The sequence below is a fragment of the Neltuma alba genome, unplaced genomic scaffold, assembly GCF_004799145.2.
Source record: "Neltuma alba isolate B1F8T4 unplaced genomic scaffold, ASM479914v2 tig00000799_pilon, whole genome shotgun sequence".
Taxonomy (NCBI): domain Eukaryota; kingdom Viridiplantae; phylum Streptophyta; class Magnoliopsida; order Fabales; family Fabaceae; genus Neltuma; species Neltuma alba.
This window is the reverse complement of record NW_021632197.1, coordinates 206,471-278,559: the sequence shown is the minus strand read 5'-3', so window position 1 is coordinate 278,559 and position 72,089 is coordinate 206,471. Positions and strand designations below refer to the sequence as shown.

Sequence of the window (72,089 nt, the reverse complement as noted above, 5' to 3'; positions counted from 1 at the left end):
CAAGTGACCAATTTGACATTTATAAATTTGCTGAAATGACCATATTACCCTTCATTTTATTTATTGTTTTTTAAAAAATCAAAACCCCCATTGGCTGGCCGGTCGCTGGAGTTCTGGTGCCGGCGGCAGCGGCCGTCATTGGAGCTTCGATGACCAGCTGACAATTGGTCACCAGAGCTTTGACGGCTGGATTTTTTTAAATTTTTTTACAACTTCAGTATAATGGTTAACAACTTTTGTAACATTATTAACAACTTAAATATAGTAGTTAACAACAGGTTTTCTAGAAAATTCAAAAAGTAATATTTTTACAACTTCAGTAATGCTGCTAACAAGTTCCATAACTCTATTAAGAACTTCGGTATAATAGTTAATAATAGGTTTTCTTAAAAATTTAAAAAAAATGGTATTTTTACAACTTTAGCAACTATTTTTTTGGGAAAATTTTTACAATTTCAGTATAACAATTAACAACTTTTGTAATGCTATTAACAACTTTAATATAACAGTTAACAATAGGTTTTTTAGAAAATTCAAAAAGTGACATTTTTACAAATTCAGTAATGCCATTAACAAGTTCTGTAACTCTATTAACAAGTTTAGTAACATTTAACAACAGGTTTTCTGAAAAATTTAAAAAGTGGCATTTTTACAACTTTAGTAATGTGGTTAACAAATCATAATGATATTAACAACTCTCATGACCATAAGGTGAAAAAACCTTCCTAAATAAACTGATAAATTTTTTTTTATAGTAACTTTAAGAAATAACTTTTTATAACCAAATCTTGCTAAATACAAACTCAAATTATATTACAATCATCTACACTAACTAATTATATAATAACGTTATCCGTGATAGAAAAGAGCAGCACCCAATCATACATCCTATCACGAATAAAAGAACTTTTCTTAACTCATTTAAATACAAACTATGTAAGAAAGGATCAATCTTATCTAATATGGTTATAAAACAACATATAACATAGCTCATAAATCAAAATATTAAGAATTATATCTTAATTAATATTTTATAATAAATTCATAAACAAATCACATGCGATCCTAGGCCTCTAGCCAACTACCAGCTTGCATATCACAATAGTACAAATCAAAGGACATAAAACATAATAATGTATGAATCAATTAAATACAGTTTATCCTAAGGTGGTAATATACAGGAAACAACATAACTCATAAATCAAGGAGACACTACAAGTCGCTAATGTAGCTTTACTTCTCCTGAACCTTCCTTGACGTCCCTTCTCTAAAGCTTTTACTTGAAAAATATTAAACAACAAGGATGAGATAATGTCTCAGTAACTAAATTCCTACCTATCACACACACTAACATGGGCTAGTAAGGTGTCAGGTGGGATACATAGAGTTAATAACAATCAATAGATATTTATTTAACAATTAAAGTCATAATAATCATATAAGTCAAATATTTTTGCCAATCTCATGCGGCTGATGATTTCAAAAGAGATAATATACTTTTTATTTGTTCAAAAGATATAAATATCAAATGAAGTACCATGTCATATGCAATCCATGAACCCCAAATCCATCCTTATATCCTCATTATTTTTGCTGATTGGACCCATGGGCTAAGTTCTTTCTATTTAACTAGCTACCCTGACAAGCTTACCACATGAGTGATATGGACCGGCCAAAGACCACAGAGCACTCAGTGGACCATGGGTCCCCCCTCGAAGAACTAATAGGGTGTCGCAGTCTCTCGAAGAATTAGTGGACAATAATAGTGGCCAACCATAGAGCTCTATATGAAGGCCGATATCACGTGGCATGTATATATCTGTATACTCCAATTATCTCCTCCCCTAACCAAACCAGATGCACAGGGTTCACAATAACACATTTATATGCATAATCAAACGAATTCCACAATAATATCTCGTAGTCATAATCATCAATTTATAACAATACAAATATTTCAAACTTTTTTCAAAATAATATCCCACAAGACAGTTCATACAAAACATAATATATGTATATGAAAATTGATCATAAAATCACTCACCAACCTTATACCAGAGTATGCAATAAATAGAAATTTAGTTACCTGCCCGTACTTGAAAATGCCATGGTAGTATTTATATCTACAATTAAAATTAAAATATTATCTCTACAGTATTAGAGTAAACTACTCACAAATTTATAGTCTTTAACGCTTCCTCTAGTACCTTCGACTGTCACTCAAAATTCTAGCCAGAAAGGCTTTTTTTTAAGTTTGGGGTAAGAACATATATATGATTATTTATATTCAATTCCTAGGTTCCCTTAACTTGCATTATATTTAATTATTAAATTATGCAATTTGAATAACCAAATTCATAACCTAAATAGAGAACCCTCAATTTATAGTTTATGTTCTATCTTTGAAGAATTTAGACAGACAACCTCAAAATGAGTTAATTTGCTCTTACTGTAGAAGTCTAATTATTAATCCAACCGTTGAATTTAATGTCTTACATGTGACAAGTCTACTCTCTAAATTTCGGGTTAATCCAACGATGAGTGAATTTAAAATACTAATTTACTATTTGGTGTTTTGTCTACCAAATCTAAAAAAAACAAATGGAAAACGTGTCTAATAACTTGTAACTCAAAGATTGAATTAATGATCCAACTATTGAAATTGACGAGTATGAAGTCTAGGACCATCTGACCAAATTGTAGCTCGATCCAACGGTTCACAAACTTGTAAACAACACTTTACTGAGACTGTCTCAGTTTTGTACGAAAATTATTTAATTCATTTTTAACTCTCCCCTACTACCACCAATATATAGGCTCTTAGAGCTCCCTCTTTTCATGATTTAGTTGATGTGGGACTTCTCAACATTGCTATTTTATCTATCTTCTCGTCATTTAGTCAATGTAAGACTTTTTAACATTACTATTTTATTCATTTTCTCATACACACACACACACACACACACACACATATACACACGTACATAAGATCATAATTATTTTAATTGTTTATATATATATTCAACCTTTTTTTATTGAATCATAATAAATATCTACTTAAACCTGAGGATAACAAAAATCAGGATGTTACATAATGGCTACCTAATAAGTGAAAAAATTTTGTTGTACCACTTTCATAGGGAGCTAATATTAAAAACATTAACCTTTATGAGAGTTGCTAATATCATCACATGACTTGTTAATCATGTTACTGAAGTTGTAAAAATACTATTTTTTTAATTTTTCAGAAAATCTGTTATTAAATGTTATACTGAACTTGCTAATAGAGTTACGGAACTTGTTAACAATATTATTGAAATTGTAAAAATGCAACTTTTTGAATTTCCCAAAAAACCTATTGTTAACTGCTATATTGAAGTTGTTAATAGCGTTATAAAACTTCTAAACCATTTTACTGAAATTGCAAGAATTTTCAAAAAATATTAGTTGCTAAAATTGTAAAAAATTTTTTTTTTAATTTTTAAGAAAACCTGTTGTTCGAGAAGAATTCTTAAGGCCGAGTAGAACCAATGATTTCACACTCATAACCATTGAAAGGGGAAGCCGAAGAGCTACAATCCCTTGATTTTGTAGCCATTGCAGAGGAAGAGTCAGAAGACTGTATGTCTGGAGGAAATACAGCCAAAGATTGTTAATAGAGTTACGAAACTTGTTAAGGGTATTACTGAAGTTGTAAAAATACTATTTTTTGAATTTTCTAAAAAAATTGTTGTTAACTGCTATTCTAAATTTGTTAATAGCATTACAAAAGTTGTTAATCGTTATACTAAAGTTGTAAAAAAAATTTAAAAAAAAGGTAGTTGCTAAAGTTGTAAAAATGCCATTTTTTTGAATTTTTAAGAAAACTTGTTATTGAGTGCTATACCGAAATTGTTAATAGAATAAAGAAACATGTTAACGGTATTATTAAAGTTGTAAGAATGCTACTTTTTCTAAAAAATTTGTTGTTAACTGTTATACTGAACTTATTAATTGTAGAGATATGATATGATTTGATATGTAAATGTTATGTAATTATGATTAGGATTTGATAGGATATGATATTATCATAATGACCCATTAATGCAGAGGCTCCTCTCACTTGTATATATATGTGTATATTCTGATCAATGAAATACAAGAGAATTATTCTCCATATTATTCTATTTCCTACATGGTATCAGAGCGATGTTTCATTAAATATAACCAAGTTGTCCGGGAATAATCATCAACAAATGTAACAAAGTATTTAAACCCTGCTTTGGACTCTACAGGACAAGGACCCCAAACATCAGAATGGACTAACTCAAAAGGGGATGAAACCCGTTTATTGACACGAGACACTAAAGGAAGACGATGATGCTTGGCAAACTGACATGACTCACAATCTAAAGACGACAAATGCTGAAATTGAGGATAAACTTTCTTAAGAGAAGATAGAGACAAATGACCCAATCGACAATGAACTTCAAAGGGAGAATGACTGCTAGCGCAAGCTACCGCATGAGACACCCGATCATCCAGTATATAGTGCCTGCCAGATTCATAACCTCTACCAATAATCTGCCTCGTCAAAAGATCCTGTATCAAGCAATGAGAAGGAAAAAGTGAGACCCAACAGTTTAGTTGACGGGTGAGTTTACTGGGAGATAGGAGATTAAAAGCAAGTTTAGGAACATTTAGCACAGATGACAAACGGATAGAGGGTGTGGGATTAACAGTGCCAAAAACCGAGAACTTGAGACTGGGAACCATCAGCGATGGAAACACTTGACGGATTGGCAAAAGCATTATAAGAGGAGAAGAGATGGCTGTTACCTGTCATATGATCAGTAGCCCCGGAATCTATGATCCACTTTGAGGAAGAAGAAGCAAGGGCAGTAGCATTATTACCTGTTGTAGCTGCGGCACTCACAGACGGTGTAGTAGATTTTAACTGGGCATACTCAGCAGCAGAAATCGTGACTGTGTCACTGGCTTGTGTAGCCACGTGGGCAGAGTTATTCCATTGCTGTTTACTCTGAATTGTTTTCCCATTTTTGTGCCTTTTGTGCTGAGATTAAAACTCAATTTAATGTTTCTATTCGCACCTTACGAAGTGATAATGCAAAAGAATATCTCTCTGCTTCGTTCCAATCTTACATGCTTCAAAATGGTATACTTCATCAGTCGTCTTGTGTCGATACACCAGCTCAAAATGGTGTTGCAGAAAGAAAAAATTGCCACCTACTTGAGGTGGCCCGTGCACTTTTGTTTCAAATGCAGGTTCCTAAACCATTTTGGGCTGACGCGGTCTCCACTGCCTGCTTCCTTATTAATCGAATGCCTTCCTCTGTTCTTGATGGTAACTCTCCTTTTTTTACCCTCTTTCCTTCTAAGCCTTTGTTTCCTATTGCTCCTAAGATATTTGGGTGTGTCTGTTTTGTGCGGGATGTACGTCCATCTATTTCAAAGTTAGACCCCAAGTCGCTTAAATGTGTCTTCCTTGGATACTCTCGGGTCCAAAAAGGTTATCGTTGTTTCTCACCTACTCTCAATTGTTATTTAGTATCTGCAGATGTCACCTTTCAGGAGTCCACACTATATTTCTCGCATTCTTCCCCACCTGCTCCACCTGCGGAGGAGGATGACCTTCTAATATACTCTGTCACCTCACCATCACTGTCGTCGCAAGCACCCGCTCCCGCACTCGTTCAACCATTTGATCGTGTGTATACACGACGGTCAGAGGAGATTACTACCGCCACGCCAGCTTCTATTCCTCCCTGGTCCGCCTCGCCCTCAGATCCTGAGTTGAGCAACACTGAACCTCGTTCTGACCCTAATCCTGAGACACCTCCTGTTCCAGACCCGGATGCCTCTCTTGATCTACCCATTGCCCTTTGCAAAGGTAAACGTACTTGTGCCCATCCTATTTCGTCCTTTGTTTCATATGACCGCTTGTCTCCTGTGTCCAGTTCCTTTGTTGCCTCCCTAGATACTATCTCTGTGCCCAGAACTATTCGTGAAGCCTTGGCCCACTCAGGTTGGCGTGCTGCAATGGAAGAGGAGATGGCGGCCCTTGATCGGGCTGGTACATGGACCCTGGTCGATTTACCGGTGGGTAAAAAGGCCATTGGATGTAAATGGGTGTTCACTCCAAAAACTAAGGCTGACGGCACACTTGACCGCCTTAAGGCTCGCCTTGTGGCTAAAGGTTATGCACAAACCTATGGCATTGACTATTCCGAAACCTTTTCTCCTGTTGCTAAGCTCTCATCTGTCCGTCTGTTCATCTCTCTGGCTGCTACTTATGATTGGGATCTACATCAATTAGACATTAAAAATGCATTCTTACATGGTGATCTTCATGAAGAGGTCTATATGGAGCAACCACCTGGGTTCGTTGCTCAGGGGGAGCATGGGAAAGTATGTCGCCTTAAGAGGTCCTTGTATGGTTTGAAGCAAAGCCCTCGTGCATGGTTTGACCGGTTCAGTACTGTCGTACAGAAATTTGGCATGAGCCAAAGCAAGTGCGATCATTCTGTATTTTATCAAAGAACAGCGGCTGGCATGATTCTCTTGGTGGTATATGTAGATGACATTGTGATCACAGGCAGTAATGGTTCAGGCATCTCGTCCCTCAAGTCCTTTCTTAATTCCCACTTTCAGACGAAGGATCTGGGCTCTCTGACATACTTTCTAGGTATTGAAGTTATGAGAAGCAAGAAGGGCATATTACTGACACAGCGCAAATATGTTCTTGACCTCCTGAAGGAAACTGGAAAGTTGGGAGCAGCACCGACTAAGTTTCCTATGGTTCACAACCCACTCCTTGACACTGATGGGAGCATACCACTCGATGATTCTCTTGATGATGAGAAACGGATGCTTGAGGCTCAGAAGAGCAAACCATTTGAGAATCCTGAGAGGTACAGGAGAATGATTGGCAAGTTAAACTATCTCACTGTAACTTGTCCGGATATTACTTATCCAGTCAGTGTACTAAGCCAGTTCATGGCATCCCCGACTGTCAGACAGTGGGAAGCCTTGGAGCACGTGTTACATTATTTGAAGGGATGTCCAGGTCGTGGGATATTATACAAAAATCATGGCCATGCAGACATTGAGTGCTTCTGTGATGCGGATCATGGTGGATCAAAGGCCACGAGACGGTCTACTACAGGATACTGTGTCTTTGTGGGCAGGAATCTGGTGTCCTGGAAAAGCAAGAAACAAAATGTGGTGTCTAGATCGAGCGCAGAGGCAGAATACCGAGCTATGGCACAGTCTGTATGTGAGATAATCTGGATATATCAGCTATTAAAGGAAGTTGGCCTCAAAACCACTTTGCCAGCAAAGTTGTGGTGTGACAATAAGGCTGCCCTACATATAGCCTCCAATTCTGTGTTCCATGAACGCACCAAACATATTGAGATTGATTGTCATTTTATCAGAGACAAGCTTAAGGAGAACTTCATCTCCACTGGATATATGCGTTCTAGTGATCAATTAGGCGACCTTCTAACTAAAGCTCTAAATGGGACTCGTGTTGACTATCTGTGTGACAAGTTGGGCATGCTTAACATTTATGCTCCAACTTGAGGGGGAGTGTAGAGATATGATATGATTTGATATGTAAATATTATGTAATTATGATTAGGATTTGATAGGATATGATATTATCATAATGAGCCATTAATGCAGAGGCTCCTCTCACTTGTATATATATGTGTATATTCTGATCAATGAAATACAAGAGAATTATTCTCCATATTATTCTATTTCCTACATTAATAATGTTACAAAAAGTTGTTAACCGTTATACTGAAATTGTAAGAATTTTTTTAAAAATTGTTTCCAAGCGTCGGAGTTCCGGTGACCAATTATCAGCCGATCGCCGGAGCTCCAATGACGGCCACTACTGCCAGCACCAGAGCTTCGGCGACCAGTCGGCCAATAGGAGCTTTGATTTTTTAAAAAATAATAAATAAAATGAAGGGTAATATGGTCATTTCAGTAAATTATAAATCTCAAAATGGTCACTTATGACTAAATTGAGATTTTACAAATTCAAGTGACTATTTTGACATTTTCAAGTTCAAGTATCATTTTTGTGTCATTTTTCTTAGAATGAACTATGCCCTATTTAGTTTGTAATAACACGAAATAACAAATTATAAAGTAAAAAAAATTATTATCTATATTCTTTGGAAGCTAGATTGAATAGATTTCCATTAGCAAAAATTTTTAGAATCATATTTGTTAAATTTAGATTTTTATATTTTTATTAAAGTTTGTTAGAAATTAGTTTTAATTTCAATGGGTAAGTTGCTTTAATCTCATAAGCCCATTGGATATTGGACCTCTCTCTCTTTCCCATATTCGTTATAAAGCCCAGTAACCGCAATTCAACGTGAAAACGTATCCGGCTTCTTTTTGACCTTTTTTTTTTTTTTTTAATATTACCTTGCTAAATCAGATGGGAACATCATCAAACTCAACTAAGAGCAGCTCTACCGAAAGCATCTTTTATGTTTACATAGATTCGAACACGAAAGCTGATACTTATGCCTCAAAGTCTCTTCTTCTAGTTGGGCTAATGCCTGTTTTTTATTCAAAATTTCTTATTTCCTTTATTAAAGCATCACCTTAGTGACACACACACACAAATAGGGGGAACACTAAATTTTTAATTCTCTAACTTCATGTAAAGTTTCAATGCAGCCGCTTAATTTTTTTAGAGCATTTTGTAGTATTATAATTCTGACAATGTTAAATCTTTAGAAAGGGTTTTGATCTAGATTTTATGATATCATTTTAATTTATTTTTAAATTTTAGTGCTATTTAAATTTGCTTTTTTATTTTTAAAATGCTTATAATATATATATATAGAATATATATATATATGTGACAACAAATTCTGGAATAAAATATGCTATTTAAGTTTTCAGTATCCACTAAATAAAAAATTATAAAGTAAAACAAATTATTATCTGTATTTTTTGGAATCTAAATTGAATAGATTTCCATTAAAAAATAAATTTAGAATCATATTTGTTAAATTTAGCTTTTTGTTTTTAAATTTTATAATATTGTAATAACATTTGTTTAATTTACTTTTTCCTCTCATCCACAACCTTATTTTTTCATAAGGACAAACTGCTCACACACATAACCCTCCCCATTTAATATGAGTAAAATTGGAAAAATATATTTTATTTTTTTAGAAATATTCTGATTTATTGAAGGAGAAAATAAATGAATTAGGAAAAAGAAAAATGCAGTGTCAACTGTCAAGTGTGTGATTAATAATTAATGCAATTAATATAAGATGTAATTTATGCAGGCAAAAATGGAAAACTCTTGATTTAATCCTTTGGAGACAAGTCAGCTTTTGGATACATCTTTACATGTTTGAAGGGAATCATTTTGTGGAAGAGCCACATCACACAATGCTCCAAACTATTGAAGCAAAGCGTATATATTGCTTATTATAAAACCAATTTTTTAAGTTTGTTTTTTTCCAAAGCACAGAGTCGAAAAGTGTTGGTGCTCGTCATGAGATCCTTCCCATGCACATGGTTTTGGTTGAAGAAGCTAATATGTAACATGCATTGACAACCGTCCATAAACTGAAATACTCTTTTGATTTTTAATATAGGGTCTAAATAAACAATTGATCTTGATATTTTTATTTCAAATTATTCTTATTAATAATCCCTTAGCATAACTACTTTTTTTTTGCCAACCCTCAACATAATTAAATACTACCTTCAATTTTTACTATATGATTTAGTTGACCAATTTAAAAAAATTAAAAAAACTAAAAAATTATGTATGTTACATATGATTAAGGCTGTCAAACTCACGAGATTAAACAAACCTATATAGAAATGTAAACTTAGATCGTAAAGAGTTTAATTATATTAATAAATTTTCATTAAACATATATAATTAAATCATTAAAATATAAAAAATGACAATCATTTTATTTAAATATATATTAAATTTAAATAATTAAAATTAAATTCATTAATGTTCATGATTTACCATAATCAACAAAAAAATTTCTATAAAATTTATATATAAAATTAAAAAAAATAATCAAGTCAGAAAATATAGCATAAATTTATGAATGAGTTAACACGATTTTGTAAGTTAAGAATTGAAAACAGCAAACTCAATAAGTGAACTCATAAGTTCAAGCAAGCTTACAGCGAGTGTAAGTTTAAAAGCGAGTGAAAACATAAAAACATTAAACTATAAAATACAGGTCTTTATAAAATACTCATATGTATCATTGAATTACGTATCAGTTTATAAACCAAACAAATTAGTTTAAAAAAATGAGAAATATAATATTTTAAAGTAATTTATATACTTTTTCTAATATCTTCAAATTAGTCAACTGAATCTTATATTAAGAATTGAGGTAGTACTAAATACTACATCCGGTTCTAATTATAAGAGCTGGTTGACTCATTTGAGGAGATTAAGAAAATAAGTTAAGTTAGTTATTTGTAATAAATAGGTGTTATCTTTTCTAAAATATTCTTGCTAATCAAGTATATTGGTTAGAACTACTATTATTAGAAGGGCAACCTTGAAAAAAAATCTATAAATATGAGAGATAAAGTAGATTGAGGTCTTATATTTAGGATCAAAATAAAAATCAAATAAGGTTTATATTAAGGACTGGAGATAGTACAATAATAATTAATAATGCACCTGCGTGTTCTGAAAAGTAAGCTATCCTTGTTGCTCATTAGTGTCACCCGCATCAATCATACTGCTTTTATTCTTAGTAGAATCATTTAGGCTTTTTTTTTTTTACGAAGATGTTTTCATGCAGTTAGCCACTGAAAGTTATTGGATTTTTTCCCTCTGAAAAATAGCCCAATAAAAAATATATATTAATATTGTTGTATTTTTCTTCTGTGGTTAGAAAAACACAACCTTCCATTTATATTTATATTTTACCCAATCGAATACACAAAGAAACCCAAAAAAAATCTACACATTAAAAATTCATTTTAAATTTATAAACTAGCATACGATGATGACAGTAAAAGAATCATTTTGCATCCCTAAAAATTAGCCTCAAACACATAAAAGATCATTATAAAGACTTTGTGAATTTATAAATCCTAAAAATAAGAATATTTTAGCAAAAACATATGTTATATCTATTATAATTAAGTAACAACTAACCCAACTTACCTTGTTAATATAATCCAAATTAGTTAAATATATCTTAAATATTAATGACAAGAGAAGTAGTCCCCTTAATATGCCCATCTTTCATAATTATTACTGATGAATAATTACAAAATTTTCAGTCATACCAAATATTTTGATGTTAAGCTGTTAATTATTTGTTAGAGAAATTATTACTGAATATGCTGGACTCATGTGGTTCATATTAATTCTAATAAATGTATACTTGTGAATTTGAGATGTGTCCACATTTTGTTTGCATCGATGTGGTGTAATTTTGTTTATTTTGGACATTAAATCATATCTAGAGTATTTTATATCGTTTATTTCCTTGCATGAAATTGACTAAAAATACAATAAATTTTTTGTAAATTTCATATAAGTTTAAAAAATTATTTTTTATAATATTAACCAAATGCAAATTTACATTATTTTGTTCAAGATCTCGAAATAATTAATATTTTTGAACAATCTACATGTAACCTTTCTAAGTTTAAGCAAATGGGATCTTGGGGTCCGCTTTTTTGAGCTTACGAAATAAGCGATATTTTAGATAATTTAAAGATTTTATAATTAAATAATTTATTTTGTATAGATCTTAATATTTTTCAATTTATAATATTCATTTAGTGTTTTTTAAAGATTTTGTTATATTCTTGAGTATCTCGGTATTTTTTTAGGATATTCGTTATCATCTATTATAAAAAATTAACTTCAGAAACTGTTATAAAAGAATATTTTCAGAAAGTATTTAAAGTAACCTCTTAAAATAATTTAAAAAATTTTTTTAATATTTGATTATCTTTAAAATCTTAAACAAATACTACTTTCAGTCCTAGTTATAAAACCTAGTTTATAATTTACAAATAATATCTTATAATTATGACCGAAGGTAGTATAACAAACTTTCACAAAATATATTTGTGAAAAATATCTAGTTTTTACCTTAACTTAAGGTTGCCTCGGAAGAATTAATGCTCAGAATCATTATTTTAATTGTTTATGTCAGTTTTTTTTTAATGGTATGAAGTAACATCACTACGAGTAGGGGTGAGCAACAAACCCATTACCCGCTAGCCCGCCCATGACCCATGAAATTTTTGCCCATTTAAGCCCGCCCAATTAGCCCAACTAAGAAATTATAAACGGGCGGGCTTAAATGGGCTGGGTAGCCCATTAAACGGGTTGGGCTATGGGCAAGGTATTGGGCTGCCCATACCCGCCCGTTTAAGTTTTAATTTTTTAAAAATATTTTTATTCTTCATTTAATTGATGATATTGTTTTTCATTTATCTTTTATCAAACCTTCATGCTTGTCTAAGCTTTATTTTATCCTTTAGGTGAAAGTTGGAACTTTCAAAGTTTATGAGACTTTATGATTAGTGACTACTTTTATGATTTTATCAGACTTTGATTGTTTGCGAATCTAAGTGAGGTTGTGTGATTGAATATGATTGATGTTATTTCATATTTGATTTGCTATTTGGCATGCAAAATTTATTGACAGCTTCATAAGATTACATATACAAAATAATTATACTGAAAAAAAAATTTAAAAACAATAAATGGGTTACCCTGTAACCCGATTAGCCCAAACGGGCTGCCCCGTAACCCATTTAATACGGGTTAAATGGGCTACTACCGGGTTATGGGTTAGCCCATGCCCATTTATGAATAAATGGGCGGGCTATGGGCTAACCTTCGGGTTAGCCCACCCTGCCCATTGCTCAGCCCTAACTACGAGTTTGAATTTTAGATTCACACAAAAAACCTTTGAAGTACCTAATGCTTATAAGTAAAAATTTTCTAGACCCATTTAAACTTCCACCTTTTTTTCCCTCAATGAAAAGAAAAGCTTAAACTACCCGGCTCTGTTCATTTAAGCCGTGTTTGGCACAGCTTTAAAATCACTTTATAAACACCTCTCACATAAAGCGGAAAAAAAAAAAAACTCTTCTCAAAACTCTTTTCATATACTTATTTTATATTTTATAATTTATAATTAAAAAATTATTTACAAGCTACTTCTTTGGTTCTATTTATAGGGCAAACAGAAAAGATATTTTTGGATTTTATTTATAGATCACTGAGAGAAATTTTTTGTATCAATATATAATTTTACTTTTCATTTATTATTATGTTGATTTTATTTATATGAGGTATAATGTATATTAAATAAGGATAAAATTGAAAAATTAATAAATTTTAAATAAGAATTAATAAAATTTAACCTTTTTCTTAATCTATATGAGATATTCCCTCCTATTTAAAATATAAGTTAAAATTTATTGGAAGGACTTGGTTTTTTTTATAAAATAATATTCATTTTTATCTAAGCATTTAATGAGTTTTTTCTTCTAATTTTATCCCGATATATTCTCTTTCCTTTTTGATTCATTTATTGCATCTTTTACCTATTCTCTTCATTATAAGAGCATATTGTGGGGAAAAAATATACCTTACATATTCATTGTTTAAAGTGATTTTAATTAGTTTCTTGATAAACGTAAATAGATAATGTTTAGTTTATATTTTGAACCGAAAGGAATATGTTGAAAGTGATTTACAAATAAGATCGCATGAATATTCTAAATGTGTTGACTTTGTTAATGTGAGATATAATATACTGCTTCTGGTCCTTAATATAAAATCTCATTTGAATTTTATTTTAATCTTAAATATAAGACCCCAATCCACTTTGTCTCTTATATTTATCCATTTTTTTCCTAATATAGTCCTTCCAATAATGGTAACTCTAATCAATAACTTTGATTAGCAATGATATTTTAGAAAAAATAACACATGTTTATTACAAATAACTAATTTAAATTATTTTTTTAATCTATTCAAATTAGTCAACTAGCTTTTATAATTAGAACTGGAACTAGTATATTAAATAGGGATAAAACTAAAAATTTATTGAATTTTAAATAAAATTAATAAAATTTAAAATTTTTCTAATCTGTGTAAAATATATTAAAAGTGACTTATAAATAAGAGCGAATAAGTATTGCACACGAGTGCTTAGCTACCGTCCCTTCTCAGGGGTATTAATTAATTATTTGGTTTAATTAAATACAGTTTATAGCATGGAAAGCCGTGGAAGGCATGAAGTTGTTTGTGGCAGAGGAGGCAGTGAGCAGTACAACGTCGTGGGAGTCGGGAGGCGCTGCTTACACATCGCGCCACCATCTCTCGACACGTGGCCTTGCTAGTGGCTTCGAAGGCTCGGTCCACTTCATCGCCAGCCTCACAAATATCTGGTGGAAACCCCCGCGCTTTTCCCAAGATATTTCTTTCTCTCTATATATTAAAATATGGGGAAAACAGCCCCTACTGAGATGATGTTATTTCTACCGTTTCTTCAATTGTTTTGAGTATTCAAATATTATTTTAAATTATAAATAAAATTAGTGTGTTAGATATAACAAAAAAATAATATTTAGGATACTGACACTCCTTTATCCTAAAAAAGTATTACTCTATCCCATCCTTCTTTTGATCTAAATATAGGAGTTAATTAGTAAGCTTGTTTATATAACTCATAAACTAATATAATCTATATATATTTTATAGAGATCATGTCGGATTTGTTATAATTAAATAATTTATTTATCTTATTTAATCTGCTCAACTTGTTTAAACAGTTCTTACATTAAGAAGTAAAAGAATAGAAAAGTTAGATTACTAATCACAGAAAATAAAAAAATTAATTAAACTAGTTATCTGTAAAAAAAAAAAAGTGTATTGATTTTGCTAAAATACTTCTATCAAATTTAATCATTTACATGAAAACTAATTAAAAAATTTCCTCAAATATGCCAAGGTTTAGGAAAAAATAATTTAAATTAAAAAATAAAGTAGATTAAAATCTGATATTTTTAAAATAGAATAGAATATTACTAAATGCTTTAAAAATATTTTTATTATACTCGGACACTATGATCTGCGATGTTTGTATCATGCCTGTAACAACATCAGCAGCCGATGAAATTCAAGCGATATTGCACTCTGTAAGAATAAAGAATTAAAAAAAAAAAAAACTTTTTGGGTTAAAGGCCGAGTCAACTCCGAATCGACTCAGTACGCGTGGCCCAATCACATGAAAGCTTCTGATCTATAGAGATCCAAATCTGCCCTACTTGTTCTGACTCCAATTGGCCTCCTTGAGTCATCATCGGTGGGCCCTATGCGCTTCCTCATGTTCCATGCCCATGCCCATCCCCATGCCCATCCATGCACGCATGCTGCCTAACCGCATCTCAGCCTTGTTTACGCGTTTCTTTCTTATTGGTCTGTAAAGCCTTTGCTTTTTCAAATCTTTTCTAATCTCTCGGGTGCCTTACTTTTTAAAAATTTTGCCCGGATTGTTAATAGCACCTTTTCTTGGTGGCTTGGAATTGTTAAAAGAATTATTTTTTGCACACAAGTACTCTTCTGGTCCTATTTATAAGATAGAAAAAGAAAATTTTTTTATCCTATTTATAAGTCACTTCATTAAATTTTTATCATGAATGTACTATATTATTCTTCATTTATTATAGTGTAGATAATTATTTTTTTAAGGAGTATATATTAAATATGAATAAAGTTGGAAAGTTACTATATTTTAATGAAGAATTAATGCAATTTAGGATTTTTTTTGCCTGTGTGAAATTTGTTAAAAATATCTTATAAATAGAACTAGAGGAATATTAGTGTAGTTAAACAATTAAACAGGAGCGAAAATAATATCCGCCTTTTTATAATTTTACCTCATTTTTAATTAATTTTTTTATTTTATTGGCTTTTTATAATTTCTTCAATTATAGACATGAATTCTAATTTTCATAATTTGTTAATTTATAAGAATAATGTAGCCAATAATTTGGCTTGCACTTAACATAAACTCGAGGTGATTTTGTCACATGAATGTTAATAAAATCGAAATAAACCAAATACCAGATCGTATAAATAATGAGATGATTAATTATGAACATCATAATTATTTTTTTATTGATAATGAATTATTTCATCATCTTATTTTTAAAAAGTCTCTTTTCTACTTTGTATTTTGGAGCAATTTATATATCCCTCAGTTTGCATCTACATCAACTATAATTAACAGATTATGATTATAAAGATTAATGCTTATTAATCCCCCATGTTTCTCAATAATCAAGGGATGAAATAAAGGTACGTCCACTATAAATTTTAGACCTTAAATTATTGTTCTTTTTAATAAGCTAAGAAAAGTCCATATTCGAAAAAGAAGAAAAGAAAAATAATTTTTTTAAAAAAGGAAAGATAAAAGTTATCCGTTCAAATTACATTTATTAATTATTATACTGATGTATCTATAAATCTGCCGTGCAAATAAGTTATGAATAATTAATAATATACACCTCAATGCTCAAATTTCATACAATGCATATGAAAATATGCTTAATTGAAACAAGTATTTTGAAATATCTAATAATTTTTTTCTATAATTTTCCTTATTGGGCTTTATTTACATATGTATATAATTCTCTCAAACTTTATGTTATATACCGATAAGCTTCTATAACATAAAGTTCAAGGAGATCTAGCAAAAAATTTTTAATCTCTGTGGTTACTTTGTGATCCTAATTAGTTGTCACGTTGAACCGACCGATGTGGGACTTTTCCCAACCAAAGGAAACAAAGTGATGGTCATTAACTAAACATACGTTTAAGGACACAAAGTCTAAATATATGAGTATATTCTTGTCTTCTTTGAAGAAAAGAAATAAACTTTGCTTGTTAAAATAGGAGCATAATTAGTCTAATACGAACAGATCATTCTACAAAGTTATTTATTATCATACTATATATGTGTGTGTATATTTGTCAAAATGTGCATATATGTGCATATACACATATATATATATATATATATATATAATCCTTTAGTTATATTTATAAGAGTTTTTTAGTCCTATTTATAACACCCAAAAAAAGAAATTTTTATATGATTGTATAATTTTATTCTTCATTTATTATCGTATTGATTTTATTTTCAGGAGATATAATACATTAAATACAAATAAAGTTGAAAAGTTATTGAGTTTTAAAGGAAAATTAATAATGAAGCTTACCCTTTTTCTTGATCTTTATAAGACATGTTTTAGAAGAATCAAAACAGCGTTTATATCTTATTTCCTTTGTTTTGCAGCAAAATAATCTTTAAGCAATAGACATATAGTACAGACATATTGTAAGAATGTAACACGATTCAAAAATATCTTTCACATGATGCCAAGAAATGCCTAACTGTTACGGTCTGTCTAACTCGTGTCGCCAAAATCAGAGGCCTTTTTGCTTTAAATGTTACAATTTTTTGTTATGACATTTCTCTTCAAATATAATGATACTATGTTTGTTGCATATATGATATGTAAGTACTTCTTTAAATTACATATCTGGGTCAAGAATGTTCATTGATGCCTCCAACCAACTCAAATTGGAAGGAGTTATTACTTCGGATTTGTTTTGTCTACTGTTTCGTAGCAACGAGCAGCAATGAGGCGCTGTTGTTACGAACTGATAGATTTGGTTACTGATAATGGTTGGGTTAAGTAAAAATTATATAATTATTTCAAAGTACGGTTTATGCTTCAAAATTTGCATATGAAAAATGTCACAATGGGAGAGCTATCTTGATTAGGTCTAAAAGGCATGATCTAACCTAGTAGCATCAATTTAAGATTATTAAATAGAACATTAAGTTTTTTTTTTTAATTTTCCTATTTGAGGGTCAAATCTGTCACATATATTATTCAACAATAATCCAAAATTATTTATTTATTTTTTTTATATAATTGTACTTTTAATAACTAATAATAGGTAAAAGTGACATTTTTTATAATCACTATTTTTTAAAATATACCCTTAAGTCCAGAACTAATAAATTTTGCAACAATAGAAATTTTGCAAATACATGCATTAGAATTATTTTTTAGTTGTATTCAAAGTATTTTTTTGGAAAATATAAATAATTAAATAATTCTTAAGTTGGGTAAAATGTTTTTCCTTTTGTGCTTGTAACTTATGAATGTAATTTTTCTGGTAATGAATTATAATATTATACAAGTAAATTCAGAAATGACTCATGTAAAATTGACTTTTGGAGTCTGCTAAAAGCTTTTCTTTTTTTAAAAAGGCGCCTTCAGAGAGTTGAACTCTATTTTATATTTATATATACATCTGTGTGTATATGTATTACCAAGTACCAAGTCAATTGAACTTTACCAACTTGTATTATATAGGGCTCAGTTGATTTGAATAGTCAGTTTATAATTTTAAATAGATATGCGTTTTTTTAATATATGATTAAGATGCGTATAACACTCTCAATTATTTCGTGATGTAATTTTGTTCTTAAAGTACTCCTCCGGTCCTAATTATAAGACCCAATTGACTTATTTGAGGAGATTAAGGAAGTAAGTTAAGTTGGTTATTTATAATAAATAAGTGTTGTCATTCCTAAAATATCCTTGCTAATTAAGTATATTGGCTAAAACTATCATTATTAGAAGGATTATCTGGGAAAAAATGCATAAATATAAGAGAGAAAATGGATTGGGTCTTATAATTAGGACCAAATAAAAGTCAAATTGGATCTTAAATAAGGACCGGAGGAGTATTAATTTCTTTGAGAAGCAATTATACTTTTAAAGTAGAAAAAATGATAAATAAAGACCTCCGAATTACTAAAATTACATAGAGGTCACTTGAATAAGCAAAATTACTATGAAGGTCTCAATCCCATATTGCAAATATGAAATCTTGGAAAAATGTCTAAAATGCCCCTAGCCAAGTTGTGATTTGGTTTCCTAAAATAGTCATTTGTTAAAGTAAACTTGTTATTTTTCATAGTCAACTTGTCATTTGGTATACCTTCAACCAAATTGTGATTTGCTTTACTAAAATTGTCATTCGCTAAAATGAACTTGTCATTTCTTATAGTCAATTTGTCATTTAACTGAAGGCATTTCAGACATTTCACCAAGATTTTATATTTGCAATCTGAGACCAGGTCCCTTATGGTAATTTTACTTATTCAGGTGACCTCTGTGTAATTTTGGTAATTTAGAGGTCTTTATTTGTGATTTTCCTTTTAAACTATTATTTCATGAGCAACAAAAACATTCTTAGGAATTCTTTAAAATTTTTATTAAATGAATGTATATTAAACACCATAAAATATTTTTAGACTGGATGCACCTAAATAAAATACTTTTGAGTGCTGGATGAATTACAAAATACTTTAAGATTTTGGATGCACTTGAAAAAGATATTTCAAGATATTGGATGTATTACAAAAATTTTTAAAGTGCTCAATACACATGACAAAATATTTCAGGGTGTTGTTTACGTACTTTCCCTTTAATATATTGTTAATAAATAACTCGTTATATATTCCAATAATACATATTATTGTTAATGATGAAGTATATATTAATAGAAGTATATATGGACCTAAAAAATAAAGTAAAAACGTATATTATAGGGAATACGTAAATTATCAATGCTCATTCAACCAAAAAGATACTGACTTTCTTTCGTTAATACACTGATTGATTGACAATTTGCAAATTAGTTAATGGTGGAAGAGACATCACTTACTTTGCTTTTCCAAAATAGGAATACACCAATATGTTGCTTTAGGCTCGGGTTATTCGGCATATATCCCAATAATGTTTTAAAAATTGGATTTGAAGTCAAACTTTTTTGGGGGGGGGGGGAGCCACGGGTTCGGGTTTTCATGGTTTAACCAATGAGTCAAGTGGTTGAACTAATAACATAATAATTAAATAAAAATCAATAAAAAATAATTATAAGCATGTGTAAACATATAATAAAAAATAAATTCATAATAATTTTAATTATCAACATAATAGCATCAATATATATATATATATATTAACATTTCATTGCTACAAATAGTCTGAAAATATATTGAAATTTTTAGGGTAGGATTAATTTTGGATTTTTTTATAAGTTTTTAAATTTTTTATCAGATCCAAAACACATCCAGTTTTCTAAAACTATTACAGCTTTTACTTTAACTTCAGTTTCTAGTTTAACGCTGGCTCTACTTCGAATTATAATTTCTAATCCAAACCGAGTTACTAGCGAGTTGAGTTGACATACTCCGATTTACTTGTCAATCATTGATCCCACCTTTGAACAATTATGTGCCCTTTTTTTGTAATATATTCTCTATTTGTCAAACGTAGGAATATTAATTAACATTATTTTTTGGGATTAAAGTTGAGATTGGGTGCAACTCAATAATAAACAGACACGTTCTTTGATGATCAGTGGACGGCTGAAAGATACATCCACCGTGAATTCCACTTGTTGAAAGGCGATTCTCTTGAATATATTTAAAAGTAACTTTAATGATTAATTAAAATAAAGGCAAAATCAAGTCGCCAAAAGTCGGTGGAAACGATAGCTTGGTGTTCCAATTATATCTATTTCGTTTGAACAACCAATTTTTAATATGATGAGTCATGGTAATACATATGCTCATGATGATTACACGCATGCTTATTATTACTTCAGTGTGTGTTTATTTTTCTCCATTTAGAGAACACAAAAACAACAATATATATTATTTTGAACTTGTATCCACTTGGGTTGCTGCTGTGCAGTAGGAGAGACAGGAAGAGATTGAAAAGGGTGGATCCTACAAATTAAGTAAGGAAGAAAAATATATCACATATAAATAAGCACAAGTTTGTGGATCCTATAATGACAAGAAATTAATTATGGCATTATTTGCTTTTCCTATTTTAAAAGCGGTTTTTTGTTTTTGAAAACAAAAGATAAAAACAAAACTTGTTTTGATGATTTCTTTTTAGTTTAGTGTTTTTAAAAAACAAAAAAAACAGAAATCTGTTTTTAAAAACTAAAAAAACCAAAATAATTTTTAGTTGTTTTCTTGTTTTTATTTTTATATTTGTTATTTTTTTGGAAAAAAATTGGGAAATCCTTTCTTTTCTATTTGACGACTTTTTCTCTATTTGAGGACGTGGGTTCTTATTGAAATTTCGGTCTCAGTATGCTTATTTTTAAATGTTATTTCTTCGAATAATTATCTAAACAGATTTTTTTTTGGTTTCTTGTTTTCCAAACTGGTTTTAAAATTTTTTTTCACAAAATTGTTTTGAGAACAAAATGCAAAAAACAGAAACAAGCAAACCCTATATATTTATAAACACAATCATGCATATATTGTTTTTTTTCCCCAACGAATTATTTAATTTGTTAGGATTTTAACTTTAAATAATATACAAAAGAATAAAAAAAATTTAGGAAAAATTACCCATAGATCCACGGTAAGAAAATTAAATACAAACAACTTCCCTAAATATCATTTTTTACCAGATTTCCCTAAATTTCATTTAATATTAATAGGATCTTATAAATTTAATATTTATAAGTCAACTTGCCACCATTTACAAGCCAAATTTAACAATTTAATGCTTAATTATTTAATTTTCTTACCCAGATTCTAATATTATTAAAGAGAATAAAAATGACTATCTCTGATCTTTCATGTAATGGCTAGCTTGACATTCAATTTAGTCTTATATAAGGACCCGATCATTTTGTTTAACATATTTATTTATTTATTTCAAAGTAATTCTTATAGTAGTAACTGCACATATTAAATGTTTTATCAAATAGTAGTTTTAACTAATACACATGATTAATAATAGTATTTTAAAAAAATAATATTAATTTATTATAAATAACTAACTTAACAAATTTTATTAATTTATTCAAATTAGTTAAGTAATTTTTATATTAAGGACTGAATGGGAAATGTCAAAAACACAAAAAAAAAAAAAAAAGGAATTGCAACTTGTAGATTATCTGAAATCTCATCTCAAATTCACAAACATATGCATCACGTGGCTACCAATCCCGTGCAAATTAAGTACATATATAATTTATCACAGACTATATATATAATCCTCTAATCCTTAATATAAGACCTATTTAACTAATTTGATTATTAAGGAAGTTAGGTAAGTTAATTAATTATAAAAAATATAAAATGTTTTTCCTAAAACACTAGAATCATTTTTTTTAATATCCTATCTCCCTCTTCTACTTGATTATGGTTGAGAGAATATCTATAAGGGTAATTTAGAAAAAAAATTGATAAATATGAGAAATAGGTTTTATATTTATGACCAAAATTAACTAAATAATTAGGTCCTAAATCAAGGAATGGAAGAGTGTGTGTAGTAAGGTTCAAAAATATCTTCATCACATGGTTCCAAAAATACTTAAACTCTCTCACAAAGTTCCCTTAGCTTATTCTGTAACACGACCAAAAGCTGAAGAGCGCGCGCGCGCGCGTCATCGATGGTCAGAGATTGCTTTTGTCTGTGTGTGTGTGTGTGTGTGTGTGTGTGTGTGTGTGTGTTGTGAGTGTAGGGTTGTTGCAAGATATTTTGAAAATATCTCTGATCATATGATGTAAATGCCTAACTTGTTGTCGCATATAGTAAAACTTCTGCTATAAAAGTAGAGTATCTTACTTGATGGCATTTTTCCTTTCAGTGAATCTGTTGATACTACTTTTGTTATCTCATCCTTTATATATGTCAGCATGTGCAGTAAAGGGTTCTTGATGATGAACCGAACTCTTATAGCTTGCTGGTTTCTTATTTATAAACAAAATAATATAATTGCAATTCAAGAAACATTATTCAAACTAACATACTTGTATATAATCTTTTGATAGTAATACCAATTGCATAACATAATCATTAATCATCATATTTTTCTTCTATCATCAATATAGAAACACTACCTTCTGTCTTTAATATAAGATTTCCTTTGACTTTTATTATTTATTTCGCCTCTCATATTATGTATTTTTTTCAAGATAGTATTTATAATAACGTTAATTTTAGCCAATATACTTGATTAACAAGTATATTTTAGTGGGAACAATACATATTTATTATAAATACTTAACTTAATTTATTTTCTCAATCTACTTAAATTAGTCAATTAGCTATATTTAAGACCGAAGGTAGTACCAACTGATTCACAACCTCAAATAGCATAATCTTTTGAATGCATATGTTAACTGGTAAGGGAGTTTTTGTCAACAGAATATTCCAATGCAAATATTATCTCCAGTCCTAATTATAAGATCTTGTTTGTAGTATACAAACCAATCATTATAGAATCATATACTACCTCTGGTCTTTAATATAAGAGCTAGTTTGACTTTTATTTTGGTTCCAAATATAAGATCTCAATATAATTTATCTCTCATATTTATTCTTTTTTTTCAAAATAGTCATTATAATAATAGTAGTTGTAACTAATACACTTAATTGGTAAGAATGATTTAGGAAAGACAACACCTATTTATTATAAATAACTAATTTAACTAGTTTCTTTAATGTACTCAAATTAGTTAACTAGATCTTATATTAAGGACATGAGGTAGTATCATACAGAGATTTGTCACCATGATGCCCTTATTCTACATAAAGTAAAGTTATATATATATATATATATATATCTCAATATAGCAAAATTAAAAAATATCTTGATAGATATATGGGTGAGAGAGAGAGAGAGAGAGAGAGAGAGTAGAAATACCATATATATATATATATATATATATATATGTACACCGAAAGTGCTTAAGTCATGTCGCACAAAATTCTCTTATTTTGCAACAACATTAAGAGATATGAAGCATGTGAATATTTAATTAATCACATACCATTTCTATAGATTCAAAAAATATTTTGGTACGTAAGATGTAACCAAGCAAAAGTATCTTCATGTTGTGAATGCAAAATTCGATGCACTACTGTTACTACCAAACTGTCGCCCATAATTCCCTCGTTTTGCAACAAGCCCTAAAAGCTGAAGTGTATGTATATGTGTGTGCATTTGATCACAGATTATATATATGTATAGTAACGCTACAATATAAATTATTGCAAGATTCAAAAATATCTTTATTATCACATTGTTCCAAAAATACCTAACTCCTCGTCTCACAAAGTTCCCTTATTTTAGTAACACCACCAAAAGCTGAAATATATATATGAAATAATCGATGGTCACAGACTGCCTTTCTTTTGTGTGTGTGTGTGTGTGTGTGGGGTGAGGCTAGGGTTGTTGCAAGATATTTAAAAAATATCTTTGATCATATTATGCAAATGCCTAACTTTTGTCGCCTAAAGTAGAACTTTTGCTATAAACGTTAAGCATCTTACTTGATTGGCTTTTTTTTTTCCAGTGAATTATTGATACTATTTCTGCTAACGAGGCGTGTCCATAGTGTCATCCTTTACGTGGAACGTAATGTATCTGCATGGGGTTCATAATGAACCTAACAACTTAATAGATGATTTGAAATACTTTTCCCTACGATATGTGAATTGGATACATTACATATATGATACTATCTTCAGGCCTAAATATAAGATCTAGGAGTGCTTGACTTGCCCCTTATTGGTCTTGGCTAATTCAGGACAGGACAAGACAAAAACAATTTCAGGATAAGATGACTATGAGATGGGACAAAACATTAACCAGAATGAGACATGATGCGAGTATTTTTTTTTAAAGAATATTTATTAATAATTTTTATTAGATTATTCTATTTACTTATTAATAACAATTATTTTTATACTGAATTTTCAGCTCTTAAGTTGTAATGTTATTTCAAACAAAATCTCCTTTCTCAATAAAATAATTTACAAAGTCATTATATAGTGTTTCTTTTATAATATTTTTTTATAGTATTGTTTTTAGACTTTTTTAACATTATATAATTGAGCTTTGTACATAACATTTTTTGCATAATATTTTTATTGTTAGAAGCTTAATGAAAAACAAATATTATAACATAAAAAAAAATCCATACCCAAAATTATAATTTTTTTTAAAAAGAATGGTCTAAAGAAATTACATAGCTCGGGGGGACCTAGGATGCAACAGGACATGAGATGGAAATCCCGTCCCATCCTTGTTTAGTGAGACAGGCCTATCCTGGTCTCATCTCGTGAATAGCCTTAATAAGATATAGTTTGTAGGGCAAACTATATCTTACTCCTTCGGTCCTTAATACAGGATCCAATTGTTGAGTTAGTTTTGATCCCAAATATAAGACCCATTTATTATATTTATCAATTTTCTCTAAATTATCCTTATGTACTCCCTCATTTGATCAAATTAGTTAAATGGGTCTTAAGTAGAAGAGGGAGAGGGGGTATTAAGAAAGATGATTATGGTGTTTTAGGAAAAACATGTCACATTTGTTATAATTAACTAGCTCACCTAACTTCTTTAATCTGATCAAATTAGTTAAATGGGTCCTACATTGAAGACCAGAGGAGTATATTTAGAATTGGAGATAGTATATGTTGATACTTTCATTATTTAAAAATATAGGATATCATATGTCTAGAATATAAATATATATATATATATATATATAGAGAGAGAGAGAGAGAGAGGGGCCGGATGCATTTTTGAAGATGTAAACTTGATATTCTTTACCTATGGTTCGGAGATTTTTGAGAGAGTTTCTCTCTTTTATAAACCAACATGACTACTCTTCTTCTTACTATTAGATGCTGAAGGATTATTTTAAAAGCTTCATGTTAAAGGGAAAATATGTTTCTCAAAAGAACTCCATTATGAATAAGCCTATTTTGATGGGTCTATAACTAGGGTGTACATATATATGTATGTGCGTGTTGTGTAAAGAATCTGTTTTAATGTTATTTTTTTGGGTCTGAATACACGGACATGACTTGTTTGCTTTTTAGACTTTTAAAGGGGATTAACATTTGTTACATTTTGATAGATAGATCTATTATTTAATTTAAATTCATCCATACCGTGACATGAAAAAGAGATAACTAATTAAAAGGTGATTTTTAAAGCTTGTGTATGTTTTGATTAAATAATTAAGTAGATAATATTGTCTAGTCTTGTAATCTAAAGTTGTGTCCTGAAAGCTGATTATATAGAAATAAAGACTCGCCAATTGCCTCTTTCCTAGAATTCTCAAATCAATAATCTTTCCATTGGATTCTTTAGAGCAAGACATGGTAAGAAGAATGCAATGGAAAGAAAACTGATTAAGGAGCTCAATATCAAGATTGTTTGCGTGTGAAGTCCTCAAGGTTAGCTTGTCCCATTTTTTGATTGATTTTTGCTTCTTGTAGAATATAATTTTCTTCCTTTTTTTTTTAATATAAGTTTGTTTATTTATTTTTTTAAAACAATTATTATGTTTCTTTCCCAACACATAACCCTTTGTTGTAGAAAACCAATAGCCTGTATGATCAGTGCTTTTGGGATTTGTCAAAAGTCTCCCATTAAAATAGCCTGTCAATATCAATATCCTATATTTTTTTTGGGTATCATTTCTTATAAAAAAAACTAACCCAAACACTCCAAATATTCTAGGGGAAGATACAAAAAAGGGCCAAAAATAAGCATTAACCTAAAAAATTACAATAATACTGAAAAATTAAAATGACTCAATTATTCTCATTTTTTTATTTGTTAGTGAAATTTACCCACTAGTTACTATGAAGTATGAAGTATATGACTTTTACCATGCAGTTTTTGTATTGCTAGTATTTTGTAAAAATAAAGAAATTCACAGTTTCGGTATCAGTTGTTAGTATTTTGTGAAAAGGGACTTTGTGAAAAGACGTAAAACTTATTCCTCTTAACCTCAAAGGGAATTAGTCCTTGACCGTTAGTTGGAGGAAATCCTTGACACAAATAAAAAATAAAATGAAATTATATGCATAAAAATATATAGAAAATTCTCATTTTTAATGTAGCACTTAGAAACTGTTTATATTAATAAATTAGGTTATATGTTAATTCGTTTATGAATTGAGGATGTTAAAGGAGACGAAGAATTTTACTATATTTTCAAAGCTAAAGAGTTAAAAGGAAACACCATAAAACAAAAAGAATAAATATAATTAGGGAGAATGATAAATAAAGACCTTGGCAATTATTAAATTTCAAATCCAAATTTGTTACCACACTTTAACAAGTTTTTGATAATACTTGACTCGTAAATAACAATACATGTTTGCAAGAATACTTGATTTAGGATTTGTAATTTTCCTAGTATTTTTTGTCACTTTCCCATAAAATTATTGTAAAAATAAAGAAATAAAAAGTGTACCATTTTAAAAGACAAATTCAGATTCTTTTTGTTGAAAATTATTTCACATGAAAAATATATTATTTGATTTATATTGGCCTTTTCAAAATCATTTAATTTAAATAATTTTTACATGTTCACATCAAATTAAGACAGTTTTTCAACAAAATTTCTAAATCTTATTGGCCATGTTTTGCAAAATGAAAATTGATTTATAGTGGAATTTTTTATAATTATACTTAGAAAAAATCTCTTAAAAAGATACTTAAATAATCTATATCCTTATTTGGGTCATTAAATTTATCAAACTCTTGATCAGATCACATGACCAAAGAAATATTTTAAAATTTTATGAAGTGACTTTAATGCTCCTTTCATTAGAAACCAAAAAAGAAATCTAATTTAAAATATTACATTTCGCAGTTAAACATATAATTATTCTCAATTATAACTTTCTATATCCATGATATATTTGTAATAAGTCTTTGAATAAAACTACAAACTTGTTATATGTTTCATTTTACAGTTAACACGTTTCGTTTTTAAACTAACAACTTTTTGTCTTCATAACACTATTGCGACAAGTCTTTAAATAAATCTTTATTACAGTGCAACCTTGGAAATTAACATATTTCATTTCACAGGTAATACCTTCCACTTTTAAATTCACAACTTTTTATCTCTATAATACACTTACAACAAGTCTTTAAATAAATCTTGATCACAATACAACCTTAAAAATTAACATATTCCATTTCGTAGTCGAAACTTTACAATTCTAAATTAATAATTTTTTATTATGATGAAACTATCAGGATTAAGTATCCTAAATGAAAAATTAGGTTATTTGAGTGTCTTTTTTAAGGGATTATCCCTTATATTTAAGTTTTTGTAATATAAATAAATATATATTTTTTCCACTGCGTGGTCTATGTGAACAAATCCATCTATACAGCTATTTTCGCTTGAGAAGAGAATAATAAATGCATTGTAACTGTGAAATTGTTGTCTATTTGTGATGTGGACTACGTGAGCCTTTCTTATTCTTTCACTTTTTCAAAATATTGAGCATTTAAACTTGAATCTCATTTATCATAAGAATACCATACTAGTAGTACTATTATTATATAGATGATAATGTTTTTTTGCCACTATATAGCTGAGAAAGTTAAACATTGTATACATGGATTAAGGAACCATTTATAGTTGAGAAAAAAAGCAAATAAGTTAATTAAAATAAAAAATCCGCAGGTAAAGATAGATAATAGCAATAACAATTTTTATATAGTTTATTAATTATTTTATAAAAGTTAAAAATTAATTTTTACAATTCTAAAACTTTTGAATTAATAAATATTTAAAATTGAATAAAATATTAAAATTTGTTTAAAATTAATAGTTTTTTGGCACCTAAAATTCGGAGTCATTAACTTTATTTATCATAAAAACTCATATGAACAATTCAAAATAGTAAAAAAAATTAACTTTTTTTTGCTTGACAATCTACGAAAAATTTATTATCCAAATTCAAAGATAAAAATCACCTCAGCTGATCATCACTTTACTACTTTTTGGCAATTGAAATGCATTCCGAAACCCTTTTCTTTCCCTGTCCATGATGTGCTTTTTTATTATTATTTTTTGATGCGTTTTTTTTTAAACTCTGTGCATTTTCCTGTCTTTGTTATAAGAACCTATGCATATTTAATAATATAGCATATGTTGTCTAAACAATTTATTTTTACTACCTGTTATTACTAATTAGTGATTATATGACCGAACTTTTCGTTGGCAAAAAAAAGAAAAGAAAAGAAAAACGAAACATTTCTAATTAATGACTTTAATTGAGGGTAAGTTTGACATTTTAATTACAAGAAATAATTCATTTTAATTAATTTTATTAATTTATATAAACTTGTTATTATATGCCTTTTTTTTAAGTCTTTTTTTCATATGGGCTTGTGAGTTTAAAGTTTAAGCTCTCTATAGAGAATATAATGAGTGTCAGAGTTGTAATATAAAAAAAGTAAATTGAATACTCTTTTTTTTTTTAAATATACTTTGAATACTCTATCTTGGTGCTGTGATGTGCAAGAGAGAAAATGATGTGAAGAATTAACAGCAACTAGTACAAGTATGTTCTCTTACCATATAAAAAACCAAATGAAAATAAAATGGTTAGCCATTTGAAAGACATTGGATGCAATAGTGTCATATCATAACATGATAGTTAATAATTACAAAGGAAAAATAAATGTTTGAGCCTGATATGATATTATCTTAGTTAGTAATTACAGGGGAAGATATGTATAGACAAAGAAAATCTAATGCATGAAAGAATGTTTGATTCCTTTTCATCAACACAGAAAATAGAAAGATACACAATACTTGGTGTTCTCCATCCTACCACCTCCCACTTATTTCCTTTAAATGATTAAAAAATAAGAATCAAACCATTGTCAATGTAGAAAATAGTCACCCAGCACTCGATTCTAAATAATCTAATAATTAGCCCTAATATTATCAGACAATTGCATAGGCCAGTAGCATACTCTATTTAAAATTATTACTTATACTGAAAATTGAGAAGATAAATAGCTAAAAAAATAAAAGTTGTAAGTATAGACATATGACATAGAATCAAATGTGTATTCCCATGAAATTTGAACAAACATTTAGGCAACACATTAAATAAAAATATGAAGTGAAAATACCCCATTCAAATGATATCTGAATTTTCATTGTTAATATCATCATAAATAATAGATAATGTAGCTGTTAGGATAGCACGATCCCTGAAGTAAGACCCATCGCCTAGGTGGTCAACCAAACTTGGATATGTACTGTCAACAATGCAATCCATATGATTTCCTAAAGGAAACAATAACAAATCTCCAGGTATGGTAATAACATCTTCTGTGTGAGGTTCAATGTCAACATTGCTATCACCAACAAAAATAATCCATTATGAAAATTTTGTTACTACATCTACATCATCCGTGTAATGACCTTTGGTTAATCTCATGTTTTTAGTCAGTGTGAAGACAATGCATTCATTCCACAAGTATAAAGCATTAATAGTAGCAAAGGCAATGTCTTCACGCCCACCTCGTGGTATGACAGGGAGTATTTGCCTAAAGTCTCCTCCAAGCACCACAGTTTTTCCACCAAATGGTTTTCCTATAGCATTAGGATCATTTCTGATGATATCTCATAATGTTCTATCCAATGCTTCAAACCATTGTCTGTTTGCGGTTGGTGCTTCATCCTATATTACCAAGGAGGCTTGCATTAAAAGTTTTGCTAGTGGTGTCTCCTATTTAATGTTGCAAACTGAATCTTCAATGATGGTAAGAGGGATTGCAAATTGTAAGTGAGCTATTTTACCGTTAGATAATAGAAGTGATGCAATGCCACTCAATGCAATAGTAAGGACAATCCTCCCTTCAGATCTTAATGATGCGCATAATGTTTGCCATAAATATGTTTTCCTAGTTCCTCCATATCCATAAACAAAATACAGCCCTCCCTGCACATTATGAATAGTGTCAATTATTGCATTGTAGATTGCACTCTTCTCTTCTGTTAGCACGGGGAAGGCCTCTCTTTTGGAATTCAATTGTATACAATGCTGTAAAAAATTTGGCAACATATGAGAAAGATGAACAACTGTAATATAATTTTGATTTAGATTACTATTACTCATTTGTGAAAAACAATAATATAGAGAAGATGATAAGATATGATTAATGAAATAATATGCAAACGGACCTGCTTTAATAGGACCAAAAATATCACCCTTTTTCAAATCTTGCATGAGATGCTCCAATTTCATGTGAAAACTCTTGTTAGAAAATCTGGACAGTCTTCAAGTCGTAAATCTTCTTCTTCTAAAGCTCTTGTAATTTCTAGCCATTTTGGGTTACAGGTAAATGTGATAAACAGTTGAGGATAACAAGTCCAATTGCAAATTGCTATTGTATCTTGATAATTATTTATGATATAGCGTGCTCCTCCAGTAAATGATGAAGGAAGGATTATCTTTTTTCCTCTTGCAACCGCATCAGTCTCACCCAACAACAAAGCATTTGTTAACCCTTTATACATTTCTGCTCGTAGTTGTTGTTGGTTATTCCTTATAAAGGTCAACCTGTACAATTCTATCATTGTATATGCATCAACAACAAATTGTTGGAGAAGTTTTCCATTGTGCAATATTGATGAATATTCAGTATTCCTGTCCTGTATCATGTAAGCAAAATACTCACACATAGAAACATAGGTAATCTTGACTACTGGTGCCTCTCCTCTTACCACATGAGGTATTTTTTCATCATGTCCCCTCTTACCGTACATAAATAGCAATGGATGCTGTTAAGGCAAAAAGTCAGGATGATTTTCATGTATCCTATGTAATAATCCTATCTTGTATTGAACGATGATATTTCAGTCGTATTTAGTGGATCCAATATCTCCTATAATTAAAGCAGCTATCTCATATTCAAAGGTTGGCATATCATATTGACGGATATTTCTCCCAAGCTTTTGCATAAGTCTAATTTTGATAGTTTGTCCCTCATGAGCATGAATATAATCACGAGCCCGACGGAATACTTTTACTAACTTATTTTGCTCATCTAGCATATTCTGCAGCATCTTTACAAGAGAAATATCCACTGATGATGATGTGCTACTATCTCCATTGAAAAGTAAATAGTGATAATTAGGAAAAAGGAAAAGCATTATTTAAAACGTGTGTAATAAGAACAAACAATAAGCAAGTAATATAAGTTGATCAAATCACACTATTTGTACCTTGTTGCAGAAATTCTATTGGCAACTTCATTTGATGTATCATATATGTACAACTAAGCAAATTTTGGAGTAGCTCCATCTGTAGGGAGTATACTATCAATCAAATACATATTTTGACCACTCAGCTTATACACATAAGGTTCATGTTCCTCATTAACATTTCTATTTATTTTTTCACCCATAGATGAAAAGCAAACATCATGCTATATGTCCTAACATGCATATGAAAATGATTGCTTTGTGGGTGATGTCAGATAATAAGTTGAACAATTGAACTGGTGGATCTTGAAAAGTAGGAAGCTGTAGTTTGCCCAAAGGCAACACATGCCAAATCTTGATAGAATTTTGAATTGTGGCTTTAACGGAAAAAAAAAATGAAAAATAACAAAAGTGCATGTACTAGACTCATCCTTAACTTTGTAGTGCATCATAAATCTACATAACCAGATGACAACAAAACAGGTAATGTAACCCATAGATCTAAGTTGAATTTTGCATGACGATAGACGCTTATACTAACTTCGGAAATGTAATCTCTATTATTTGAGAGCAATTCAGGCAATAAAATCCATAGCCATCTGTCACAGTTCTTACAACAATAATAATACCATCCACGATCAAAACAGATACCAACTATGTCAGCAAGAACTAACACAACTGTATCCTGTATTTAATAAAGAAATGCTTTTACAACACAAGACAATCCATGAAATATACTTTCTTGTTATTAATATTATTATAGCTTTAACTGGAAAATACATACAATGGGTGCTGAACTTAGCTCTGAAATCTTGCGCCGATAAGCTGTGCTTAACATTTCATCTTCAATAAAGTTAATGGGCTGTGGCACGATACGTGTGGGAGCTTCATTGATATCTATGCCCACAGATTTTAACCTGACCAATTTGGAAGATGTATTGTCTCATGGAGGAAATATGTGAATATTGAATTCAAATAATTTTATGTAGGCAGTACATACTTGGTAATAAAATCATCAACCTCGAGAATTGTAGGATTGATAAAAAGCCATAAATGAGATCAGAATAAGATAAATATCAACACAACATAGACCAATCAAGTAGCGATCATCAAACTGATTTGATAAGATATGAGCGAATGAACGGAAGGCAAATCCAAACTGATGAATACAATCATCTTCCGGAAGGGGACGGACTACAGTGGAATACATGAAGTTCATCTGATATGGGTGATTAGTTGTCCTGTATGACCCATAATTTGGTGTAACCATGAAGTAGGAAATAACACAAAGCTTTCCTTCTGTAAAGTTATTCAAATGACGAGTAAGAAGGAACTCTTAACTTGAGCATGTATGTTATCACCCTGCACACACAGGAAGCATTGATTTATACCACATGTTGGGAAAGGGAATGATACTAATGCATTACTCACATCCTCATCTTGAAGGAGCATCTCAATGGAGGAGAGTTCTTCATGGGAATAACAACCAGACATGGTCCACAGACAAACTACACGAACTCTAATATGCCAATTCTTCCTACTAGGATTAAGGGAACGAATTGCATCAAGAATGGGAGCCATAACACCTATAATCACAAAATCTAGACTGACACTATCAACAATGGGAGAAGAACATGAAGGAACATTAGAATCGTGCTCACACTTTTATGAGCAGATACTATAGGAGATAACCGTCAAGGCAAGCGTCATACAACATGGGCATGATTTGCACACGAGACCACATCACGAATGTGGGTTACAAAAACATGCTGTCAAATGAAACTTAACAAAGTGTGATGATGCCCACACTCTAAGGGTGTGGCTTACTGGTATTTTTAGTCTATTAATAATTAATAATAATAAAAGATACAATTATATGATTTTATTAGGGATTTCTTTTAGAAGATTGCATTTAAATATATAATAATAAAAACTGGTACGCAAAATCCGGATTTTGTGATTATACCCACACGTTTTTAGATTTATTTTTGGTTTATTAAATAATTAATAAAAGAAACAATTATATGATTTTATTAGGGATTTCTTGTAGAAAATTGCATTTAAAGATATTTAAATATATAATAAAAAATTGCCACGATCATATATAACCCTATATCCTCATACTCAATTTAAAAACCACCAATTATCCAAATATATTTAAAAAACTACCACAAAAAAAATAGTTAAAAAAGGTGGGATTTTTTGTTAAAAAAAAAAAGAACATTTATCTATCCATAGACAATGCCACATGTCGTGCTGTCAGCTACTCAAGCCTTGTACTATGCTTTTATATATTAATAGATGAGCTAATTTTGGTTATTTACATATATTTTAATTATAGTAAATTAAATAATAAAAATACATTATTATTATTATTATTATTATTATTATTATTATTATTATTATTAGCCAACGCCCTTTATTATTATTAATAAAATAATTTAATATTAATTGACGCTTCATTAAAATTGTTTCATTTTTGGATTGTAAGAAATATTGCAGTTACAAACATATTACCCTAAATCCGATTATTGTAGAAGTCCTTTATACTTGGAAGATTTCTGATGTTCGATGAAAAGCAATAGTAAAAATCTTACAGTAAATAGAACATATTTATTACATATACAGAATTTGCTAGATAATAATGTAGGGATATATTGTCGGCTTGATTTCCACGATTTATGTGGGATTTGGATCTCTTGTATTGCACTTTTTGTACATTATATTGTTCAAGTGCAATCTATGAGGAAAAAAAAGATAAATATATCATATAACTAAACATGAAAATATTATAAAAGCATTAGGTTAATAATCGCTCCACTTTTTTTTTTCCCCTCCGCCCCTTAAATCTTTCCTTCTCATCTTTACCATATTATAAAATTTAAACAGTTCAAATTCAATAATTTATAGAGTGATTTTTTTCACTCTTTCTTTATTAAACTTACGAAATAAAAAATATAATATTTTAATAATATTTTTATAAAATATCAAATCACAAACATTTAAATTTAATTCAATGTATTTCTAATGAAAAACATGAAGGAGAAGGAGAAAACCATTTTTAAGGTGAGATACACTATTTACTTATTACTTTCTATAAATTGTACCGCCTTGGCGCCTTTGGCGCTTTTCATAAAAAAATAGTCTTTCTCGTAATAATATTTCCAAATATAAGAAATGAATTCTCTAAGTTTGAAATTTTAAACTAGTATTTTATTTTTATTTTCATTAAATATATATCACTTATTATCTCCTTTTTTTTTTCCTGTCAAAATGCCACTTATTTATCTCTCTGTAATAAATTTTACTCATATCTTTCATGTACTTTCTTTAGAAATAAGAATATAATTAAAAAAATATGTATATATCTTGCTCATCTATTGTTTTCTCACTAAATTTAACCAAAATTTTGAATTACATGATTTTGATAGTTGTTTCTTGTAATAAGGGATGAAGGGAGTATATTGCAAGCATGTTCAAGTGAAAAATGTAAGAAAAATTGCTATGAAGTCTCACGGAAGAAACATAATTATTAAGACATCTCATACAACATGTAATGATAAGTTCGGGTGTAAAAAATAATAATTACTCACTTGTCATTAAAATTTTTTGATAATTATTTTTTTGGCACCTCATAATAATTGTCGCAAAAATATATTGATTATACCCTAACATTCCTTCCGTACATTTTTACAACAGTTCTGTTTTCGGTTTTCTTGATTTATTTATAAGAATCGACAACCTTTTACTTGTAGTATTTATTAAATTTTTTTCTTTCGTACCTTCATTGAAAAGAGTATTTAATGACATCACTTGTTAAAAAACACTAACTAATTATTGAATGTGGGTATTTCTAAAAAAATTTGTATTTTTAACATACTCTATATGCAATATAAAAATAACTAAATTACGTAGATAAATAAAAAAGTTAGCTAAAATTTGTCAATAACAATGAATATATAAAAATATATCTTGCTATTAAAAATAACCTTGCAGACAAAAAGCATATTAAAAATACTCTGAAGACAAAAAAAATTGACTAAAATTTCAGACATTGCACCTATCACAAAAACCTGCATTTTATGTATAAAATCGGAGGAAATATTTATTATTTCAATTAGCCTGAAGCCCTGAGCTATATTTTTTTAATTCTTAAGAATTAGTTATTCATCTCTTAAATAAAAAGCATAAAATGAGCATGAATTGTTGAAGTCTTGGTTTTTGGCGTAATGAATTAATGATTGATTTATTAGTTGATGATGAATGGTTATGTGGGTATGGATGTGGGCAGGGATGTATGCAAATAGAGGCATGGATGGTGGGAGAGGAGGGAGCATGCTTTGAAGCAACATGACGCGACAATGAGCCTCTCTATAGCGAGAGGAAAATATCATCGCCACGTATGATCTCATTCCGAGCTTCTCAGCCCTCCTAAAGATCTTCTCTTTCTCTCTCCCTCTCTCCTTCTTCCACCACCTCTCAATCTTCAACTAATATTTCATGCACCCCTAATACTTTCCCCCATAAAATCACTCCCAATTTTTTTTCTCTCTTGCCATTTTCCCGGATTCTCCGTCTCTTCTCCGAAATTTTACTTTGACCACCGATCAGTTCTGCAAACTACAACTGCACTGGTACTTATTTTTTTTTTTAATTTTCTGTTGCATTTTTTTTTTTTTGGGTGGGCAGACAGTTTGTTCTTCGTTTTGATTCTTCTTTTGAAGGGTTTTCTTTTTTTCGATTATTAGTTTTTTGGGTTTCTGTGGGATTAATCTGTGCTGTGCTGAGATATTTGGGGTGAGTCTCTTGGTTCTGTTTTGAGCTTTTGAAGACTATTTTTCAGCTGTTTGGTTGTTAAGAGAATTGCTTCATTGCCCACGGAGGCTCGTGTTCATTCTCTGTTTCTTTTGTTTGGCTTGGAGATTCTTGTTGGGTTTGGTTGGGCTCTGTTTCAGATATATCGCCTCACTGATTTTGATATTTCGAAAGGGAAATTCATTTAATTTTTCTGGGTTTACAGTGAAATCAAAATTACGAAATCACAAGTGGAAGGACTCAGTCTGTCGTGCAACACACCTTTTGTAGTAAGCTGCTGCCATTTTCAGGGAGATGCAGTTTGCTGCGTTCTTATTGGATTTTATTTATTTTTGGTTTCAAAATGCTTTTAAAGTTTGATTTGGATTTTTTGCTTGTAAATGCTCAGGTAACAATAGCTGTGCACCCTGAAGAGGAATGTTGAATTAGGATATTTGACTTTTGATTGGAAGCTGGTTTATGCTCGACTTTGGGTAGTTGGTTTTGTTATTGAGGCATAAGGAAATACCTTGGAACTAGATATTTCCTTCAATGTCTGCTTCCGGTGAAAGGTGGATTGACCGCCTTCAGTTTTCCTCATTGTTCTGGCCTCCCCCACCGGATGGTCAGCAAAAAAGGTATCTTGTTAATGCCTATTGTTTTCTTAGATATTCTTCTGATCTACTTTTATTCTTAGTCCAGGGTGGTGAATTATCAGTTGCACTATATTTTTCAGTAACCCAAAATCTGTGCATGTTTTTACGTAGAATAATATTTCAATCTTCATGATGAAGCATTTGATGGAGATTGGAGAAGAAATGAATATCTCAAGACCTTCCAGCTATTTTGAAAGTTCTGCGTGAATGTTTTTGAGAGAGACTGAGTTAAAATGGTGTCATGTTTATCGATATGTTATAACATGATTGTAGTTATTCTGAACATTTTGAACTGAAAAAATAAATTTCGTTGTATTGCAATCAAAGTCAAGAAAATATGCTTTCTCAAGAATAACTACATTTTCAAATTTACTTTGATTACCTAATACTGATTTTGGCAATGGGTATTATTCATTATCAATTCGGTGGACTCTCTTTTGCATGGACTAACCATTTCTGCTTGGTGCTTCCTTTTTCAGTTTTGTTGCATGTTTTCTCAGTTTTGTTGCATGTTTTCTCAAACTGAAATGATTAGATACGTGTTCTGTCCATATTATAGCCATAAACTAGTGTAGTCTTATTGATTATTTGGAATGTAAATATTATCAGATATATATAGTTATGAATTCTTTCATCTTCTGCAATTGGAAAGGTCTCATTTCTTAACTACTGTTTCATTTATGTCTGCTTATACCTAGGATCAAATTGCTGCCTATGCTGAGTACTTTGTTCAGTTTACATCAGAGCAATTTCCTGATGATATTGCTGAGGTACGACTCGTAAAACTTAGTTTATGGGAAAGACAAGAAATCATAAAGAGAAATATATACGAGCTATATCACATATTAGACTCAAGGAAATTTTAGTTTCTTTGGTACCTTATAAAGTGCAAGGTTTTGTATCAGGTGCTAACTGGTTTGTATTTTTCTGATAGTTGATCCGAAACCGTTATCCTTCAAAGGAAATGCTCCTCTTTGATGATGTTTTGGGTATTTATGCTTAAACTCATGTTAGTTACATCGTGGTTGATTCAATGTGGATATTATTGCTTGGAATTTATTTCTGTTTATGTACAATAATTTATATATTTTCATGATTTTCAGCGACGTTTGTCCTTCATCATCCAGAGCATGGGCATGCAGTTGTACTTCCAATTATTTCATGTATTATTGATGGTTTACTAGCCTATGATAAGACTAGTCCTCCATTTGCTTCTTTCATATCCTTAGTCTGCCCAGAAAGTGAGGTATAATCTCTTGGCTGAAATTCTGAATTTCTTTAAGTAATTTGATTTATGACCTTTATGTTTCTTGTTGGTGACGCATTGGAGTTTCATTTAATTTTTGTCTCAATCTACAGAATGAATACTCTGAACAATGGGCACTGGCGTGTGGTGAAATTTTGAGAATTTTAACTCATTACAATCGCCCCATGTTCAAAATAGAAAGGCAACATAGCATAACAGAAAGAAGCACCAGTGGAAGCCATGCAACAACAAGTAATGCTGTTGATGGGGAATCTAGCCATCATTCCACACCACAAGAAAAGAAGCCTGTTAGGCCTTTGTCTCCTTGGATTACTGACATATTGCTGGCTGCACCCCTGGGAATTAGAAGTGACTATTTCCGCTGGTGAGTACTTTTATGAATATGAAGTGACTTATGATTTGGTTTTTCTTCTTTTGTTAGGTGATATAAATCATCTAGGTATGACTGTTGCCTGCAAAAGTTATTAGTTTTAAGAAGAGAAAGGTAAATAAATTCAGTTAGGCTTTGTCATTTAGCATGTTAGGCATCGTTAGGTTCTTCTTGTAGATTAAGCTTTATTATTCAGAGTGTTTTCATTTTGGCTTTGATAAAGCTTTAGCATGTTATTCTCTATTCTCATGGTGCGAACAACTATAAGTTCTTTTGTTTGGTTGAAAATATTTACTTTCTCTGATTAAGTATGGGATGTGAAAGGGTTGTATTTTTAGCTTCCATTTGATGTTTATTTTATCGCATGCTTTTTTCTAAGGCTACGAGGTTAGGCATCATTGGAGCATTTTTGATTCTCCTGCCTTTTCTGTTTCCTTTTTTCCTTTTTTGAATAAATATTTTATAGTGAGTCTGGATGGAGTTATTGCATTTCCCCCCTGTTTTGTTAAATGCCTGATCTTCCCTTGATTGTAATTCTCTTTCTTGTGAAAATTTTTCCTATATGGACGAACAGGTTGATTTTGAAAGATGTTTTCTCGGAAGAGAAAAGTTGTTATCTTTCTTATTTTGGGGTAGGCTGGATGTGGGATGAAAGAATACTTGCCAGTTTGCACGTGTGGCAGAAAGAATAAAACCCCACAGCATCATGAGACATGTACAAGACAATATAAAAGAATGGATTTAGGACAATTTTTGAAGACCCACGTTATCATGCCCATTGCCATCCCCACCTGCTTGCCAGCTATAGAATTAGATTTGGTAGGCTTGATGTGTGGTTCAATTTGTTTGGTGCAAATGTACGTATCTTGAGCTTAGTTGTTGTGTCTTTTGTGGAGAATGTTCCAAGCAATAAAGAGATAAAAAGGAAGTATTTGGACTCATGTTCATTAGTTTTAAGTAATTAAACTGTAGCGTTATCCTTGGGTGGGCGATGGATTTGCATTTCATATTTTTCTGCTGGTAAAATGTGCTACAGCAACATGCCTGATTTTGGTTTTAACTCTTTAATTTTTAACTAAATGAAAAAGCTTAGCACCAAGCTACCAACTTTGGTTGGATCTTCTATTGGTTTATTGTTGTATGAAGTAATTAGATTAGACCATTTAGTTGAAAGTAATTATCAAGCCTCTTTGTTGTAACAAATGTGATCAATGGCTTGCTTACCCCTGGGGCTTTAAGTGCACAGAGGTCAAATTTATATTTTCATGCATTGGCAGGTGCAGTGGTGTTATGGGTAAATATGCTGCAGGAGAACTCAGGCCACCTGCAGCTGGTAAGTTAAATCCTGATTTTTTTTTAAATTTTTTTTTTTTTAGTTTTTTGTATAACTTGCTGTTCTTTATGATTTCTTTACACAATACTAAAATAATGTGCGAGACATTCATACTAAAATACTTGAGATGTTCTTTGAGATAGTTGTTTACTTAGCACAATACAGAATAAATAAAAGCTAAGCATTTTTCAATATAATTCCACAAAACATGCAGTACAGGATAAATGCTGAGATAGCAAAACATAGGGGATGGACATAAGGAACTAGAAAAGGAATAAAAAGCCTAACTTATAAAAAGAAGGAAATGATGGAAAATACCTGCTTAAAATCACCAATCCCCCACTTTTTGGGGAAAGTCACATTGCTGCCTTATTTGGGTGTCCACTAATTGGTGCCAAAATTAGTGGATGCTGGCTCCAAAAAGGACAATGGAAATTGCTATATGTGGATGGTTTCCAATTGCGGTTAGGCATTCAAGTTCAAACTTCTGTCTTTATTCTTGTTACAATGATCTTTTGAATATTTTAATTGTTATTTGTCTTTTATCTTCTCTTTATATAATTGCATCTTGATACTTAAAATAACTTGATAATGCCACTTTGCCTATAGTAAATCTAAATATTGCTCCTCTAATATAATTCTAATGACAAACTTCAAAATACTTGGAACCCTTTGGACCCAATTCACATTTAAAAAAAAAAAAAAAACACTTGGAACGCATGTAGGAGTTTTACACTCACTCATCATTTTAATTATCCAGGAACAAATCAGTTGATAATTTTCCCCAATAAAACAAGATTATTTATTAGTACTGTCATGCTATTTTCTTACTTATGTTGTTAATATGGAGGATTTCTCTAACAGATTTGTTAATATCACTTTTTTTTAAAAAAATTCTCTAGCTTCTTCCCGTGGTTCTGGAAAACATCCTCAGCTCATGCCTTCAACTCCTAGGTGGGCCGTTGCCAATGGTGCTGGTGTTATATTAAGTGTTTGTGATGATGAAGTAGCTCGCTATGAGACTGCTACTTTAACAGCAGCAGCTGTCCCTGCCCTCTTACTTCCTCCTCCCACAACAGCTTTGGATGAGCATCTTATTGCAGGATTACCAGCTCTTGAACCATATGCACGTTTATTTCATAGGTTGTTCTAAACTCTTTACCTTTTGCGGTTATTGGTCTTTGGGTGTACATATCTGACTAAGCCTACATGCCTAATTTATTTAGATATTATGCCATAGCTACTCCAAGTGCCACGCAAAGACTACTTCTTGGATTGCTAGAGGCTCCCCCATCATGGGCTCCTGATGCACTTGATGCTGCCGTGCAGCTTGTGGAGCTTCTTCGAGCTGCTGAAGATTATGCATCTGGCATTAGGGTAAGCTGTATAAATTTGATATGCTGAGGCAGGAAAAATTTGCTTAGATGCTAAATTGGTAATCAGTTTTGAGCATTATAGAAGATAGGTGATTATTTCTCAACTTTTTTGCAAAGCCCTATTACTTAGACACAAGGTTTTGGCAATTGCTTGAAAGATTAAATTACACGTCAATCCTCTGAGTTTTACAAAAATTATTTGGACCTCCCTTGAAAATTAATCAGGCTATACTTTAGTTCAATTATATATATATTTTAACTAAAACACCCTCAATTAACTCAAGACACATTTTTCAAACTAAAGCATCCTTTTACATATTGTGGAGGGTATTTTTGTGAGGGGAAAATAAAATTGGACTAAGGTATGTATTATGAAATAGACGGGAGGCAGGCTATGGTGGTTTTTAAAGATTTCATTTTAATTGTATATTAACCATTGTGTTGTTTTATATGTTAATACAGCTTCCTAGAAATTGGATGCATTTGCATTTCCTGCGTGCTATAGGGACTGCAATGTCCATGAGAGCTGGTATAGCTGCTGATGCTGCAGCTGCTTTGCTTTTCCGCATCCTTTCACAACCTGCATTACTATTTCCTCCGCTTAGGCAAGTTGATGGAATTGAAGTTCAGCATGAACCTTTGGGTGGTTACGTTTCATCCTATAGAAAGCAGGTATTGTTCATCTTCAGTAGCACATCCTTCTTTTTATTTTGCTTTGATGATGATTTTGTATTTTATACTGAAAATATGATTTTTGTTGATCAGATAGAAGTTCCTGCAGCTGAAGCTACTATTGAGGCTACTGCCCAAGGCATTGCATCAATGCTTTGTGCCCATGGTCCTGAGGTTGAATGGAGAATCTGTACCATCTGGGAAGCAGCTTATGGTCTGATACCTTTGAGTTCATCGGCTGTTGATCTTCCAGAGATAGTTGTTGCTACTCCATTGCAAACTCCGATACTATCTTGGAATTTGTATATACCTCTTCTTAAGGTCTTGGAATATCTTCCTTGCGGGAGCCCCTCTGAAGCTTGTCTAATGAAAATATTTGTTGCTACGGTTGAATCTATTCTAAAGAGGACATTTCCATCTGAGCCATCCAGAGAACATAACAGGAAAACTAGATACTTCTCTGGAATGGAGTCTGCTTCCAAAAACCTTGCTGTGGCAGAACTTCGTACTATGATCCATTCACTCTTTTTAGAATCGTGTGCATCTGTAGAACTAGCTTCTCGTCTACTTTTTGTTGTTTTAACAGTTTGTGTTAGTCATGAAGCACGATTCAACAGAAGTGAGAAACCAAGAGGTGAAGATAATTCTTTGGCAGAGGAAAGCGCTGGGGACGTGCAAGCAATATCTGAAAGTCAGAAAGAAACTAATAATAAGAAGTTGAAGAAACAAGGCCCTGTGGCCGCATTTGATTCCTATGTTTTGGCTGCTGTATGCGCTCTTGCCTGTGAGCTTCAGTTGTTCCCTTTGGTTTCAACAGGGAGCAACCACTCAACATCCACCAACGTACAAGATGAATCCAAGCCTGTTGAGGTGAATAAATCATCACATGATTTGCAAAGTGGTATAAATTCAGCAATACGCCACACTTGCCGAATTTTAACAATTCTAGAGGCGTTATTTTCATTGAAGCCATCTTCTGTTGGCACTCCATGGAGTCACAGCTCAAATGAAATAGTTGCTGCAGCGATGGTCGCTGCCCATGTTTCTGAATTATTCAGACAGTCAAAAGCTTGCATGCATGCTCTGTCTGTTTTGATGCGGTGCAGATGGGACAATGAAATTCACTCTAGGGCATCGTCCTTATACAATCTCATAGACATTCACAGAAAAACAGTTGCATCATTTGTTAACAAGGCGCAGCCATTGGAAGCAAACTTAATTCATGCTGGCAGAGAAAATCAATCTGAAAACACTCGCTGCTTTGATCCTGGGCAGACATCTGTCTCACTTTCTCAGGAGGATTTAACCCCTTCTGAACCTAATCATGGATCTGCCAAAGGTTCATACTCAAATGAAGCATCAGGGTATGCATTGGGTAAAGGTATCACAAGTTTCTCGTTGGATGCTTCGGATCTAGCCAACTTCCTTACCATGGACAGGTATATAGGATTTAATTGCAGCACACAAATACTTCTGAGATCCATGCTGGCAGAGAAACAAGAATTATGTTTCTCAGTTGTTTCACTGCTATGGCACAAATTAATTGCATCTCCTGAAACACAACCTTGCGTGGAAAGCACTTCTGCCCAACAGGGATGGAGACAGGTATCTTTTAACTGATGTAGCAATTATTCTTCCTTTGCCTGTGTTAGAAATTTGGAAGAATTTACTTTACAACGGATGTTAAATTTATGGTTTTCATGATTTAACAATACTAGATAGTCATATGAATCAGACTCTTGAAGTTGTAGATGAGGATGGTAGAGGCATATCCTTTGTACACAGGAAGGGTAAAAAAGGCAACCTAAACCTAAACTTTCAAAACAGTTTCTCTGCAAAGAATTGAATATTTCCTAGTGCGACGTGTTAAAAATATTCTCATATTCACAAGGAAGCTCTCCTTTCCATCACAAATGCTTTTATACGTTAGGTCAATTGTCTGCATTACACAGAAAGTAGCAACATGCCAAAACAATTTGCAATTGAGACCAGATATATCCTTAGGTAATTGACTATTTCAAAAAGTTTAAGCATTTAGTAGAATGCCCATGAATGGCTTTTATAAATACCGTCAGTGTAACCTGATGTGAAAGCACTTATGTCCCTGGCTTGAAGCAGGGACATAAGTCACATGCAAGTAGCCCGCTTAAACCTTGCGATGAGATTCTAGTCTAACCAGATTATTAGATAGTGATAGGGATTAAAGTAATATGGCATCTAAGGGGTTCTCGTCCCTCAATAATTAGCTCTTAGGGGAGGTTTTCTCACTCCCATTTGGATGCCAACCATTTGATATCAGTTCTGGTGATTAGTAGCTCCCAAAAGTACTCTCTATAGATGATTCTGATCTGGGGAAGGATGATTGAAGTGTTATGAGGATGTTGACTGACTAAGGGTAGTCAATTGATAGGGACCAGGGTAGTATGGACTATGAAATACTTGAGTTTCATATGAAGTAGTATGAGTTGCTCAATGCAAGACTTGAGTAGGGTGGTTCGTTTATCTCAGTTGCCAATCAGATCATAGTGAATAGTGATGGCAAGGATATTTCTAAACTCTTGAAAGTTGATTTCTTGTTAAGGAACTGAGTGTTGCAAAATCTACCAAACCGAATGGCTTTTATTGATAGCTGAAACATATCAAGTTTACCCTCAGTAAGGATGAGAAGAATCAATGAAACAAGTATAGTACATTATTAATAGATGAGTGACGTTTAAGAATAACCATGCAAGTATCCTGTAAAATGTGTTACATTGACAGTAAAATTGAGGAGGATATGAAGCCCAAGTTTACCAATCATTTCTTTTCAATATCAACTTCAACCATGGGAAAATGGAAGTGTTGAAGGGTTTGCTCAATTATATAAACAGATCCAGTAGTGATGCATCAAGAAATATTTATAGATATAAGTTTTTATATCCTTTAGCATTTTTGAGGAGTTCTAAGCCTTATTTGTATAATTTTTTTTTTCACTGAAATGGTGCATCATTGATCATTTTTTATGTAGGTTGTTGATGCATTATGCAATGTTGTATCAGCATCACCAACAAAAGCAGCTACAGCAATTGTGCTTCAGGTCCAGATTTTTCCAGCAGTTCACAAAATAGTTTCTTGAATCTTTACCCTGGCACTGACTTACTGCTTCTGTCTTGATAAAAATATTCCCATTTCTACACCACACTTTTCAACTTGCCGAATTACTATTCATATTCCAATGAACTCAAACTTTCATTATGCCTAGAAATTTCAAAAATCTCCTGCTGGGGATTTCATCTGATGTCCAAATCAACAGTCCCCCCCCTTTCCCGAGGCCCCCTTTTATTGTTGTTTTACCATAATCGCTTACCTGTGCTGGTTGCTTATCAGGCAGGGAGGAAATTGCAGCCCTGGATTGCCAGAGATGATGATGTAGGACAGAAGATGTGGAGAAGCAACCAGCGAATTGTAAAGTTGATAGTGGAGCTAATGAGGAATCATGATAATGCAGAATCAATGGTAATTGTAGCTAGCGCATCGGATCTACTACTAAGAGCCACTGATGGGATGCTGGTTGATGGAGAAGCTTGCACGTTACCCCAGTTGGAGGTAGTATCTTAAATGATTAATTTCACTCTACTTGATGACTGCATGGCAACAGAACTTCGTTTTTATATGTTGCTTTTTATATAATGAATCATTTGCATCATATAATTCTATTTTGGCAACTAGAACTGTTCAATATTATTCCGCCATGATACTGGCATCTGTTAATTTTCGTGATTTTGTACAGAACACATCCGTACACACTTGACATTTTCCCCTCAATGTGGCACCCTAATTTGGTATTTTGAAGCTTTTTATCTTAATGGATTTCTTGTCAAAGATAAAAGGACAGATACTTGATGCTGTAATACGACTGAATAATTGAATAAGCACTCAATTGTAGTTTCTTTGCTTCCTCCTGTGGCTTTTAATGCAAAAGTTTCCAGTTACCCATGTTGATTTGGTCAAAAAAAAAAAAAAAAAAACCAATGTTGAGATGATAGTATCGGCTTATTGCTGCTACTTTTCAAGATGAGCATAACTTGGTTTTTACTGATTCTCGTATTTCAATCTTCTGATAAAATGGGCCAGTTATTGGAAGCTACAGCTAAGGCAGTTCGGCCAATCCTGGAGTTCGGAGAATCTGGACTTGCATTGGCAGGTGGCCTCTCAAACCTGTTGAAGGTAAATAAATCATCCCTTGTGGACACTTCCATTTAAACCATACCCATGTTTAATGATATTGTTTTGGTTGAAAATTGCAAATCTGGCTTTGATTATGCACGACATGCGAGTTACTTGTTAACTAACTCACCGCTCATGACTGAAGTTGTCAGAAGAGTAGGCCAGCCTATAGGCGTATACTTGGTCCAAGATAGTGAGCTAGCTTGGGCCTTGGGCCTAGGTTTAACATTTGGGCGAATGAGTTGGAATTCAAGTCCATCATGTTGGGCTTGGACCTGTGCAATTCTTAGGCTTAGCTAGGAATAGTTTGAGTGAGTGCAACAACTCTTCTCTATAACTGAGGTTCACACACCGTCACACTACTTTATCATTACATAAGCAGTATGTTGTAGGAGACGTATATTCTATCATCCAGCGTAACACTAACAAATCAATGGGTAGGAGGGTCTATGTCTGTTTGATTTGGAACCACACCAGCACCCCCCCCCCCCAAAAAAAAAAAAAGAAAGAAAGAAAAAACACATGAACAAGAGCATCAAAATGCGCCGCTCTAATTAAGAAGTTGTGTTAAATTCTCTAAACTTAGTTTTTTCCCAATTTTGAGCCAACCTTTATTTGTATAGAAATTAATACTGGGCTTAGGCCAGAATCTAACTGTCACCTGATATGGTTCCTGTGCAATCACATGCAGTGTCGCCTACCAGCTACTGTTAAATGCCTTTCTCATTCCAGTGCACTTGTGAGGGCTCTGAGCATATCGGTACTTAGAGATATTTTACACACAGGCTCAATCAGACCCAGTCCTAAACTGGCCAGAATAGAAGGCACCCGCAACCCTAATCCCTCTTATCATTTCTTCAATATGTATGTGATTGATTGGCAAGCTGATGTAGAAAAATGCTTGTCTTGGGAAGCTCACAACCGTCTTTCCAATGGCTTGTCTATTGAGTTTCTTCATGCAGCTGCCCAGGAATTAGACTGTACTATTTCCTTGTGAGACTAAACTATGTAGAACCCTTCTCATATTTTATGTTAATTTTAATCTTAATTTGTAGGGACATAAGTTATGGAACTTTATTGGTTTGCAAGTATTAGCTTCGTCCTGTGCCATTCTAGTTATGTTGCTTAAGAAATCAATTGTGTTTTATTTACTGATACCATCATGAAACCCAGTCCCTCATAATTCCATTTCAACTTCCCTCCACTTCTATTTTTGGACTGTCTAGATCAAATTTCAACAGTGCAAATTTATTTATTTACTTCAATTTGACGATTGTCCCACTTCACTATGTGCTGTCCGAATTTGATCAGATGGTTAACTGAATTAGAGGTGAAGTAAAGATGAATTGAAATAGAGGAAGGCAAATTTGAAAGAACATTTGGGTCCTATAATTATTTGGCTTAGATAGACATTCTATAGTAGGAGTCTTTAAGTTTTATATTTGTCGAAAATTTGTATATTAATCTCTTGATGTTTCTAAGAAGAGCTTGATGATAACTTCTTTTAGGCTCTTGTTGAGTTAGGAAGAGTATTAGATTTGTTGAGTTAGGATTCAAGAATGGGGGATGCCGGTATTAAAAAAGCACATAAACTTCATATAAATCGGTCCCTCCTATCTTTGCTCATGGCATTAGAGTATGATATGTTTAATATATAAAAGATTAAGGTGCATTCGTCACCTAAACTATTTTTCCAATTCATTTGTGTCTAACATTCTAAATTATATTTTGGTGTATACAGCATTTTGAAGTATTTTTTTCAGGTGTATTTAGCACTTTATATTACTTTTTTAATAAATCCAACATCCTAAATTGCTAAGTGTAAAATTATACTAAAAATATTTTAAGATATTAGATGTATTGCAAAATATTTTGGGATATTAAATGCATATGAGCAAATATTTCAGGCTGCTACGTATTACGCCTTCATCTGAAAAAATAAAGTACAACTTGAAAAGTGAGGGGGACAATTTGTGCAATTCTCTGTGCTTCAGAAGTCATGTACGGAATTATTCAAACGTGAATTTTTTTTTTTAATGTCTATACCATTTGCAATAATTGTTAATAAATAATACCTTTATCCAGATTTAAATTAGGTAGATGATGATTATATGATACATTACGAGGATTACTTCCACTTGGTTCGGATGTGAGATTATTATTTTTAATGCATATATCATCACATCCTAATAATATTTAGTAAATGTAACTTTTATCTCGGTTTAAATTAGGTAGACAATATTTTATGATATATTAGGAGGAGTATTTGGTTCGGATATGAAATTATTATCTTCAAATGTATTTATCATAGGTAGCCCCAATATGGTTTTTGCTAATATTTAAAATTTTTAACATTTATCTAGATTGAAATTAGATAGATAGTATTACCTCAGTTTTTTAGTACAAGAGTTAGATACTAACATGAGTATATCGAGAAAATTAATTAAATTAGTTATTTCTATTAAGTAGGTGGTCATTCCGAGAATACCTTTACTAATTATTTATATTAGCTAAAATTACCGTTTGATATAAAATTTAATATGTGCAACTACTACAAGTACTTTTTTGAAAAAATGGATATAAATATGAGAGACAACAAATTGAATATTAAACTAACTCTTATATTAAAGATCAAATATAGCATGAGTAGAATATTCAAGACCTAATCAATTTCCAAAATTCAAACCAAGGTAGGATTTGATTCCATTATCTTTAGATTCCAGAACACTTAGTCACCATTAAGCCACCAAACCTCTTTATGATTACAAAGTAGAATAATATAATACTCCCTCCGGTTAGGGACTTTGGTTTTTTTTTTTTTCCCTATAAGATGACATTTCAAATTTGTCTAACCATTTAATGAGTATTTTCCAATTTTACCCCTAACATATGCTTTTAATTTTTGTTAGTTATTGATGACATTAATTATAGAAAGTGGCTAATTTACGAGGCGTAAGAAGAGAGAAAAGTATTTTAAACAATGTGAATAGAAGAGAGAAGCTTTAATAAATAAGGGCATATGTGGAAAATATATCTATACACCTTACACATTTATTGTTTTAAACTGCTTTTATTTCATTTCTTGATAAATGTAAATGAGCCAATCTTAGCTTATATTTTGAATCGGAGGGAGTATATAAGATAACGATATGTTAAAAATAATTTACCACATTACCGGCGGCACTTACAATACATTTATTGTGTTTCACTACTTCATCAACGCGATTTACAATAACTTTTGACAATTTTAACACTTCAAAAAATACTCGAGTGTCATGCATGTTTAATATCATCGATTACACTACCAACAACATTTACAACACTTTTACTGAGTTGTTAAAAAAGACTCAAATTTTTATCACATTATTGATTCTTTAAAAGTAAACAATTATTTAATTTTTAATTTTTTTCAAAATATTAAACAAATATTTTGTAAATAGGTGGAAGCCAAATTATGGTTTTAAAGTGATTTTACAGTGTATAAAGTTAGCATTTGAGGGGAGTTTTGTTTCAATTTACTAGAAAGCATTTTTTTTAAAGTGATTTTGAGGTATTCCAAACACTTTTTTAGTATGACGATAGGAAAGTTAGTAAATGAGGTTTCTTTTAATATATTTTTTTGGTTCTATTTATATGGTACTTCTAACATACTCCTCTGGTCCTTAATATAAGACCCATTTAACTAATTTGATTAGAGTAAGGAAATTAGTTAAGTTAGTTAATTTTAAGAAAAGTGACACATTTTTCCTAAAACACCATAATCATCTTTCTTAATACCTTTCTCCTTCTTCTACTTGATTATGGTTGAGAGAGTATCCATAAGGGTAATTTAGAGAAAATTGATAAATATGAGAAATAAGTCTTATATTTAGGACCAAAACCAATTCAAGAATTAGGTCCTATATTAAGGACCGGAGGAGTATTTTATATAGACCAATGAAAATTTTAAACTGCATAAACTCTTTGAAATATAATAACTTTCCAACTCTATCCTTATTTAATATATACACATTTAAAAAATATATTATAATAAATGAAAGACAAAATAGTATATTCATACTAAAAGTTTAATAAGATTACATATAAATAGTTAAAAGAAATATTTAGAATTTGATTAAAAAAAAGAAATATGTTTAGAATCTTCTTAGAATATTTTTCAATGGTATTAATGGTTTGGTCTAAAATGCATGTTTTCAAAATAGAAGAGATATCTGTGTCATTAAAGTAAAATAAAAAGGGTAGCTAAGGTATTTTACACGCAATATTCTGGAAGTTTAAATGGGTATAATTTTATTTTAAAAATAATTTTACCATATAAATTATACGTTAAAACATCTATTATTTAATAAAAACATCTATTATTTAATATTATCATTGGTCATTGGTTTTTTTTGTTAGTCTTAAATTTATTAATACATCTAGGACAGCTAGTTAATAAATTCATAGTTTAATAAAGATGATTTTAACATTATTAGCAAGAAATATGGTCATACTTTATATAATTTGATCTTACATACCAAACAAAACATATCTTTTGATAAAAACTATATGTATTGCTCTATCTCACAACTAAGTGTCTGTAGTTCTTTATTATTCTTGATATGGATGGAAATCTAACAAATGCAACTTCAAATATCGTGTAAATAAAAAATTTGCAATGCAATTTAATTAGTATAATAATATTTCTATTATACATCATGTATGTTTTACATTTTTAATTTTAACATGATTTGTAAAATTAAATGATGAAAAGTTTAAATAAATGTCATGTTTACTTTTTTTGGTCCAAAATAAGTGTTTAAATGATTTTTAAACAATATTTATGTTAAAGAAGGATCGCAATATATTATTGAACACTCAATTAACGTATATGATTAGATGAATAGAATTAGAATCCTAAAAATAGATCAGAGTTGTGCCTAACATTTCTTTTTACTTTGGGAGGTCTATATAGATTTTTAAAATAAAAGCGAGTTGATATATTTTACCATTTTTGACTTGATTTACCCATAATATGTTTTTTTATTCCAAAGATGAACCAATGGATAATACAGAAAGCCAATGTTTGCAGTTTAACTCTTCAAATCCAAAATTGTCACCTTTGAGAATATCATGAGAAAAATTAGCTTCTCATTCCCAAATTTTGAACACTGCATGCTTTAAAAAGCCAATATTGGCTCTTCAATAGTCACTAACGCACACAAATGTCGTTGTATTTAAAATATATTTTAAAATTTCTTTTACAATTTCGATTCACATCCTCTATATATAGAATTACTCTTCCAACCAAGCTATGTGGGCTTTGTGAGTATAAATACCTACAATTAAAGCAGATTGAAGATCATCAATGGCTGGCTTCAGTGAGAAGGAAGAGGCTTTGGTCAAAAGCTCATGGGAGGATTTGACCAAAAATTTTCCCGAATATAGCTTTTATTTCTTCACCCAGTAATAATTCTTTGCAATTCCCTTGAATTATTTTTCTCAACCTCTAATTCCTTTTCATTTACTCATTCTCACTTGGCGCATATATATGTGTTCTATTTTTTCTCTGATACAACTCTCCCTCCCTCTCTCTCTCTCTCTCTCTCTATATATATATATATATATATGTATGTATGCTATCTTGTAACAGTTTTTTTTTTGGTTTGGTCGAATAGGTTAGTGCAGACTGCACCTGCGGTGAAAGAATTGTTCCCTTTCTTGAAAGGTTCGAGTGAAGTTCCCAAAAATAATCCTCAGCTAGAAGCCCAAGCCTTGAAGGTTTTTAAGCTGGTAAGTTCATAAAAATGCTAAAACAAAGAGAAAAAAGAAAAAAAGAGAAGAATGAACCCTTCTTTGTCCTTCTTGTGACAGATAAATTTACATCTTTTGGTTGATTATATACTTTGTCAATAAGAAAATTCTTACATAGAGCTAGGGGTAAAAGCTGCACCATTAGTTATAAAATGAATTTGAGGTATTAATCAAGAACAAACCTCCTTAGCTACCTCAACACAGTGTTTACCTTTTCCCATAATAATGGCACATGATACCATCATAAATATATGAACTAATGTTTGTGATTTGGAAATTAAAGACTTTTGACTCAGCAATTCAACTGAGAGAGAAAGGAGAGGTTGCCATAGCAGATCCAACATTAAAGCAGTTGAGTTCTGTACATGTCCAGAAAGGAGTCACTGAGCCCCATTTTGAGGTAACACAAACCAATTAGAAATGTCACTGTTTGATACAAAATATAGTTGAAAACTTCCTTTATTATCTGGTAAGCTCAGTGAATGAAATAACGGTGATTTGGATTTCATTAGGTGGTGAAAGAGGCACTGCTTAAAACAGTAAAGGAAGCAGCAGGAGCAAAGTGGAGTGAAGATTTGAACAATGCATGGGTTAAAGCATATGATGGGGTGGCAGCTTTAATTAAGAAGGGAATGAAATAAATATAGTGTTGATGACACAATACTCAAATAAGCTTTTATCATATATACGTATACAAAAAACAACTTATTATTATCCCTATAATATATTATGTATGAACTCTCATAAGAGCTATGCGTGAGAAGAAATACGTGAGAAAGAAATATATATGTAATCTTTATTTGTGTAATACTACGCAAAAGGAATAAATATTGGCGTTTATGTCTACATTATTGGTGCCTTTTTATTTGAGATGGAGCTTTTTAGTTGACATAAATCAAGGTTGAACTTTGATTCTTAGGTTGATATAACTTTAATTATCTGGTTTTATCTTATCAAGTCTTAACATATAGGGTGCGCAAAACATGCCCTGAAATTGTACAATTATATTATGCATTGTCAAAAATGTTGACGCTTTCGCTTGCGTTAATTAGATGCTTGCAGTTATCTAATGGATATAACCTTCATGGTTTAACCATTTGGTAAGATCTTAAATTTTGATGGTAATTCAATCATGCCCATACAAGACTTCGTTTTTATAATTCGTAGTTAGTTCTTATCTACCCAAGTCAAAACTATAATTGATATGTCAACTTCAAGTCCTAGTTTTTGACCTCGAGTTCATCAATTCGGGTTTATGCCAACTTCTTATGTACTTTCAATTTGAGTTAGTTCACCTTGGTTGGTTCTCATAAATGTTTTAATTTTAAGTCAATCCAAGGCTAACTCAACTTACAAAGCTTACTTTATAATTATTTTTTCCAAGTAACTCGAGTCAAGTATTCTCTCTTAATCTTAAGTTAGCTTGTCATTTAGATTATTTATTATTCTCTTACTCTTATTTATAAGGCACTTTTAACATATTTTATAGAGAATAAGAAAAATATCAAACTGCATTAATTTTGCTTTAAAATATAACTACTTTTTAATTTTACCCCTATTTAAAACTTTAAAAATAAAAATATTCTAAATATTCTAAATACTACTCTATTTCCAAGAGTCAGATCTCATGTGCATGGAAAGAAGTAATGACATGGGAACAAAGGAGTAGAAGAGGTGAATAGAGAGAGAGAAGATGTGTACTGGAGGAGACGAGAATAACGGCAGAGGAAGAAGAAAAAATTGAAAGGAGAATTACAATGAGCTCTCAAAGAAGAAAAATAACTACAAAACAATTTTTAAAAGTTATTATTTTTTATATAGAAACTTGTCATTACAGGTTGCTTAGGTTATTATTGAGGTTTTTTAATAATTATTTTTTTTTCTTAAGACCTTATTGTAATTCTCCTAAAATTGAAGGATATTTAGCATTGGAGAGGAGTGAAGAAAATACATGACTTTAAAGGAATAAGTCCCAATAACTTAATAAGCGTAATTTTATATATCGACATGAAAAATAGATCAAATGCCTTATACTAGGATTAAATAGAACAAGAGGAGTATATCTTAAGGTTAACCTAAGATCGAATCCTGTTAAGCTTCTCTTTTACAAATTAATCTCTTTGAACTCCATTAGCTTAATTGAAAGTTATCCTCAATCTCACCTAACCTGATTATTATTAATGATCCGTGCCTGATCTTCCATATCTTTATATCATTCTTACTTGAAATTCCTACCCATACTTACTCGGTTATATCATTTGGATATATCAAATCACGGAGTTTCATTGTTTATCCAACCTGAATTGGGCCGCAATCCACTCGAGTAAGAGATTGCTTTGCGTCAGAGCAATGCTTCAAGACATTTATCCAATCTTAACCGAAGTTGTTGAAAATTTTCCTTAAGTGTGTCTAAACTGAGATAATGTATTATGAATTACTTAACGATTATAGCTCTAGAGACTAATGACCCCATGAGGTTACTTTATTGTCAGGCTCATTTAATGCTCGCAACATTCAACTACCTTGGCTCTACTAAAGGACGTAATCTCCATCGAGAAGTTCATTGTCTTTAACACCTACTTACCAACCTTCATCTTGAGTGAGAAACAGATTGTTACCTTACAGATCGTAAGAGTAGTTTTCAAGTACTTGGATCAAACTTGAGAGAGTTGTAAAGATTCTCAAGTACCTATACGAAATTTGAAGGGGTAGTGGTTCTCAAATACCCTAGCAAATTTGAAGGAGTTAAAACAGTTCTCAAGTACCTGTGTTAAACTTGAGGGAATCAATATATTTGAAAATCTCTAGGAATTACCAAGGATTTGATGTAGGTTATTATGGATTGGGTACCAAGATAACTTGTGTGCTTTTCCTTCTCAACTCTCTTCCCTAACTTGAGTTAGCTCATTGATATACTCTAACTCTGTCTCTATAACGTATACATAATTTTTACTTTCATCCGATTCATCCCACATTGACCCTGGCCGGAAGTATCTACGAAGGAGTACCCAATACTTGAAAGTATTTTTTTGACTCTTATATACCCTGTAAGTTTTATTTTGTAGCATTCTGTCTTGAGCTATTACTTGTCATTAAGTTTGATTGTTAAAGACGCTGGTCAAACCATATAATTTCAGGGTCAAACCTAACGGCGAATAACGACTAGGATATTTTTGCTACGAAAATAAATTTTTAGAGTATAGCCAGAAAAAAAACTTTCAAATACTGGGTGCTCCTTTGTGAATGCTTTCAGGGTTTTTTCGATTATATAGTAAAGCTTGAAATTTGGTAATGCAGACATTTTGTCAAGCAATGCCTGAGCTATGAAACCTATACACACAGATGGCTGTATTTAATTGGTTCATCGACAAGATCAGTGCCTTAAGAGTTGAACCGGACGTTAGACTCGAGATAAGAGGATCACCTGGTTCAACCAATTAGATCATCAGCTGAACCGTTGCTACTTGCCACAACAATTAAATTAAAAATAATATTATAAACATATATAATAATATATGGGTAAGAAATATATCCCTAGTGTAGAAAAAACACCACAATATGTCAATATATCTGCATAATATTGAGTAATAATTAATATTTTGAAATTTTAGATAAACAAAAGAATAAAAGTAAATACATAAGGGATTGATTTTAAATATATAACAGCTAACATAAATTGTTGTTTAGTATTTTATTAACAAATTAACATTAACAAATATTTACAAAACATATAACATTTGTTCCTTATGATACTACCTCTAGTCTTTAATATAAAAATTAGATAACTGATTTGAGGATATTAAAAAAATTAGTTAAGTAGGTTAATTGTAACACGTGTATGTCGACTTTTTTAAACTATCATCTTTAATCATGCTCATTGGAACTACCTCTTGGTGGGAATCTCTTACAATTAACAGGGACATCTTAGAGAAAAATTATAATTTTGAAAGACAAAGTACATGGAGGTATTATACCTAGGACAAATTAATCGCTTACTAGCTTTTATATGAATGACCGAAAGTAGTATCAATTAATATTTGCATGAACATTAATCGGAATATTCATCATTTGATTTTTCAGTGCTTCCCTTTTGAAGACAAGATTTTTTATTTTCTCTAAATATGTTTAGGCAAGATAAATGATGAAAAACTTAAATATATATTGAAGTCACTTTTTAGGCAAGATAAGTGTTCAAATTATTTTTAGATAATAATTATGTTTAAGAAGGCTCAAAAGTAAATGGGAGGTGTCTCTCACATTACTTTTGATTTTAGGAGTTTTAAGTATTTTATTAAAATAAAAAAGAAATATTTATAACAAAATTTAAATAAAAGGGAGGTAGGTGTATTTTACTCTTTTCTAACTTGATTTACCCATCGTATCTTGTTATTCCAAAGCTTGACCAATGGATGATATGCAAAGCCAATGTACTCTTTTTTTTTTTTTTTTAACTTTTAATTCATATCTGCCTTGCTTTCAAAGTCATCCGCCTTTATAGAAGCAAACCCTTCGAATCCAAAATTGTTACCTTTGAAAATATCATGTAGAAAATTAGCTTCTCATTCCCAAAATTTTGAACATTGCATGCTCTTAAAAGCCAATCTTGGCTCTTCAGCTGTCACAAATGCACACAAATGTCATTATATTTAAAATATATTTTAAAACTTCTTTTCACATCTTCGATTCGCATCCACTATATATAGAATACTCTTCCACCCCAGTTATGTGTGCTTTGTGAATATCAATACATATAATTAAAGCAAATTAAAGATCATCAATGGCTGGCTTAAGTGAGAAGGAAGAGGCTTTGGTCAAAATCTCATGGGAGGATTTGACCAAAAGTTTTCCCGAATATAGTTTTTACTTTTTCACCCAGTAATAATTCTTTGCTACCATTTACTACTCCTTTTAATTATATCTGTCCAACTCTAATTTGTTTTAACTCTCGGTCTCTACATATGTTATTTTTTATCATTTGTTTTTGGTTTTGTTTGATATATATAATACAGTTTAGTGCAAACAGCACCTGCAGTGAAAGACTTGTTCCCTTTCTTGAAAGGTGCAAGTGAAGTTCCCAAAAATAATCCTCAGCTAGAAGCCCAAGCCTTGAAGGTTTTTAAGTTGGTAAGTTCATAAAAATGCTAAAACATTCGACTGATTCAGAGTTATTCTTATCAACTTATTATACATATATAGCAAGATCTTTACATATCTTTTGGTTGCTTATATACTTCGTCAATAAGAAAATTCTTATATAAAGCTAGGGGAAAAAATTATACCATTATTTCTTTTCACAAAAAGAATTTGCTGCATAACGTCCTCAATCTCCGTTAACACAGTACTTGTGATTTGGAAATTATAGACTTTTGACTCAGCAATTCAACTGAAAGAGAAAGGAGGGGTTGCCATAACAGATCCAGCATTAAAGCAGTTGAGTTCTGTACATGTCCAGAAAGGAGTCACTGAGCCCCATTTTGAGGTAACATAAACCAATTAGAAATGTTACTGTTTGATACAAAATAAGTTGAAATCTTCCTCGTTTTCTTTTGTAAGTTCAATTAATGAAATTTGAATATCATTAGGTGGTGAAAGAGGCACTGTTAAAAACAGTGAAGGAAGCAGCAGGGGCCAAATGGAGCGACGATTTGAACAATGCATGGGCTAAAGCATATGATGGGGTGGCAGCTTTAATTAAGAAGGGAATGAAATAAATATATCGTTTGGCACAATATTCAAATAAGCTTTTATTATATCATATATGAGTATGCCGAAAAAAAAAAGTTATTATCTCTATTATATAGTATGTATGAACTCTTATAAGAGCCATGTGTGAGAAGAAAATATGTGAGAAAGAAATATATGTAATCTTTATTTATGTGTAATACTATGCAAAAGGAATAAATATTGGCGTTTGAGTTTTATGTCTACATTACTATTGGTGTGTAAAAGTTAGGGCCTTTTTATTTGGGATGGAGCTATACATAGTTGACATAAATCAAGTTTGAATTTTAATTCTTTCACTTATGAATTTCAAAAAGGTGGCTGTAAATGAGATATGACACAACTGTGAATTTGTTGTAGTAGTAACTTCTAATAATTGAAAAGTATGAAAGTCACTTACATTCACACCTATATATGTTCATAGGCATGTACGTATGTTCTCACAATTTTTCCTATATATGACTTTAGCCTAATGGGCAAATCTCAGGTTGAGGGTTCAAATCACTAGTTTCTTATAAATGACATGTTGGTATGATTTACTACTCTGTTAACATGGTCGATTCAAACCTAGTTTGGGTGCTCACTAAGAATGATGAATATCTAAACTCATTAGATTTGGACTATTCAGATCTAATTTGAAAGATTTAGATTTAAGATTTTCAACTAATTAATTTTAAATAAAATTTATTTTTTGAAATTATTTTAAATTCTATACTTATCAAAATAATTATTTTAAAAATAAAAATAAACTAGAAAGTAAATTTAGATCATCTGATTTGAACAATCTAAATCTGATGAGTTCGAATGCTCATCACTCTTGATGAGTAGCCAAACCCATTCGTGTTGATCCAATGCTAATGGCTTAGGTAGAGAAGTCAAAACGGGCCAAGCCCATCGGGTTGGCCCATTTAAACCATTTAAAGTGAAAGATTGAGCTTGAATTTTAGAAGGTTCAAAAAGAAATTTGGCTTAACAGGGTTAGCTTTTTAGGGCTTAGAAATAAAAGAGCCAGCCTATTATGGTTGAGGGCTATCCTTTTTAAGCCCACTTATTTTCTTTATTATTATTATCAAAATGTTTATATGATCATGGATTAGTATTTTATGGACAAGTTTGAAATAGAAAATTATTTAGAAGAATCAAAACTTAAGTTAGATAATTGAAAAGAATTATGTTTCTTGAACTGATGAAGAACAATTAAAATCAATTTCCAATTCTTTCCAGGATGGCATTTGATATTGTTAGCATTACAATTACAATCATTATAGTAGCTAGAGAATATTCCTTTGCCATTGATTGACATGTTTTAACAAAGTATATAAATTCTCTTATTCTAACAAATGTTTGTCTCTTATTTGTACTCATAATTGTTACATAGTTTTATATTAGATAAGGGTGATGAAACCAAAAACCTTGATATTTAATTTTTATTATTGAAGAAGAGTATGCTTGTGGTGAAGAATAATCAAATATTATTGATTTTGACGACAATGATGAAGATGACGATAATAATAATGTGAATTTTGTTAATCTTTGGCTACTTGGTTTTTATTTTTCTGCTTCCCTATTTTATTTGGTTTTGATTGATTTTGAGTATTTGATGTCTTTTTCCATACATTATTGTTTTTGATTGTTTATTTTTATTTCAAGATATTTGAAAAGAATTTAAATTTTAAAAAATAACACAACAGGGCCAACCCTTTAGACCCTAGCTCTTTAGGGCCAGCCTGGCCCTTATTGATAGTTCTAGGCTTGGGGAAATATATTTTCTTAAATTAAAAAAAATGAAAACACACTTTAATTTTTAATTTGTGTCCAAAAAATATTTTTATCCTTCAACTATTTTCGCAAAAGGACTGGGTATTGTAAACTATATCTATTGTCACTACTTGATAGTTTGTGATACCTAATGTTCCTGTAAGAATAATTTAAAAAGCACAAATGTAACCATATTAATTTTGTTAAGGTCCATTATGACATAGATAAAATTTTCCTAATTCAATGGATCAAACTAAAATTATTCTTTACAAGATATTTAGGTGAAATTCTCCCTATTACTTATTAGTATGAGTTTGAGATTCTTAATCTCATAAAGCTTATACTTTGGCCATTATCTTTCCGTTATATATTTCTTTCAATACAGTTACAACAATGGCTTTTTCTCAATCGAAAATCTATTAACTTCGTACATTGATATTGTTATGTGATATTTTATGTTAGTCATTTTTTAACTTGTATTAATTTAATTTATATTGTAATTGATTGGATTTGATTCAAGATTTTTGATTGAGTCAAAATATCATAATCTTGTTAGGATATTTGATTAGAATATTCTCTTAAGATCCAATTAAATAATCTAGCCTACTAAGGCTGGATCCAAGCCCAAAAATCGAACATCTCTCACTTGCACTTGATGGGCTAGCCATTGTGTGATTATCACATCTCTCTTGCTTCATACTTGGTATTTGCTGTGACTGTGTTGGCACGACATCTTCAATTTTGGATGCTTGTGTACTAAAAAATCCTTTATATAGGATTAGCACACAAGGACATCTTGGATGTACCTATAAGTTTACATATTGCCTCAAATGCCTTATATTCAGCCATACCCATTTCTACTAGCATATTTAATCTCTTGAGTTAATTATTGATTAACTCAAATTGCCTCTTCATGTGCTTAGTATTCACACTTATAAGTCACCCAGACAACTTGTAAGGCATAGGTTACAGACACTTGTGTCACACCTTACTTATATAATATCTTAGAGTCCATTCATAATCATTCGAATCACTTTAGATGGCCTTAATCTCATAAAAACACAATTTGCACGTTACTTTATGAAATTACTGCTCATTGTACATTTTCCAGAATTACAGGTTCCAACTTTAAAAATCATAACTAATTTTAGAAAAATCGTATGGAGGTGCTCCAAAATTCTACAGAAAATATATTTCAATGATCTTTAAGGAAAAATATCTAATTGGGCTTATCTTTGGCCAATTCTTACAGTTTAATCAATAAAGATTACTGTTCCTTTGGTGCAATCTGGAACTTCCATATTCTGTACCTCAACTTTGGAAATTCGTATCTCCTGGTATACATATCTAATTGAGGTGATCTACTACTCATTTTAAAGTTTGAGATGTGTACTGTAAGCCTGCCAAATATCATGACTTAAATTGTTCTTTTGATAGGTCAAACTAGAGCTCGAAACTAACTACTCCAGAACCTATGTTTTATCCCTTAACTACACTTTACTTTAATTGTTTTTATTTCTTTAACATACATAACTTGGGTTTACTCTTTCCCAATCATTCTCATACATTGCCATTCATGCCATAAGATTCTATGCACATAAATTGCATCAAGACATTTATAAACATAATTTACAACATAGGAGAATTATATATTGAACATTAACCTCATTCATTAACAAAAATAATTCTCCACTTTCTTCTCCTTGCCTCTTATGCCATTATTGCCCATCGTTGATTGACCTGAATAGTTGGTTAGGGAGGAGTGAGATTCAGGAGAATCTCAGTAGCAAACATTACCACATACATGCACAAGAGAGATGCTAATGTATCGTATGTAGTTTTTCATAAGTGAACTAGTGATATGCCATCATGCTTTATGCTTGGTATAAAAATGCATGACCATGGAAACATATTAAAACAGAACTTTCAACAACAATCATCATGTCATGAAATCATTCAAGCATCAACAAATACAAACCAACACATAAGCATACCACATTAAGCACATAAGGGGTAAGTTTACTACCTTTTACTTCAAACTTTCCTCTTGCCTTTCCTTTGATTCCTTTGACTTCCCAACCATAATAGCTTTTGGTCAACATCAATAAACATCCTCTTGGATGTTCCAAAGTCCTAAATGTCACATCCCGAATTTTGAGGCTAAAAGTACTAGAATTAGCCTGAAACGGGCAGGCTACCAAACTTTTTTTGGCAGAGGTCCTTGATATTTCCTGGAGGGAGAGAGGGATTCCCAGGGACTAAATCACAAAGTAAAAGTTTTCTGGGACTGAGGGAAGAGAAAATTAGAGACTCAGATGAAGTCTTAAGGCCCAAGAATAAGAAATGGAAATGAGTGTAGGCTAAATGTTTTGTTGGAGGCTCAATGAGGTGAATTTTGAGGTTAAGCCAAACTAGGGATAAAATTATAATTTTGCAAAGTTTCGAGTTGATAAGGGTAAAAATAGAAATTATGCCCGAAAATCCCAGAAAATGGGAAATTGTAGGTTAAAGCCTGAACACTTCAGAAAAATTCCAGAAAAATAGAAATAAGATTCAAAGGCTTGTATGAGGCTAAAAATGATGAAAATGCCCTTGGAAGGAATTTGTGCAATTCCCAGGGTTTTGACTGCTTTTGAATATTATTGAAAATGAATTATTTAAAGTATAGGTAGGCCTCAGATAACTGAAAGAAAATGGGAGAATATACTTGAGGAATTATCATAGGTTTTAAAAATAATTCCGTCCCCAGAAAGCAAAGATGTTGGCTTTAATGGAATTTAAAGCCTATTTACACACTATCCGGGAAAAGTCACAGTCAAATATCTAGAGGTTGGCTTTTGACTTAAGAAAAATCATAGGAATTCCCTGTGATGAATAAATAGTATTGGTATCTAGAGATAGATTCTCGGAGTCATAGATCGGTAGAAAGAATTTGGTCAAGTTCACTCCGAAATAAATACGATTAATTATTTTAATTATTTTAATGGAAGAATAAGGGAAGAGCATCACTCCATCTTTGGGCATATTATATAATGCTGTGTGAATTTATTTGAGGTGAGAAAATAATGTCATAACATGTCTCAGTGGTCGTGGGAAAGTCAGGACTCGAAAAAGTACCAAATACAGTACAGAATGGCAAGATAAGTGGAAGAATACCTAAGGGTTGTATTTTACATGAATTTTGTATTAATTTTCTCCCTATTTCAATGCCAAAATGATGAAAGAATACAGAGGAGACAAGTGTATGGTTAAATGGGAAAAGAAGGTATTACATGTACGGCTGGATGCAAGACACGTGTACGGTCGGATGTAAGACATGTGTACGGTTGGATTAAAGCATGTGGATTGATGATGTAAGTATGATGTCATCAAGATGATGCAATCATGATGTCATGGGAAACTTGTCACCATAAGATTAAAAGAAAAAATAGATGGTTTAGATCAAGCCACACATTTTTAAGATCAACAGTTCAGATTTAGTCTCATTTTCTATAAGTACCCCGTCCCCTCCCTCATTTTTGTCCAACCTAGAGGAAACCTAGGGGAAACTCTGGAAAAATGGTTTCTAGAGAGAGAAAGAATAGGAAGGAAGAAAGGCCAAGTGGTGCCATACAAGATCAAGCTCTAAAACAAGGTATGTTGATGGTTTTGATACAAGATCAAGCTCTAAAACAAGGTATGTTGATGGTTTTGATATAGTTTTCACTACCCTTATTGTTGTTGAGCTTGGTTATAGATTTTAATGATTTTTGGGAGCTTGAAATTCGAGGGGGTTATGATGCACAAAATTCTTAAGAGTAGAGGAAGATGAAATTGATGTTAGAATAATATTCAAAGGCTTAAAAGGAACACGAATCAAGTGGTTTTATGATGAAATTGGTTAAATTTCATGCTTGTGTAACTTGAGAAAATATTTCAGACAGACTTGGTTCTTGTTCCTAGGATGTGATTTTGATTATTTTGATGCTTCCAATGTGTTTAAAATGAAAAATTGTGTAGGGATAAGATGAAAGAATGAAGTTGGAAGCATTGGAATCAAAACTGGAAATTAAGTGGTAGATTTCAGTTTGGGCCCAGAACCAGTGGAAGGAGCTGGATTTTGATGAATCTAAGCTCATATTTGGATTCCTTGGGTAAAATTGTGTAGGATTGGCCTAAGGGAATAATTTTTACAAAGCTAGAACACTACATTATAAATTAAGGAAAATGAGATTAAGTTTAAGGACATAAGTCTTCCTCATTGTATAATTCTTGGTCCTAATGAGTAATGTGACCCTTGTGGTTGTGATTAGGACCATAATGCATACAAAAGAAGGTTTGGATGTGGTTGAGAAAGCAACCTTAATGGTTGGAAGCAAAAGTGAGTAAGAAGAAAGCTTAAGGATACAAGGTAGCAAACTAAACCTTACTCTTATGTGCTTGGTATTTGCTTACATGTATGACATGTTTCTATGATATATGATTTTATGAACTCATGTTGTGATTGTGAATGTATTTGAAATATGCTATAGGCCTATGTGTTCTATGATAAATGCATGATGATTTCCAAACATGTCATTATATTAAAAATGTGTTAAATTGCAAGCATGTTATAAATGCCAAGCTTGCTATGTATGTTTAGGTGGTAATTATTTGCTACTAAGATTCTCTCGAATCTCACCCCTCCCTAACCAATCATTTATGTCAAGTATGATGGACAATGATTGCATGAATGAGAGCATGAAAAGGAAGGAGAAGAAAGCAGAGAATTATTGATGTTAATGATTGGTCAAGGATTAATGTGTAGTTCTCCTATTATGCAAATTATGTATATGATTATATAAATGCAAATGATGCCATATATTTGTTTAGAATGTTTATGAAATAAATGGAAATGTGCAAGAATGAATAGGAAAGGATAAGGCCAAGTTATATGAAACATCCTTCCTTTAACCTCTCAGAGTATGCGTTTGGAAGCATTATGGTGCAAGCGATTCACAAAACAAGCTCGTAGATTGAACTTTGTGATTGGTTCTCGGGTTACTGTTCACTGAGTATTTTCTAGAATATAGGTCCAACTTTGGGAGGACATAAATCTTAGCACACACATCCATTTTAAGTGATCCATCACTTGTTTTAAAGCTTCAGATGTGTACTTTAATCATGTCAAATTTCATGCTTTAACTCATTCATTTGATAGGTCAAACTGAAGCTAGAAAATGACTACTCTAAGACCTACGTATTATCTATCAAACAATTCTTACTCTAATTCTCCCTTCATTCGAACATGCAACAACTAGTCTTATAGATTCCCATTCATTCATATACTTTGAGTTGCATGCTATTACATTATATATCAAACATTACATCACATTTCATGCTTGACATATCCACAATTAATTATATAATTAGCGATGTCAATCATTACATTGAAACGCATGTAAACTCTCCACTTTCTTTGCTTCCATCTTCTTACCCATCTTCATGCATGCCTTCTCTTTATCATTTGACCTACTGTAGTTGGTTAAGGGAGGGTGAGATTTGGGAGAATCTCAGTAGCAAACAATAACCACCCAAATATACATGGCAAGCTTGACATTCATAACATGCTTGCAACTTAACATTTCTATAACATACTGACATGTTTGGAAATCATCATGTATTAACCATGAAACACATAGGCCTATAGAATATTTCAAACACATTCACAATCACAACACCATGAGTTCATAAAATCATATAACACAGAAACATGTCATGCATGCAAGCAGATACCAAGCATATAAGAGTAAGGTCAAGTTTGCTACCTTGTGTCTTTAAACTTTCTCTTGTTCTTCAACTTGCTCCTTAAGCTTCCCAACCATCTAGCTTTCGATCAACCACATCCAAACCTTCTCTTGGATGTCTCAAAGTCCTAATCACAGCCACAAGGGTCACATTACTTATTAGGACCAAGAATTACACAATATGGAAGACTTATGTCTTTAAACTTAATCCTTTTTTTCTTAATTTATAATGGAGTTTTCTAGCTTTGTAAAAATTATTCCCTTAGGCCAATCCTATACAATTTTACCCAAGGAATCCATTTATGAGTTTAGATTCATTAAAATCTAGCTCCTTCCCCTAGTCCTAGGCCAAAACCGAAATCTGCCACTTAATTTTCAGTTTTGATTCCAATACTTCCAACTTCATTCTTTCATCTTATCCCTACACAATTTTTCATTTTAAACACATTAGAAGTATCAAAATCATCAAAATCACATCCTAGGAACAAGAAACAGGTCTAGCTGAAATATTTTCTCAAGTTACACAATCATGAAATTTAACCAATTTCAGCATAAAACCACTTGATTTGTGTTCCTTTCAAGCTTTTGAATATTATTCTAACATCAATTTCATCTTCTCCTATCCTTAACAATTTCGTGCAGCATGCCCTATTAGGGTTTCAAGCTCCCAAAAATTATTAAAATCCATAGCCAAGCTTAGCAACAACAAGGGTAGTGAAAACTACATCAAAAACCATGAACATACCTTGTTTTAGAGCTTGATTTGGCATATGACCACTTGGCCTTTCTTTCTCCCTCTTCTTTCTCTCTCTAGAAACCAATTTTTCCAGAGCGTCCCCAAGGTTTCCATGAGGTTGGACAAAAATGAGGGAGGGGAGGGGGTATTTATAGAAAACAAGACTGAATTTGAGCCGTTGATCTTAAAAATGTGTGGCTTAATTTGGACCGTCCATTTTCTCTTTTAATTTGGTGGTGACAAGTGTCCCATGACATCATACTTACATCATCTTAATGAAATCATGCTTACATCATCAATCCACATGCTTTTAATCTAATCGCACATGTGTCTTGCATTTGACCATATACGTGTCTTGCATCCAGCCGTACATGTAATACCTTCTTTTCCTATCTAACTGTACACTTGTCTCCTCTATATTCCTTCACCATTAAGGCATTAATATAGGGAGAAAATTAATATAAAATTCGTGCAAAATATAACCCTTAGGTATTCCTCCACCTATCTTGCCATTCGGCACCGTATATGGTACTTTTTCGGGTCCTGACTTACCCAGGACCACTGTGACACGTTCTGGTACCATTTTCTCACCTCAAATAAATCCACACGATATTATATAATATGCCCAAAGATGTAGTGATGCTCTTCCCTTATTCTTCCATTAAAATAATTAATAATAATTAATAATATTTATTTCAAAGTGATCTTCACTGAATTCTTTCTACCGATCCACAACTCCAAGGATCTATCTCCGGGTACCAATATTATTTGTTAATCACAGGGAATTCCTCTAATTTTTCTTAAGTCCAAAGTCAATCTCTAGACCTTTGACTTTGACTTTTCTCGGATAGTATATAAATAGGCTTTAAATTCCATTAAAGCCAACCTTTTCACTTTCTGAGGACGGAATTATTTTTAAAACCTGTGATAATTCCTTAAGTATTCCCCCCCCCATTTTTTCTGATTATCTGAGGCCTCCCCATATTTTAAATAATTTATTTTTGAAAATATTCCAAATTAGTCAAAACCCTAGGAATTCCATAAATTTCTTCCATGGGCATTTTCATCATTTTTTAGCCTCACACGAGCCTCTGGACCCTACTCCTATTTTTCTAAAATTTTTCTGAAGTTTTCAGGCCTTAACCTACAACTTCCCATTTTATGGGATTTTCTAATATAATTTCTATTTTTGCCCTTACCAGCCCGAAACTTTACAAAATTACAATTTTACCCCTAGTTTGGCCTAACCTCAAAGTTCACCTCATTGAAGCCTCCAACATAACCTTTAGCCTAAATTTATCTCTATTTCTCATTTTTGGGTCCCAAGACTTCTTTTGAGTCCCTAACTTCCTCTTTTCTTAGTCCTAGAAAACTTTCTCTTTGCGATTTAATCCCTGGGAATCTTGCTATCCTTCCAGAGAATCTCTGGGACCTCTACCAAAAAAATTCTGGTAGCCTACCCATTTTAGACTAATTTCGGTACTTCTAAGCCCAAAATTTAGGATGTGACATTATGCATGCCAAAACAATAAAAAGAATTAAAGTAAGAATTGTCTAATGGATAAAACGTAGGTCGTGGAGCAGTTAAGTTCCAGATCCAGTTTGAACTACCAAATGAATGAGTTAGGTCATGAAATTTGGTATACATGTTGTATACATCCCAAGCTTTAAAATGAGAGGTAGAACACCTCAATTGAATGTGTACACAAGTAGATATAAATTTTCAAAGTTGAGGCATAGAATCTGGAAGTTCCAGAATTGACCAAATGAATAGTAACATTTAATGAATAAACTGTACAAATTAGGTAAGGATAAGTCTAGTTTCATATTTTTCTCTTGTGGAGAATTGAAATAGATTCAAGTAGAATTTTATAGCACCTCAATAAAATTTTTATAGAATTAGTTATGATTTTTGAAGTTGGACTAATAAATCTGGAATTTAACCAGTGAACAGTAACCCGAGAACCAATTGTAAATCTTCAATTTACGGGTTTGGTTCATGAAGCACTTGAACCTCAATATTTTCAAACGTGTACTCTGAGGGGTTAAAGGTAGGATATTTTACTAAACATAACCATATTGATCACACAATCTATTAGGACCGAGAGATTATATAAAATTCAAAACTAACTTTTTTGAACCCAACCCTTTTCTCTCAATTTTTAGATTAATGTTTTAGCTTTGTAAATATTATTCTCTTAGGCTAAATCTATACAATTTTTTCCAAGGAATCCAAATATCCACTTAGATTTATGAAAATCCAAATCTTTCCTTCCAATCTGCTTTGGCCGAATGGGGGGGTTGAAAACCAAAAATCTCAACTTTGATTCTAATGCTTCCAATGCTTGCTCTTTAGATTTACCCTACACCATTTTCTATTTTAAACCCATTGGAAGCCTTAGAATCATTAAAATCACATCCTAAGGTACAGATTCAGACTTGGCCGAACTGATCCTTAAGCCTCCATAACATGAAATCTTTCAACTATCAACACAAAACCACTTGAAACAATCTTGAATCAATGGGTTTTAACTAGATATAACATCAAAACTTCAATCCCCTAACCCTTTACATTTTGGCTAGCAACAAACATAAGGGAAAAACAGATTTTTCTACCAACCAAACCAAGAAAACTAAGCAAGAAATACAATAGAACAGCATATTAACATTAGATCCAAGCTTTGTTGATCAAAGGTAGGTATCTTCTTTTTGGTTAGAATTCAAGAAACAAAATGGCAAGAGTTTCCCCTAGGTTGGCTGAAACTTCATCTTGCAAGGGGGGAAGGGTTCTATTTATATCCAAAGCCTTGGCTTGAATGGACCAAAATACCCTTGGAAGTTAATGGGAAGAGTAAGGGCAAACTTGAAAGTTCAAGTGGACTTTTACATCATTATTGCATCGTCATCCTTACACCATTCTTCTAGAAGGTGCTAGGAGCCAACAATTTGGTGGAGGAGAAGGGAGATTAAATCCTAACCATTAGATCAAAACTTAATCTTTAAGTTTCCTCCTAATTTACTTGGTTCATGTTTCTTCGACTTTCTTGACGGCTTTTTGGAGCTCAAAAAATTCTTCCGTCTGCTCCTTTAATTCCTTTTAATTCTAGAGAATATCTATAAATTTTCTTAGGCCACAACACTTCCTTTAAGTCTTGCATAAAAATCATTTACTAAAATGCCTTTTTAACGGTGTAACTGACTTTATATTTTATTAGAGCCATTCCAATGGCCTTTTGATTGGGAAATAATTTATAAATTAGTACAACCTTTTATCCATTTAACCTCATTTTTGCATACATTTTTGAGGTCTCTTGCTAATCTAAATAATTGCCTCAAACAGTGTACTTTTTACTGGTCATAACTTTATAAATTCTATTTAAGCTACCTCAGGGGTATTTTCATTATTTCTCTTTACAAAAGAGTCTTAGGATAATATTTCCTATTTTTTGAGATTTTTCTAGAATTTTCTGTATACTTTCTATTTTTATCCCTAAAAGCCGTAACTTTTTAAATTTATAGTTTTGCTCCTGTTTGGACTCAACTTCATAAAACTATCTCTTTAAGGCTAACTTAACCTTTGGCCTGTATCTAACATTTTTTTTCTTTTTGGGCCCTTAAGACTCTCCTGAAACTTCTAACTTTAATTACACTTTAGCCCCTGAAAACTTTCAGTTTGCGGTTTAGTCCCTATTCTCATTCTAGCTTCCTTTCACATCTTTAAGACTGCTACTCAAAGAGCTTAGTAGCCTACCTTCTTTAGGCTACTTTATCTAAGCCTAAAATCTGGAATGTGACAACCTGCACAGTTGTGTACTTCAAGTTAAACCTTCTTTCTGACTAGTCATCAAATAGGTCTAACTTAGACGATTTCCTGGTGTTGGCCTTTTAGATATCAGTCATGAGCATAAGGTGCAAGCTAAAGTAGCTATCATCAAATCAGGTGATGCTGTCTAAGTCTTAAGGGAATTATGAAAGAATTTTTTTTCTTTTTTAGGATTCACACTATGATGGAACAGGGATCTTCCACTCACATTCCTTGTTGTAGTTCTTATAAGCACATGTAGTATGAATTGCATGCTATGATTTTTGTCTTAAATTTGCTAAGATCGCATGTCGATTTTGATTTATTGACACCGTACAGACTTAAGTTATAGGTATGTACAGTATATAAACTAGAGCTCTTCAAAAACAAATCCCATAATGTCTCATAAGGGAAGAGTTCTTTGTTTGGCTACATGTTTCATAGATTGTATTTATCCATAACTCGATCCAATCTTTGTGTGGATCCATTATTTGTTTCATTGTGGATCTCATCTCAGACTTAGCTAAGGCGGCACATGTGCTATGATTCTTCTTGACCATTGTTCTTGCAGTATGGTGATGATGTAATGTCTCATCTTCTATGTTTCTTATGAAAGTCAACCTTAACCTGTATGACATACTAGTTATTGTATACCTTGCATATGTATGTATTTGTTCACTCTCAACATACATTATGGTAATGCATTTCTTTTATTCCTCAATAAAAGAAGTTTAAGACCTTATATTCTATGCATACATAAAGTCTTTAACTGTTCACTAACAAATTCTTAACAATAGGTTGTGTAAGGGGATCTACAAACTCCTTATGGATAGTGTGGTATTGCACTGCTTTTGCCTTTCTGCAGTCCTATTTCTCATCAAGAGATAATTTATGTCTACGTATTTAGTCTTGCTTGTGTTAATGAGGATCCTTAGCACAAGCTGTGGTTGGCTATCATAACATATTGGAACATGACACTCTAATCTACCATTAATTTGTAATCACTTTAGGAATCTCTTGAGCCTTATGGCTTCTTGAGTGGTGACAAGAGAAGACAAAGATACTTGTGTCTAGTTCTTTAGCCTCATTATTTAACAAGAATACTTTTCCTAAATTAAATGTTACTTGTATAGGTCTTTAGCCTAATTAGCATTGTAAGTTATCACCTTGATGTGTAACTTATAATGAATGATTCCTCTTAGGCATCTCATATCCTTTTTACAGTTTGCCAGTAATTGCTTACTAGAATAGACTGAAGATTGACTCATAAGTCTACTTTTATCATAGTGTCATGTAAATTGAGTTACCAATTAAGCTTGAGTATGGATTCTTTCTTGTATTCTATGCCAAATTCCTTTATAGGTTAGATAACCTCACTTAAGTTATATCCTTTAACTCCAAGGACATTCATAGGTTTGCAGTATATTATGTTGAGATGCTGAAGGGCTCTACTTGTACAGGTCTTATGTGGAAAAAAAATAGTAGTCTCTTATATGATCTTTACTTATCTTTTCTCTCAAGATATTTTCTGCTCCATCCATGTTCTTTGTATCAAAGTTTAAGGATCACCTATTTTTGGTTTGTCTTAGCCACTTTTAATCTTCTTTTGGCTAGAGGCATGTTGTCATAGTAAGGGGATAACATC

General features: G+C 31.5%; 3 protein-coding genes across 5 annotated transcripts; all 3 read left to right on the top strand.

Moving 5' to 3' along the window:
- The first annotated feature begins 37,437 nt into the window (after positions 1–37,437).
- On the top strand, positions 37,438–48,063 carry LOC114746011 (protein GIGANTEA). Of its 3 annotated transcripts, XM_028934193.1 has the most exons (14): positions 37,438–37,626; positions 38,342–38,415; positions 38,580–38,634; positions 38,749–38,891; positions 39,005–39,276; positions 40,560–40,615; positions 41,518–41,758; positions 41,842–41,992; positions 42,454–42,663; positions 42,757–44,268; positions 45,671–45,739; positions 46,030–46,248; positions 46,777–46,869; positions 47,561–48,002. In XM_028934193.1, exons 1-14 carry the CDS (start codon positions 37,542–37,544, stop codon positions 47,864–47,866), a joined length of 3,486 nt encoding a protein of 1,161 aa, XP_028790026.1. In that variant the 5' UTR covers positions 37,438–37,541; the 3' UTR covers positions 47,867–48,002. The 3 variants fall into 3 exon arrangements, with proteins under 3 accessions (XP_028790026.1, XP_028790037.1, XP_028790031.1); XM_028934204.1 differs by lacking the exons at positions 37,438–37,626; positions 38,580–38,634 and having other exon boundaries at positions 47,561–48,063; XM_028934198.1 differs by lacking the exons at positions 37,438–37,626; positions 38,342–38,415 and having other exon boundaries at positions 38,580–38,654; positions 47,561–48,063.
- Positions 48,064–52,216: 4,153 nt separating this feature from the next.
- On the top strand, positions 52,217–53,373 carry LOC114746179 (non-symbiotic hemoglobin 2-like). The gene is made up of 4 exons (XM_028934373.1): positions 52,217–52,314; positions 52,527–52,641; positions 52,946–53,062; positions 53,175–53,373. Exons 1-4 carry the CDS (start codon positions 52,217–52,219, stop codon positions 53,301–53,303), a joined length of 459 nt encoding a protein of 152 aa, XP_028790206.1. The 3' UTR covers positions 53,304–53,373.
- A 4,066-nt stretch (positions 53,374–57,439) lies between these two features.
- On the top strand, positions 57,440–58,373 carry LOC114746130 (leghemoglobin-2-like). Its single transcript, XM_028934319.1, has 4 exons — positions 57,440–57,537; positions 57,672–57,786; positions 58,025–58,141; positions 58,245–58,373. Exons 1-4 carry the CDS (start codon positions 57,440–57,442, stop codon positions 58,371–58,373), a joined length of 459 nt encoding a protein of 152 aa, XP_028790152.1.
- Positions 58,374–72,089: the final 13,716 nt, after the last annotated feature.

What these genes read in the sequence shown, in the direction of transcription:
- LOC114746011 (XM_028934193.1), top strand. Translation starts at nt 37,542, where the DNA reads ATGTCTGCTTCCGGTGAAAGGTGGATTGACCGCCTTCAGTTTTCCTCA. An exon ending in GCACGTTACCCCAGTTGGAG is followed by an intron (nt 46,249 to 46,776) that starts GTAGTATCTTAA and finishes AAAATGGGCCAG; the next exon opens with TTATTGGAAGCTACAGCTAA. An exon ending in GCCTCTCAAACCTGTTGAAG is followed by an intron (nt 46,870 to 47,560) that starts GTAAATAAATCA and finishes AATCACATGCAG; the next exon opens with TGTCGCCTACCAGCTACTGT.
- LOC114746179 (XM_028934373.1), top strand. Translation starts at nt 52,217, where the DNA reads ATGGCTGGCTTCAGTGAGAAGGAAGAGGCTTTGGTCAAAAGCTCATGG. An exon ending in CCTTGAAGGTTTTTAAGCTG is followed by an intron (nt 52,642 to 52,945) that starts GTAAGTTCATAA and finishes TGGAAATTAAAG; the next exon opens with ACTTTTGACTCAGCAATTCA. An exon ending in TCACTGAGCCCCATTTTGAG is followed by an intron (nt 53,063 to 53,174) that starts GTAACACAAACC and finishes GGATTTCATTAG; the next exon opens with GTGGTGAAAGAGGCACTGCT.
- LOC114746130 (XM_028934319.1), top strand. Translation starts at nt 57,440, where the DNA reads ATGGCTGGCTTAAGTGAGAAGGAAGAGGCTTTGGTCAAAATCTCATGG. An exon ending in CCTTGAAGGTTTTTAAGTTG is followed by an intron (nt 57,787 to 58,024) that starts GTAAGTTCATAA and finishes TGGAAATTATAG; the next exon opens with ACTTTTGACTCAGCAATTCA. An exon ending in TCACTGAGCCCCATTTTGAG is followed by an intron (nt 58,142 to 58,244) that starts GTAACATAAACC and finishes GAATATCATTAG; the next exon opens with GTGGTGAAAGAGGCACTGTT.